Source organism: Leucopleurus acutus, assembly GCF_964270905.1.
Source record: "Leucopleurus acutus genome assembly, chromosome: 13".
Lineage (NCBI taxonomy): Eukaryota > Metazoa > Chordata > Mammalia > Artiodactyla > Delphinidae > Leucopleurus > Leucopleurus acutus.
In genome coordinates, this window is record NC_139155.1 from 27,305,613 (window position 1) to 27,376,732 (window position 71,120).

General features: G+C 49.9%; 1 protein-coding gene across 3 annotated transcripts; it reads left to right on the top strand.

Annotated features, from left to right (window-relative positions):
* Positions 1–3,464: 3,464 nt before the first annotated feature.
* Positions 3,465–60,082, top strand: ST8SIA5 (ST8 alpha-N-acetyl-neuraminide alpha-2,8-sialyltransferase 5; the record flags this gene model as incomplete). Of its 3 annotated transcripts, XM_082852864.1 has the most annotated exons (8): positions 3,465–3,595; positions 26,016–26,123; positions 39,864–39,956; positions 49,768–49,854; positions 53,239–53,383; positions 57,484–57,596; positions 58,387–58,479; positions 59,614–60,082. In XM_082852864.1, 8 exons carry the CDS (start codon positions 3,465–3,467, stop codon positions 60,080–60,082), a joined length of 1,239 nt encoding a protein of 412 aa, XP_082708990.1. The 3 variants fall into 3 exon arrangements, with proteins under 3 accessions (XP_082708990.1, XP_082708991.1, XP_082708992.1); XM_082852865.1 differs by lacking the exon at positions 26,016–26,123; XM_082852866.1 differs by lacking the exons at positions 26,016–26,123; positions 39,864–39,956.
* Between the last annotated feature and the right edge of the window lie 11,038 nt (positions 60,083–71,120).

Sequence of the window (71,120 nt, forward strand, 5' to 3'; positions counted from 1 at the left end):
TTAGCTAGTTAGTATCAGCTAGGATGGGACCAGTTCCTTATTAGGTCACGGCAAGTCTGAATAAATTACCTATGAAAAAATAACTTATCCCTTTGGAAACTGTTTAGCAGTAGTCACTAAAGCTAAGCATAAGTACTCCATGCCCCAGCAATTTCACTTCTAAATCCTGATAGCCAACGGATACGCACGCATATGTTCACCAAAAGACGTGCGCTGGAATGTTCATGGCTGCAACTACGCAGATGTCCGTCAACAGGAGAATGGATAAACAAGTTGTACTACAGTCCAACAATGGCATACTATAAACTGAACTCTAACACACAAGGCATTAGTTTTCTGTTGCTGTGAAACAAATTACCATAAACCTAGCAGCTGAAATCAACACACACTTACCAGCTCACAGTTGTGCTCGTCTTAAATCTGGGCCTGGTGTAGCTGGGTTTTCTGCTGAGGGCCTCACAGGCTGAAGTTAAGGTGTTAGGTGCTGAAGCTCAGGATCCTCTTCCACGTTCATTTGGGTTGTTGGCAGAATTCGGGCCCTTTTTTGTGACTGGAGGACTGAGGTCCCTGTTTCCTTGCTGCCTGTCACCAGGAGCCAATGTCAGCTCTTAGAGACCGTCTGTATCCATGTGGACCCCTCGATCTTCAATACCAACAATGAAGAATTTCCCTTGTGTCAATTTCTCTCATACTTCATTTCCCTTTCACCGGAAAAAGCCCCATCCTTTTTCAGGGCTCATGTGATCAGGCCCACTGAGAACAATCTCCATACCTTAAAGCCAACTGATTTGGGTCTTAATTACATCTGCAAAATGCCTTTACAGCAGCACCTAGACTAATGTTCAGTTGAGTAACTGGGAGAGGCTGCGAGTACAAGAGAGGATGAGGAATCTCTTAGAATCTCTCTTAGAATTCTGCCTGCCACACAACAGGGATGAATCTCACAGTCAATAGTGGGCAAAGGCAGTCAGACATGAAAGAACATATAATGTATGATTCCATTTCCATCTTCCATAAAATGCAAGAAAAGGAAACACTGATGTTTGGTGTTAGAAGTCAAATGGTGGTTAGAAGTCAAATGGTGTGCAGTAACTAGAAAGCTGCAGGAGGAGATTCTGGGGGACTGATAACGTTTTTGCTTCTTGATCTGTGTGCGCCGATTACATGGTGTATTTAACTTGTGAAAACTCAGCAAGCTGTACATTTTTAGAATAATTTGGATTTATTACTTTAAAATAGAGTCGTTTGGTTTTTCCAGGGAAGCGTGCATCCAGAGACAGCTATAAGTGTCGGTATCTGACGTGAGTGGAGAATAAGCAGGAAAGGAAAGGAGACCAGAGAGTGCCTTGCCTGGCGTGATGGTGATATACCTTATGCACACTGCGGGCAAGGGCCAACTAAGTGAAGAGCTAGGACTCTGTTAACTTGAGCCTGCGTGCTGGACCTACTACATAATTTATGTGGCCCATTGCAAAGTGAAGTACTGGGCCTCCTTGTTCAAAAATTGAGAATTTGAAGACAGTAAGAGTGGAACGTTAAGTCAAGGCTGAGGGTGTGGTTATGGCACTGGTCCCACTCCCTGGAAGCCAACCCTGCCTGTGGGTGTGGGAGAAAGAGCTACCTCTCCGATTCCAGTCTTTGAGCTTTGACCCTATTGACTGTAGACTGGGTTAGCTGGAGCCTAGGTGGTGCTAACTCATTAGTACATGCAAAAGCAAGCATTTTGATGTGCAAGACACCAATCAAATGTGGGGATTATAAGAATAATGGACCATCTAAATGTTTATGTATTATTTCTTTCGTTGGCTAAAACGCCTACTGGCAACCTCACGGATAATATGCATTTGATACATAGATAGCACAGGGTCCACTTTCACCTTGTAAATTAGCATGAATTCCAAGACATTGGTGGAACCCTAATCATGAGATTTAACCATGTGTTCTTTGGTCTTTTCAGTTCAAAGAGCGAACTATTAAATGCCGAGACCAGAATATTGGAGTCTGGGTACTTCACCGTCAAAGTTCTTTTTCTCGCTGAGAGATTCGAGTTCCAGTCAAGTTCCAAGTTGAAGCCCCGACCTGACTCTAGAACCTCCCCGACTGGCTGGAGGGCCCTGGGAAGGGGCGCCCTAGAATCATCCAGTGAGGGCTACGTGGTGACCGCCGGGGGCACGTGACTCCCAGGCGGTGGAGACTCGCAGTGCCAGGCTGCCAGGGCTGTGGCTGAGCGTGCGGGGTGGGGTGCGGGGTGAGGGGAGGAGCGGGGAGCACAGTTCGAGGTTAGGATTTCTGATGCGGTACGGCTTTGGCATTGCATTTGTTTATTTTTCCCCGGTGTGCACTCTTGAAGCACAGACCTTTCTAGACAGTGACTTACTAAAGCTTTGGGGGACAGTGGCTCCCGAAGGCGGCCAGCTGCCTGACCTAAGATTTACGAGTGGTTCCAAGGATGAGACAAGGTCCCAGTGTCTCGGTGACAATGAGGTCTTTGACGAACAGGCGGGAGCTGCGGCTGGGGAATGCGAGGAGGCCTGTGGCCCTGGCGGAGAGCCCCTGAATCTCCTCCCTGCTGGAGTGGGGCTCCCGGGACGCGGGCGGGCGATCCCGCAGGCCATCAGCATGCAGGAGCCGCGCGCTCCGTCCTTGAAGGGCTACCCGGCTGACCTTGCTCCGCTTTCTCCGGAGAAATCTCCCCGAGAGCGCGAGGACTCGGCCGCGGCGGTGACTCGGTGCCTTGCGCGCCGCATGCAAACGCTCCCCTCCAGCCAGCCCAGCTCCGCAGCCGCGGTTTTCCTTCCTGCCTCCTTTTTAAATTCCACGATTCAAACCCGGCATTTTCCGCTCCACCCCTTCCCCTTTCCATCGCCCGCCTGTCTTCACCCAGACTGTCCGGGTGTTTTGTCCCCTACCTCCCATCTGCAGAACTGAAGGCCGACCTTCGCGCTCCCTCGCTGCGGGCCCGGAGATCGGACTTGGCCCGCCAGGGCCGGGCACTGCGCTCGAAGGCCGATCCGGAGCCCGGCCGGAGGGGGCGGTGTGCGGCGCTCTCGGGCGCACAGGCGGACCTTGCCCGTGCCCCGCTCCCCATTGGCCGCCACCTCGGCGGGAGGGGCCGCCCGCGCTCAGGGCACCTGCCGTCGCCGCTCCGCAGGGAAATCGGAGGCTGCCGGGCGCGGACGCCGGGAGGGAAAGGCATCCGGAGGGAAGGCCCGGGGCCGCTGTCGAGTTCCCAGAGGCCTGCCCTGTTCTGCCAGCCGCCCCGCCGCGGGCGATGCTCGGATGCCCCTGCTCCGTCTTCGCCAGCCGGAAACTTTGCCCGGAGAAGTCCTCCACCCTCCTGACCGCGTGGAGAGGCGCCTGGTGGGCCGCGCGCCCCCAGGGGCCCCGCAGCCCCGCGCGTGATTGCGGGGGCCCCCAGGCGCCTGGCGCACGCCGCGACCCGCCGTGCGCGAGCGGCCGCCAGGATGCGCTACGCGGACCCCTCGGCGAACCGGGATTTGTTGGGGAACCGAACTTTGCTCTTCATCTTCATCTGCGCCTTCGCCTTGGTGACCTTGCTGCAACAGATCTTGTATGGCAGGAACTACATCAAGAGGTAAGAAAGTCCGAGCGCGGGTCGGGGTGCGCGAAGCCCGCGGGTGAGTCCCCAGGTGGCGGCCGCAGCATCCGCCTCGGCGTCCCCGGGGTGAGCGACCGTGGGTCTGAATTTAGCCTCGAGCACCGCCGCGTTAGGTTCGGGTCACCGCGCTCGAAGCGCATCTCTACTCCCAGCTAGAGGAGAACGCCTGCCCAGCGCTGGCCGGAGGCGCCCAACAACTTTGTTCTGTTGTGAAAAATGGGGGACAGGTTGGAGTTCGGAGCGGCCAAGCTGACGATAAATCCATGTGAATGCCCTGAGCGGCCGCAGGGGTCAGATCGGTGTCCCCAAATCTACAGCGCCATGGCCATTTGGTTGGAGGGGAGGCTGCCGGGTGTGGAGGGCTCAAAATCGGATAGGCTTACCACTCGAGTCCTGAACTTTTGTGGGGGCCCTTAGGGGCAAAAGCATATTGTTCCCCGCAGGAGTGCCGGGTTAGGTTGGGGGGATAATGGGCTAGGACGATGCGACAGAGATAGTGAATCCTTATAAACCAGTAACCACTGGATCTGTGAAACTCACAACCTGATCCCTCTGAAACAGATGGTTCTTTCTCATCCTTACGCAGAAGGTCAGAGCTGCAGCAGAAGTTAACCCTCCCCTCCTGGGCTCTCCTCCCACCCCACCTCATCCACGGGCAAACTCCATTAAGAGACAGAGGAGTAGGAGGTGTCACTCAGAAACTCAGGCCCAGCCTCAGTCCCTGTGTGTGCGGAAAATATATGGAAATGCCAACCGTTTTCGTCTGCCTGCCCTGCTGGCAGGGGAACAGCTTCGGGTTACTCTGCCTGGTTCCAGGGCTTGGGGAGAGGGCTGCCCCAGGATCCTCCCATTTCAGAGCCTCTTTTGGAAAGAACCCACCTCTCTTTTCTGCTGGAGGTTTTTCCTTTGCTGTCAGTTGTCTTCCTACTCTCGCTGCCCCTCCCCAGCGAGGCTGATAGAAAACAAAATGCCTGGCTAGCTATATAAACATCCCGTCTCCTCTAAACTTCTAAATAATAAAACAGTTGTTCTCTTTTCATCCTTTGGATTCCACAGCAGTCATTTGTGCCCCTAGTCTGGGCGGCACTCAGGGATGGGAGAGTGACATTGCTGCCGGGCCTTGGCTCACAGTAGGAAAGCCAAGCAGTTAGGCCATTTTCCGCTCCATGTCCCAGAGCTGGGTAGGATGAGGCCCCTTGGCCAGGACATTTGTTTCCAACCAGCCGCTGCTCCTGACCTTCCCAGAGAGCATTTTTCTCTGGTTGAGGGCAGCTGGCGAGCTCTGCCTGGTGCTGGTATCTTTAAAGGACGTTTTCAGAGAGTCTCCCGGCTTGCCGGAGACCATTGGGCCTGCTGCCCCCCAGAGATGACCCTGCTGGGCCCCAAATGGCCTGCTTGCTGCACTTGCTCCTCAGCAGGATGGCTGTGGCTACCTACGCCCTGCTGGCACCTACCCAGAGCTGCCAGGGCTGCTGGGATCATTGCCGTCTCGTCAACAGCGGGAGAATATCCGTGCCCACAGCAAATGGCAGCTCAGCTTCTAAGCGCTTGCCCCGGCAGGCCCTCCCTGATCTTGGGTGGATGTACCAGCTGCCCGGAGCTCAGCGGGCATACCAGTTGCATCCCATCCTCTCACACAGAGACCCTGAGCCCCTCAGTCTCAGAGGCCGCCTCACAGGCCTCACTCCAGGGACTGAATGAATCCAATCAAGTAAGCAAAAGTTGCATGCATTCAATCCTGGAAGGGCACCATGGGGTGTTTAAAGAAGATGATGTGGTCCTGGTGTTCAGGGGGCTTGATGTCTCCTTGGGGAAACACAATGGCCACAAATGAGATAGGAATGAGTATTGAAATGTTTAAGGTGGGAGACACCACTGGGCTGGAGCTGTTAGGGAAGGCTGCCCGGAGAAGGCTTGACCTGAGTGGGCCCGTGAAGGAAGGAGAAGCTTTGGGCAGGCGAGCGGAAGTGCACATCAGGAACCGAAGGGGGCAGGAGCAAAGGTGCGGAGATGTGGCACCGCCTCCTCGCACCTCTCCCAGGTTGACCTACCTGTGCTGTCACACTTGGCTTAACCTCTGGTTAGCTGCTCCCGGGGCTGTCCTGACCCTGAACCAGGTTGCGGCTGCCACATCGGAGCACGAATAACACCTGCTCCCCTATCTCGTTTCCTACACATCTCATCACTGTAATGAATCAACTTGATGGGATTATTGGTCTGTCTCCTGTGTAGAAACACTTGAGTGTTCCTCCAGCAGATGTCCTGGAACAGCCTGCATCAGAGTCACCTGCATGGCCATTGACATGCAGATTCCTGGGCCCCTCTCTGCGGGTGGCATCCAGTAACCTGCTTTTTTAACAAGCTCCTCAGATGATTTGTAACAAGTCCTCTCTGCTGCTCAAGGCCGGTGGTTCTCAATAGAGGGCAGTGTTGTTCCCCAGGCAATGCCTGGAGACACTTTTGCTTGTCACAATGGGGAGAGGAGAGCATCTGGCATCTCGCAGGCTGAGGCCAGGGACAGGGCTAAAGATGCTGCAATACATGGCCTGTCCACGACAAAAGACTTATCCAGCCCCAAATGGCAGCAGTGCTGAGGGGAGAAACCCTACTCTAGATGAAAATTCCATGAGGTAGAGGTTCAGTCTGTTTTGTCCCCAGCTGTACCCTGAGCGCCAAATATGGTGCCTGGCACATAGTAGGTTCTCAAAATATTGGGTAATGATTGAAAGTGGTGTGTGCGTGCACACGGGCAGGCGTAGTGATCACAGGGACACAGTGAAGACGTGGATCCCACTGGCGTACGGGGGAGTGTAGGGAAGGAGGGGACAGACGTAATATTGGGTCAGAGGCTTCAGTGAAGTGCTTTGCGGATTGGGAAGGACAGCTGGAATTTGGTTCATTAGGCCATAGGGAGCCACATGTGGTCCTTGAGTAGAGTAGGGATGTGATCAAAGCCTTTTAAGGAAGGGGTAGAGAAAGGGAGAGAAGGGGAGGCTGTTGTCACAGCCTGGCCAGAAGTGAGGAGAACGTGGTGCTGGGGGCAGATCTACTTTGGAGCCAGGGATTCATTTGTCCATTCTTTGCTTCTGTGCTGAGCTGTGTGGATGCCTTCGGCAGAGCCTTCATTGTTTGATGTGACACAAAGAGCTCAGGGGCACAAAGAGGGCCAGCTGTTCCGGTGAGAATCAGGGACAGATTACACCCGAAGGAAGTGGGGGTGTGAGTCAGTCTGCATTCTTTCTTTGGGCCCCTGGCTTCTCCCTGTGCTGTACAGGGGACACTGCTGGGAAAGGGAGCGGAGGGGGAGGGAGGAGGAGAGGAGGAAGGTGGGGCAGCGCAGGTGGCTTAGTGGGCTCAGGGTCTCTACAGGAGAAGGTGCACTGTGTGTGGATTAGGAGGGAAAGGCAAGAAACAGAGCTGTGAAGTTTGCCCTTGGTGCTTCCTGGCTCCACATCTGCTCTTGATTGAACAAATCCTTAACGAAGATTTCCTACACGCTGAACACCACAATGGTGTGCAAGACAGACACAGCCCAGGGTTCTCGGGAGCTCACAGTCTATGGGGAAGACAGAAGGACACATAACACATACACAAGCCACACCGGAGTTGTGGACAAGGAACTCTCAGGATGTGGAGGGAGTCATAGTGAATCAGGGTGTCTTCAAGGTGCAGGGAGACATTTGAAGGAAGTCTTAAGGAAAGGGGAATGACCCATAAAAACACGGGACTGTGGAAGGATGGTGGAAGGTACCCAGGTTGAACAACGGTAGAAAGGTGCAGGGGAGACTTGAGTAATTCTTCATACCTCCTATATAGCTGGGGGGCAGGGTGGGGCAGGGTGAGGCAGGCAGGGCCGGGTTATGCAGAACTAAGTGGGAAATGTGTGAGAAGGAGCTTGTCTGGAGCAAAGAGGGTAACAAGTTCGAGTCTAGATCTGCTCAGATCTTGCAAGGCAATCCACTCGGAACTCCCCAGTAGCTCATTGGAAAGGAGCTCGGGAACTGTGGGTGGACAAGAGCCAGACTAACAATGGAGATCTTGGAGTCGCCAAGCATCAAAATCAGCATTTTTCCAACTTTTAGGATTGTTACCCACAGTTAAGAAATATGTTATACCCAGGGATCCAGGACACACTCACATATACATGCATCTGAAACAAGCATTTTGTGAAAGAATATTTGGCCTTGTTATGAGAAATTCACTTTAGTATTTTCTATTCTACTTCATTAAAAAATTCTGTTTCACTTCATTTAAAACATAAATTCAGCCTTAAAAAGGAAATTCTTTTTTTTTTTAATTGTGGTATAGTTGTTTTACAAAGTGTGTTAGTTTCTGCTGTACAAAAAGGAAATTCTCCCTTTGAGCCCTCCACTGCTCCAAATTCCCTTTGTTAGTGCTAAAACCTTCACATAAACTCATATCCCTGGAGTGTTAAGGACTTCAGTTACTCAGACTTTAACAGAGGGGTAAGGAAAGGGCAATGTTTTTGTTTTTATGTTTTTTTGTTTTTTTTAAGGAAGAAAGGACATTGTGTGATCTGGTCGCAACCTGCCTTTTAAACTTAATCTCAGAGGACGACTAGATAGGCATGGGCCTTGAATGCCCTCCTCCACTGTCTCTCAGTGGAGCTTTATAATTCTCCATAAAGAATTTGAACATTTTTTGTTAGATTTATCTCTAGCTACATAGTTTTTACTGCTACTGTAAAAAAAAATCTTTAAAAAATTATATTTTCTAACCATTTGTAGCTAGTATAAAAAATAAATTTTATTTTTTTGTATATTGATTTTATAATCAGCAAGCTTGATGATAATAATAATAATCAACACATAATGATAATAATTTATCTGTAGAGTCTTCTGGGATTTCTTTGTAGACTTTTTTTCCCTTTCATTACAATCCTCATACCATTTTTAAAAAAGTTAATTTTTATTGGAGTATAGTTGCTCTACAATGCTGTGTTAGTTTCTACTGTACAGCAGAGTGAATCAGCTATATGTATATATATATCCCCTTATTTTGGATTTCCTTTCCATTTAGGTCACCACACAGCACTGAGTAGAGTTCCCTGAGCTATACAGTAGGTTCTCATTAGTTATCTATTTTATACATACTATCAATAGTATATATATGTCAATCCCAATCTCTGAATTCATCCCCCCCTTTCCCCTCTTGCTGTTCATACATTTTTTTCTCTATGTCTATGTCTCTATTTCTGTTTTGCAAACAAGATCATCTATACCATTTTTCTAGATTCCACATATGTGTTAATATGTGATATTTGTTTTACTCTTTCTGACTTACTTCACTCTGTATGACAGTCTCTAGGTCCATCCACCTCACTACAAATAACTCAATTTTGTTTCTTTTTATGGCTGAGTAATATTCCATTATATATATGTACCTCATCTTCTTTATCCATTCCTCTGTTGATGGACATTTAGGTTGCTTCCATGTCCTGGCTGTTGTAAATAGTGCTGCTATGAACATTAGGGTGCATTTGTCATTTTGCATATGGTATATGTCCAGTAGTGGGACTGCTGGGTCATATGGTAGTTCTATTTTTAGTTTTTTAAGGAACCTCCATACTGTTTTCCATAGTGGCTGCACCAATTTACATTTCCACCAACAGTATAACAGGGTTCCCTTTTCTCCACACCCTCTCCAGCATTTATTGTTTGTAGATTTTTTGATGATGGCCATTCTGACTGCTGTGAGGTGATACCTCATTGCAGTTTTGATTTGCATTTCGCTAATAATTAGTGATGTTGACCATCTTTTCATGTGTTTCTTGGCCATCTGTATGTCTTCTTTGGAGAAATGTCTATTTAGGTCTTCCACCCATTATGTGATTGGGTTTGTTTTTTTTTTTTTTATATTGAGCTGCATGAGCTGTTTTTATATTTTGGAGATTAATCCTTTGTCCGTTGCTTCATTTGCAAATATTTTCTCCCATTCTGAGTCTTGTCTTTGCATATTGTTTATAGTTTCCTTTGCTGTGCAAAAACTTTTAAATTTAATTAGGTCCCATTTGTTAACTTTTATTTTCACTGCTCTAGGAAGTGGGTCAAAAAAGATCCTGCTGCGATTTATGTCAAAGAGTGTTCTGCCTATGTTTTCTTCTAAGAGGTTTTATAGTGTCTGACCTTACATTCAGGTCTTTTATCCATTTTGAGTTTATTTTTGTGTATGGTTTTAGGGAGTGAAGTAAAACTGAAACTGTCACTGTTTGCAGATGACATGATACTATACATAGAAATCCTGAAGATGCCACCAGAAAGCTATTAGAGCTAATCAAAGTCACAGAATACAAAATTAATACACAGAAATCTCTAGCATTCCTATACACTAACAATGAAAGACCAGAAAGAGAAATTAAGGAAATAATCCCATTTACCACTGCAATTCCCAGAGGGAACTGAGAGCTGGGGACTGTCAACTCTGGGCACCCCCAGAAGGTGGGGAAGAAATCCTTCATTCCTGAAGGGGCACCTGCCACAGAGGGTTTTTCAGTCTGCCATTTTGCCAGAAATAGGAGTCCTTGAATGTCTCCATCCCCTACGCCCTCTCCAAACAAAAGTCTTACCCCCATGATCAGCCTGTGCCTGAAGCCCCACTATTTTTTTGAAAGAATAGAGTTCTCAAAGCTTTATTAAAGTGACTTTTCCAAAAACTTGAAGAGCCCACTATACCTCACCCCTTTAGTGAAGATGGAACAACCCACCTTGCAAGCCCCAAAAGGATCACCTGAAGCCCTACTCTTAAAGGAGAACATCGCTCCTGCCAACCAAGGGTCTTTTATACACATCACGTCTGTCCTGACTCTGTGCCTTTACCCACACTGTGTTCCCACCTGCTATGCCTCCCCGACTGTCTCTGTGCCAGTCCAAATCCTGCTTCTCCTTTTGTTCTCAGCCCACAGTACACTTCCCCTGCCCTGAATTCACAGCACTTGTGCTGTGTGTACTTAGCACAGGCTGCCCAGCACTGTCCTGTTGCCTTCTGTGTGACTGCACAGCAGGCAGGAGCCCAGGCTGGCCCTGCCTTGTCCTGTCTGGTGTAGACAGGACTCTTCTATACTCTGTCCCCTCCAGCCTTCCTCTTTCCTGTGCCTCAAGGGGGCAGATCTGGGCTGCCTGCGTATGGCTGGTGCAGGCCTGAAGCTTGAGGATATGAAACTGGGTCAAGGAAAAGTACAGCCTGACTTCATGCTGTATCTCAAGTGCACATTCGAAGGCTCTCACCGCTGATCCAACTCTCCCCCTACTGAGGGGCAAAGCCCTCTGTTTGACTGCCTGGAGAGACAGGCACAGCCCCAGGAGGTGGGGATCACAGGGACTGGAGGATCTACCGGGGGGTGGCTCTGGAGGGGGACGGTGCCTAGCGGGGAGAGGGTGGAGTTGGAGGGCGCCCTAGAGAGGAGGAAGGGGCTGAGCTGACCACCGCCTGGGGTCTGTGCTTCGCTGGCAGAACGCTACAGTTTTGCTGGTCAGAGCAAGTTTTGATGGGGCACCTGCTGTAGGGCTGGGACTGGGGGGAGGCAAGCAAGGCACCCAGGGGACAAAGTTTAAGGAGGCTCCCTCTCAGGTGTCGACCTGCACTTGCACAAGGTGGAGGGTGGGGCCGCCCTTTGTGCCCTGGGTGCCTTGCTTGCCTCCCTCTAGTCCTGGCCCTGGGCTCTCTGTGCCCAGCTTGCACTAGGTGGTGGGTATTAATCAGCTTCCTGTCCCTTCCCCAGATGTCCCTCAGGGATGCAGAGCTAACCTCTCACTCCTCGCCCTTGCTCATCTCTCTCTCTAGTTTTTGTCTTTTTGATATTTGTACTTTCCAGGCAAATTTTACCTCTTAGAGGATCTGGTTTCTCCCCTTTGACTTATCCAGGCCTATTCACTTCTCATCTAATAGGCTCTCATCCAATAATTCTCAAATTTAGCTCTTAACCCTCTGTGTAGGGACACCACCCCCCCTCCACATACATACACCTACAGGTGATAGTTTCATCAGGTAATTACATGAATTATTAATATTCATTAAAGGTTCATGAGCCAGACTCTAATTTAAGCAGATAATCCTAAATGAGGATTATCTCATTTAATCTTCACCATAGTCCTGTTAAACAGATCCAATCCTCCTCATTTAATACTCAGAGAGGATGAGTAACTTCTGTAAGTCCGCACAGCTTATGAAACCTTTGTAAGAGATATTTTATTCATCTCTGAATTCCCAGGGCCTAGCACAGAGCCAGACATTAATTGTTGAATGAAAGCTGCATACAAAGAGAGTACCCCAATTTTTGCCCTACGGTCAATGAATGTCCATTAAACACTCATTCAGCTTTGTGCTGGGCGAGAAGGGAGGTTACTCAAGAATTATTAAGTATGCTACATGTCCTTAAGGAACTTACAAACATGAAAAATAGGTAAGATGGTATATAAATACATTTGGAATTGTGTGACAAAGGCTATAAATCTTGTAGGTTTCAGAGGAGACAGCAATCAGGATGGCGAGTAGCGAGGTGGGACTTGATGTGGGCTTTGGAGAACTAGTGGGTTGCAGAGACTGGGGTTGGAGATACTCTGGGGGACAGGCTGGGGTGCTGAGGCTGGAGGAGCAGGTGACGGAAGTCACTGAAGGCTTTTACATTTGTCTGTGTTCCCTGGCGCTCTGAGGCCAATGGCCCCTCTGGTCTCGATTTAGTCTTAGGTAGTATGAGTGGGTGGCCTAGATGCTTTTGTCACAGGTTGGGCTTTGCCAGACCTTTTGAGGGGGCCCACAGGTCCTGCCGAGGCCCTGGACTGTGGAGGGATGGAAATGGGGCAGGTAAGCCAGGAGGTGTGTGTGTGATGCCATGCACAGAGGGTGGGGTTATTGGGAGAAACAAATACCCAAATCCACAGATGCTCAGCTTCCTTACAGTCAGCCCTCTGTATCTGCGGATTCCACATTCATGGCTTCAACCAACCGTGGACTTGGACACTGCCAATGCGAAGGGCTGACTGTATCACAGTCTGGGGGCTTAAACAACAGAATGTTATTGTCATACAGTTCTGGAAGCTGAAGTTTAAGATCAAGGTGTCTGCAGGCCATGCCTCTCCCCTAGTTTCTGGTGGTTTGCTGGTAATTTTGGGCATTTTTTGGCTGGAGATCTCTGCCTTCATCTTAACACAGGTTTTCTCCCTGTGCACATGTCTGTGTCCAAATTTCCCTTTCTTTATAAGAGCACCGGTCATATTGGATTAGGGGTCCACCGTACTCCAGTGTGACCTCATCTTAATTTAACTAATTACATCTGCAACAGCCCTATTTCCAAATAAGGTCACCCTGGGATTAGGACTTCAACATATGATATTTTTTGGTGGGGGCAGGGAGACACAATTCAACCCATAACAGCCGAAGGAACTAAGAGGAGGCAAGGCTGGGGCAGGAATGAAATGATTGGAGAAGTTTAGCTGGACTGGGTTCCACAGGTCTGGCCAACAGTGTGAGGTGCTAACCTCAGAGGCACCTGCACACGGAGAATCTGGGGGCTGCCATAGGATGGAGAAAATAGAATTAGTGGGCGCTCTCGACAGAGAGAGTAGTTGGAATGAATGCTTGGGTGAGTGAGTGAACCCTCCCCCATGTCCCCATCACTCCACTGCCGTCCAAGGAGGGAGGGGGCCCCCACTCCGCTCTCTGTGGTGTGCTGTTTGCGGCCTGAGTCCCGGAAGAAGCTGGAGGGCTGGTGTGCGCACCCCCATGGTACCCCATGCTCCTCCTGAAAGCGGCCCCCCTCCTTGAAATAAATGTTGAGCAAAGATTTGACAAAGAGTAGTTGGAAGGGCTGTAACATTTTTGGATGGCTTAGGGTACCCACTCTTTGCGTCTGGCCCTGACAGTAGAGGTCTGGAACGCCAGGCAGCGGAGCAGGACTGCTTGGGGGCTGGCCGGGGGGGAGCCCAGCTTCTCTGTGACGCAGAGGCTGGGGTGGGGCGAGGTTGCCCCAGAGTTGTGCCTGGAGCTCTTCTGGTTTCTCTCTCTGGACCCCTCCTATGGCTGGTGCCCCCGTGTGCACCCTCCCCTCCCTTCACCTTGGCACTGGCTGTACTTGGACTCCCTGTGGGCCACTCCTTAGCCAGAGGCTTCCGCAGAACCATGGATGGCCTTGGCATCCAGGAGGCTCACCAATACCAAGGGCCTTTCAAGGAGGTCAGCCCTTTGCCACTCGCCCGCGGACCCCCACCCATGCCAGTGCCCACCACTTGCACCCAGCCTTCTTTCCCCTCTGGGGGTGGAGAGCATGGGGGTGTCAGCCTGGGGAGCGCCCCCCCATTCCTGTCCTCAGGATGCTTCACCTGCAGCATCTTTTCTGTTGCCCCCAGTGAAAGGCTCCACAGGCAAACCCTGGGGAATGAACGCACTTCCCTTTCCCCCTGAGGTTCTTCTTGGGGGTAATGTTACCATCTGGGAAGTAAAGTGAGTCAGTCACTAGTGAGTCAGGATGGAGACCGGGTGAGGGAGTACGTGGAACCTGGTAATTATGCCCATTAATCCCCCTGCAAAGGCTTCCCAGCCAGCAGGCACTCCTTCTCTGAGCTGGGTGGGGAGGGCCTGCACCTTCTCCGAGAGGGCCTTCCTGAGCACCCACCCCAGCTCCTTCTGTGGACCTGGGGACAGCAGAGGACTGTGGGAGGGGAGGAGGGCAGTCTGCAAGCCCCAGAGGGGGGAGGCAGAACCCCCAGACTCCTGGCCCAGCTGAGATCTTTGCTCAGAAGACGACATTGGTCACCTCCCTCCTAGATGACTTTGAGGGGCCGCAGAAAGGTGGCGCTGCTTCACCTGCCACCTGCCCTGGACCCCTTGCCAGCCCCAGAACGAGCCACTGGACTCACGCCGCAGGCCACTGCAGGTGCCAGTCCTCTTCTGGACCATTCTCTTCCCGATCCACCCGTTTCCTCATCACCTACTTCTTATCCTGCTCAGATGTCACCTTCTCAGGGAGAAGACCACCCTGTGTGGAATATCTCCTCACTCCAAACTCCTTACTCCCCTTGCCGCCCTTTATTTTTTCCTCAGCGCTTTTTACCATTTGACACATTATGTGTTGTGTCTCCTATTAGCTTATCTGTCTCCCTCAGGTCAAAATTAAGTGTCACTGGGGCAGGGCCTTTGCTAGTTTGTTCACTGTTGAAGCCCAGCCTGGCATGGCTGTTCAACAAATATAGAATAATAAAATAATATATGTATATGTATATATATACATACACACACATGCCAGCTGTGAGGTACAACGTAAGTGCTTTGCTTATTAGTTATAGAAGAGTGGTTATACATTTTATTTGACAAGCTTGGTGTGAAAGAAATGGCTCATTTCCTCTTTTTTTTTTGCGGTACGCGGGCCTCTCGCTGTTGTGGCCTCTCCCGTTGCGGAACACAGGCTCCGGATGCGCGGGCTCAGTGGCCATGGCTCACGGGCCCAGCTGCTCCGCAGCATGTGGGATCTTCCCGGACCGGGGCACGAACCCGTGTCCCCTGCATCGGCAGGTGGCCTCTCAACCACTGTGCCACCAGGGAAGCCCTCCTCATTTTCTTTTAATTAAAAATAAAAAAAGACTAAACTGTATCCACCAGCTGGTGGGAAACTTAGTCTATCATTATTGAGGTGCCTTCCCTCCACCCCGCCACAGGGTAGTGTGAAGGTCCTGGAGGCTTGTGTGGAACAAAACAGCTGGGGGGCTCCCCGGGCCATCCCGGCCTCAGCCAGTCCACTTCTGCTCCCTGGAGGCTTCTGGAACCCTGGGTCGAGCCTCCCAAAGTGCCCCAAGCAGCCGTCCTTTTGAGGCCCTGCTGTCCATTTAGAAGGGGACAATGGGGAGGAACTCCAGACCACCATCATGGGCTTTCTGGACTTGAGGAACGTCCTGCTCAGCCATGGTCCCACCCACCCATCCCCAGACTTGAGGGGCCTCCCGCTGCCTTCCAGGTTGGCCTTGCACAGTTTCTTCGGTGAGCGGGGAAGCTTTCAGCCTCCACAACCCACATGGTCCTAAAGTAAGAGGTTGAAAAAGCCAAGCTACCTTCTTGGACTGGAGGAGGGAAAATACAAATGAATAGTTCAATAGGTTAGCCTCCCAGGAAAGTTAAGTACTGATGTTTTGTGAATGATTTTCTTCTTCTATTATTCTTTGCGAATAGAGCCGACTCGAGGTTATCTTGTCATAACAGCAGCTCAGTAATTTGCATTCCTAATATATGCTTTGTCCAGTGGGAGGGAAAGGACGGTTGCAGGCAGGGCTTGGGAGCTGCACACCCCTGGGCTTCCTCTGTCGGTGCCTTCTGTGATGATGAGCCCATCTGTTGCACAGGAGGCAAAGGCTGAGGGTCGCTGACCCAGCCCCCGAGATGGAAAACCCCAAGGTGTGCTGACTCCTGGCATAGGATCCCGCACTTTGGTGGCTGAACTGGGAGGCCAGTCTCCTGAATTCCAGGCCTAGCTTTGCCTCCAGCTGGCTGAGAGGTAACTCCCACTGTCGGCCTCAGTTTCCTCAACTGGGAAGGATGATGCACACTCTGTCTCCCTCCTAGGACTAGGGGCAGCATCGAGTAAAAGGATATAAGTCAGGGGCCGTCACTGGGGGTCCCCAGGCTGCGTGCAGCCCTCAGCAGGGGGTATTTGGTCTGCACAGCATTTAAGTTGGGAAATTAAAAATAAAAGTCTGGGTTTCCAGCATCTCTTGGAAGAATGAAGAAAATGGCAACACAGGGCCTATCTTCTCATATGGCAGCAGTGGGCTGGGGCTAAGGACATCTACCCAGGCAGGGGTAGCATAAGGATCCCAGTTCCTGCTGCCTCTGCTTCACTCATTCACTTCATTCACTGTCTGCCTTCCGGGAGACTTGCCCGCTCACTGGTGGAAGTGAAGCACAAGTATTGATGTACAGTTGGATTTTTATTGGATGTTTTATCCAAGGTGTGTTACAGGTGAAATGGCCCAAGGAGAGTGAAGATGATGATTGGTTAAGGGAGAGTAAGGGCATTATGGGACCATCCCCCGCTTTAGAGATCAATGTCAGGGAATGAGAGTGGCCCTTCTGACCAGCACGGGGTCCCTCAGGGGGCTAAGGGCACCATGTTCTTGGTGGCCCACCAGCTTGAGACTAAGTTGACTCAAGGAAAAGAGGTGGGTTTGGGTCTGTTCTTGGTCAAGACCTGAGTCAAGAAGGGCTTTTAACTCAACTGCTGCAGCCACTTCCAGCTGCTGATCCCTAGGTCCCCATCCTCACAGGGGCCTGGGCTCTCCTGATGATGCCGGGGGAGGACAGGGGCCACAGTCTGGGTGACCCACACAACAGGTCACTGGCCCCTGAGGGGCTTGGGTGGCAGCAGTTACTCAGGAGAAAGGCATAAAACTCTCTGGAGCAGCTCCTCCTCTCAAATCTCAGCATGAAAAAACTTCCCCTGCTTGGTTTTCCCCATTTTTCCTTTCTGTGTGAATACCAGCTCTCCTCATCGCCATCCCTCCTGTTTGTGCAACGGGAAAGAGTTACCAGAAGGCTTTTGCATCTGCTTTTTCTTACTTGAGAAAGTCCAAGCATCATTTACTAAGGACCTACTAAGTGCTTCCAAAGGTCTATAAAGTTGTCTGCGATGATAGTTATTTATTATTATTATCATTATTATTGTATTGCTCTGAGTTTGCATTGTTTCTACTTTTTTAATGTGATTATAGAAATAATACATGTTTGTTTTAGAGCTTATGGAAAGGACAGAAAAGTATAAATAAGTGGGGAAAAAAATCCCTCATCATACCACATTCAGAGACGTATTAGCTTTAGGGAATGTTTTCTCCTAGGCTCTCCTCTGAGCATTTTTTTTTTTTTTTTTTTTTTTGCTGTACGCGGGCCTCTCACTGCTGTGGCCTCTCCCGTTGCGGAGCACAGGCTCTGGACGCGCAGGCTCAGCGGCCATGGCTCATGGGCCCAGCCGCTCCGCGGCATGTGGGATCTTCCCAGACCGGGGCACGAACCCGTATCCCCTGCATCGGCAGGCGGACTCTCAGCCACTGCGCCACCAGGGAAACCCCTGAGCATTTTTTTAAAGAAATGAACTTACACGTATATTCTATTTATTTATTTATTTTTTACTTAAAATTAATGATTTCCCTGAGCCGTTTAAAATGACTTCATAGATATGATGTTTTGGGGGCCACATGGCCACCTGTCATTTAGCACCACAGTTCCTTAGCCTTTCCCCAATGTTGGGTATTTCGGATGTTTCCTGATTAATAAAAGATTCCAGACAACTGTGTGTCTGGTTTGAAGCCCTCTGATCTGTCGACAAAAATTCAATTAACTATCAAGTTAAGAAGAAAAAAAGGGAATTTTATTTGAGCCAAACTGAAGATTATAACCAGGGAAGCAGATTCTAAGAAAGCTCTGGGAACTGTTCCACCTGTTAGAAGTTGAAGGCACAGTCATATACGTTTTTTTTGTTTGTTTGTTTGTTTTGCGGTGCACGGGCCTCTCACTGTTGTGGCCCCTCCCGTTGCGGAGCACAGGCTCTGGACGCGCAGGCTCAGTGGCCATGGCTCACGGGCCCAGCCGCTCCACAGCATATGGGATCCTCCCAGACTGGGGCACAAACCCGTGTCCCCTGCATCGGAGGTGGACTCTCAACCACTGCGCCACCAGGGAAGCCCAGTCATATACGTTTTTGAGACAAAGGTTTGTACATCAAAATGACATACTGGTATTTTACATAAAGTCCACGTAAACACATACAAAGCGAACAGCAAGTCACCATGACCGCCTACAGAAGTGGGAAAGAACACTGTTCTTTTAAGAAGTTACACTGCTAGCTTCAGCAGAAAGAAAAAAAAATTGATCTTTATGTTTGAGCAGGCACTCCCATCTTTGAGGAGCTCTGCACATTCATGCAGCTGCGCCCTGCACATTAGGGAGGGAGAAGGCCCAAACACACACAGAGAGAGAATTTTTTGTTTAATTTTTCTTGTCCTGCCTTAAAATATAAATTTTATTTCATCAGATCAAAGTTCAGTCATTTCCCGAGGATCCTGGAAGGGTTATCATTGGGACTGAAGGTATAAACATTCTTCTACCCTCTGATACATATTCCCAAATTCTCTTCCTGAAAGGTGATTGACACCAATGACCAGCCCTAGGTATTAACATTACATGTATTTTGTCAACTTGATAGGTTAAAAAAAAAGAACTGCATAACTTTCATTTGCAAGTCTTTGGTTACTAGTGAGATTAAACCCACACCACAATTTACCTTGATTTTGCATGTGTAAGATTCAAAAAGCACAAAAGAGTATGGATGTGGAAAGTAAGACTCCTTCTCACCTAGTCCTCCAACAGCTTTCTTGTCTTCTCTGGAATTGAACACTGAGTTACATGCATTTAAGTTGTGTGTTATTAGATTTAAGCTTACACATTAGAATTTATATATCTGCTTCTGTGGACTGTTTCTATCCTTAGGTCGAGGTTTATTTCTCCCCTTTGACAGGCGAGGAAACTGAAGCTTCAAGAGGTGAAATGCCAGGAGTCACATAGTTAGCAAAAGCGGGTGAGCTCCGGGGGTATCTCTATCTGGGAATCTTTGGAGGCAGGAATGAGGCAGCTGCAGGCACGTGTGACTGGGAGGGAGCGCCTTCTCATCCAGGAATGTCTCCCTCATCAAATTGCTGCTGCCGCCTGAAATCCCACCAAAGGCTGGCCCGCAGCTGGGCCATTCCAGTGTCTGAGAACTGCCAGTTTCTGAGGTGAGCACTGCACGTGGCACGTGGCCGAGCCCTGGCCCTGCCTCCTCTTCTCCGCTTTTCTGGTACCCTCACACCCCACCCCAGGCCAGTTCAGGCCCCCTAGCCAGTTGCCCTTCAAATCCAGCCTCTCCCTGCCTGGGAGGGTGAGAGTTTAGAAACACCTCTGTGTCTACAACCCCTCTACCCACCCCAGGAGGGCTGGACCCAGTGAGCCATCTGGGGTGTGTCCCCCCACTCTACCTTGTTTCTTCCTCTTTCCTGGGACGTGAAAACCTCCTGCTCTAATTTTCCTCAAGAGGGACCCTAGAGAGGGTGGGATTCAGGATCCTGGAGTTCTAGAACCTAAAGGTACCCGAGTCAGCCCCTGTTCCCCACTCTGCTTGCTTAAGGGATCTTGGGTAAGACAATTTTACATCAGGTTTATATACACGTCTCTACTCTAGAAAGGACTACAAGCATGTGGGGACGACACGCAGAGAGGTAGGCAAAGGGGACCCGTGACTCGGCAGAATGTGTGGTGCCGAGCGGCTTATGCTGACTGGGCCAGGGGGCTCAGGGAGGAGAAGACACTTCCGCTGGACTTTGACGTTTGGGTGGGACTCAAGTAAGTGGGGGATGGGATGAGGGTGAGTGGGAATGCCAAGGGCAAAGGCGTGAGAGTTGAAATGCCATGGTGGGTCACGAGGCGGCAGGCAAAGCTGCAGGCAGTTGCTGGAAGGGCCCCTGAGTTGAGGGTTTGGAACTTGTCCTTTGGCGATGGGGATTCTTGGAAGGTTCTGGAACAGAGGAGGGGTGCTGCTGGCATGGTTCTCAGGGAGCCGGCTCTGAGGGAGCATAGGAGTGCGTGAAGACTGGAGATGAGGCTCGGAGGTTGGTGCCCTCCCATCCTCTACTGACCTGGGGAATGTAGAAATGACAGTGGCTTCAGTCTCCCCCTGCAGAGCCCGAGGAGGCACTGCCTTCCTTGGAGGTGGCTTGTGAGGACAGGATGCAGATGCCATTTCATCCGGAGGCACCCGGCCAGACTTTGCGTGATCTGGGCTGCAGGCCCAGTGCCCCACTGGGTTGGGCACTCAGCGCCTGGAGTCCTGGGCTCTGGCGTCAGGGGTGCGATTTCCCAAGGAAACCCCAGTGTCCACAGTGCCCAGTGCCCTGCACCCCACGGATTCAGCCTGTTTTGGCTCAACGTCCCTGGTGATTCCAACATCTGAGGTGGCATTTCCTGACACTTGGCCCCAGGGCCTGCTGTATGCAAAGGCAGGTGGTGCAGTTACCCACACACTGTGAATGGAGCGCTATGGAGGCACCACACCCCTGTTCCCATAAGCCATCTCCACTGGCCTCCTCCAGTGCTGAAGTCCCAGGTTAGAAGTCTGTGACTCTGGGTCTCCCATCAAAATGGGGGAGGATCTCAGAGAATATTTAAGCAAACTCCTTCGTTTTACTATAGTCTATGGTTTGTTTTATATAAAAATATTATCACTAAATGATTGACGGCAAAGGCAGCAGCTCTAATACTTAAAATAATAATCATAATATAAATTTATAAATAGTTAAAAATATTGGATAATGACAGATACTGTATGATATCACTTATATGTGGAAGCTAAAAAATAAAACAAACTAGTGAATATAACAAAACAAAAATAGACTCACAGATATAGAGGACAAACTAGTGGTTACCAGCGGGGAGGGGATGAGAGGAGAGGCAAGATCGGGGTAGGGGATTAAGAGGTACAAACTACTGTGTTTAAAATAAGCTACAAGGGTATATTGTACAACACAGGGAATACAGCCAATATTTTATAATAACTGTAAATGGAATATAACCTTTAAAAATGGTGAATCACTATGTTGTACACCTGAAACTTATGTAATAACATTGTACATCAACTATACTTCAATAAAATCTTTTTGTAGAATATTGGATATTAGAAAAGTCGTGTGTGTGTGTGTGTGTGTGTGTGTGTGTGTGTGTGTGTGTGTGTGTAAAAAGCATGGGGACAAAAGGGGAGGAAGAAGCAAGGGCCTTGGGATCAGACATGGACTTGAATACTTTCTCTGCTCCTTCCAGGTTCTGGGCAGATTATGAATCTAATCTTATGAGCCTCAATTTCCTCATTTGTGAAATGGGGGGATAATAATACCTACCTCCAAGCTGTTGAGAGGATTCAAAATAAGAAAAACCTATCACGGTGCCTGGCACATATATATAATATATATATATATATGTATATATATATATTATATATATATATATATATTTGGCTGTGCTGTACAGCTTGTGGGATCTTAGTTCCCCGACCAGGGATCGAACCTGGGGCCCCAGCCGTGAAAGCGCAAAGTCCTAACCACTGGACTGCCAGGAATTCCCTGGAACATAACTTTTTTTTTTTTGTGGTACGCGGGCCTCTCACTGTTGTGGCCTCTCCCGTTGTAGAGCACAGGCTCTGAATGCGCAGGCTCAGCGGCCATGGCTTACAGGCCCAGCCACTCCGCGGCATGTGGGATCTTCCCGGATTGGGGCACAAACCCGTGTCCCCTGCAACGGCAGGCAGACTCAACCACTGTGCCACCAGGGAAGCCCTGGAACATATATTTTTTAACTCACTGCCATACATCTTAGTAACCCTTCATAATTTTTGGAAGATATTATCAATGGAGATAATGCTACTCTCATGGGCACTTCTGTCTGTTTTTAAATTGCTTCTCCAATGTATAATTTTGTCTTTTGCCCTGAAACTCCCCCTGGTAGTTGACTCTGGGAAGCCTGGGCTGCTTCTGCTACCCTCCGACGGCTGCAGGAATTACTGCCATGAGAGTCAGGGGTTAACAGACATGACTGTGGGTTACACAGCAGGAGACCTAGCTAAGCTGGGCTGTCGTCAGGGACAACAGAGTAAAGCTGAGCCTTAGTGAGCCTATCACAGATTTCATAATCAGAAAGTCTAGACCGGAGCTATTTGAATTTTAACAGTCACAGAACGTTTAAGTAAGTACAAGGTGTGAAGTGCCACCCTAAGCTTTTCAATGCTCAGGGCCTTAAAATATCTGAATCCAGTCTTGAATAACTCAGTTTAAATAATTCTTTACATGTCGCATTTCCCCAGGTTTAAGACAACGTTTAATGTTAGTTTCACCAGGAAGGTGCAAAGATTTCTTGAGGCTGCCACAGCCCAGGAAGTTCCCTGCACCGACTCCAAGTCCTGTTAGTGATTTCAGTTCTGCGCTTTGGTTTTAAAAATTATTTTAACACATTTTTATCATGAACAAATTGAGAAGAAGATGGAGAACAATGTGACAAACAACCATGTAGTCACGACTGTGAATTATCAATGTTAACAAATGTTAACATTCTGCCCTATGTATTTCAAATCTTTTCCTCTCTTTTAAAATAAATTGGGCATAAAAAACAGAGCACCCTTTGTAGCACTTGATTGCTAATATTTTTTATCTTGTTTGCTAATATTTTCATGTGTGTTTGTGTAATCACCGGAGCTGTAGGGTAAGCATTGAGAAAACATGAGTTTGCTCACCTTGGGATCCTGACCCAGGCCCCGGCACAGTTGCTGGCACAGAGTAGATGCTCAATAGATTTTTGTTGAATGAATGAATGAGTGAATAAAGCTTCTTTTTCCTTTGTTATCCTCCTTCATATCTCCACGTACCCTTTCCTCACTGGTGTTTCGTTGGCTAATAATGGACAATTCTTACACTTAGCTCAGGAATAGAATTCAAATTACTGTGTAAAATATATTTGTTTTGAAACTTACACAATCAGGTTTTTTGGAGATAAATTAGAAAATGTTGCTAAACTGAAAGAAGGAATAAACCTGAATCCTCCTTTCAAAGATAACCAGCTTTATGGTTTAAAACCCTACAAAAATGGGATCATTAATGCATATCCCCTTTTATAACTTGCATTTTTCACTGAATTTATTATGCACACCTTTCTGTGTCATAGTTCCTGCTAAATATTGTAATAATTGATGTCTTCTTAGTAGTCTGTCACTTCTACGACCCTGGGAGGACTGTCTTGTGAAGGGACATCCGGCTCTCACAGGGGCCAGTTTGGGTGGGAGAGTGAGAGCGCTTCTGGCTCACCCCTCGTGCACTCGGTGGACACGAGTCTCTCTGGCCGGACTCTCTCTAAGGAGCCTGTGAGTTTCCTAGCTGAGTGCTGGGCTGGGAATTGCTTGAATATGCTTGTGAACCAGCTAATTTTCAAAATCGCAGGTGGAAATACTACTCTTTTCTTGGCCTATAGACAGTCTGGTACAAGCTTTTAGGAATAAAAGTTTTTACAGTCAGAAAGCCAGAAAGTGCTGGGTTTAAACCTTAGGTTGGCCACTTGTTAGCCTTGTGGCCTTGGGCTAGTTACTAAACCTCTCTGAGCTGCATATGTCATCACCTATAAGTGCAGAAAATGGGACTTGCCACATTAGCCTGTGGTTGGAATAGAGATAACGTATGTGAAGGGCCTGGTTCACTGTAGGTGCTCAGCAAATGTTTCCCTTCCTGATAAACCAAACCCAAATTCTCTCTAAGAAATATCTTGCAATATTACCTCAAAATACCTCTTTGAAAGGAAACATAACAGATACATAAATAAAGGTATTTATATTATAGATGTTTATAATATATTTATAAATGCATATAAGATAGATTTATATATTATACGTATATAATATTTATATTATGAATAGATAAATATATAAAGAACTTGAGCCAGAACCACATGGAATGCTGCCGTTCCCTGAACACTAAGAACTGGACGGGCATTTTGCTGTGGCTTTGGGCTCTGTCCTGTGAGTTGTGCCTATTCCTCTCCCAGGCCAGCTCCGCTCTGCCGAGGAGGCTGGAGAGTGTGAGAAGAGAATCCGAGTCACTTGGCAAAAGCATCGATTGAGCACCTCATGTGTGTGGCCTTCTGCTCACGGGGCCCCAAGGGCGTCCTCCGCCCAGCGTCTGGCTGGAAATGGGGCAGACTCGCAGGCGGGAGGTGACCTGGCCCTGCCATTGAGGACACAGCTCAGCCCTATAAAACTTCCGGTCAAGAACTTTGGAGACATCGAGACAGTTCTCCCGACTTGAAAGATGAGAATAGAGGCCTAGAGAGGTGTAGAGACTTCCCTGAGGTCACTCAGCTCATTAGTGGCCGATCCGGGTGGACCAGAGCCCAGCGTCAACCACTGTCGCTGCCCCATTTCCCTTAGTGTAGAGACTTTATTAGAGGGCTTTATTTTTAGGGGGTTAACGGTTTTATTTTTGCTTGCTTTATTCTCTACTTAAAAGTTAAAGTTTACCCCACGTACCAGGGTCTTTAACGGGACTTTAAAATTACATTTAAGGGCAAGCCAGTCTCTAGAAGTTGCACTGAAGCTCCGTGTTGTGGGCAGTGGTTCTTAACGGGGTTGATTGTCTCAACAGGGGACACTTGGCGACGTCTGGAGACAGTTTTGGTCATCACAGCAGGAGGGTGGAGGATGAGGACCTGCTGGCCTCAGAGAGTAGAGACCAGGGGTGCTGCTCACCAGAGGATCACAGGACAGTCCCACAGCAAGGACTGCGCAGCCCCAAATGCCAGCAGTGCCACATTGATGGGGCGGCGGCAGCCCTTTCCTCTGTAGCCTTCTCTTTTGACTTGGTCAGGTTCCCTCCGGGAAACCCATCCATGCCCAGACCTTTGGGGGCAGGGTGGCTGGGACCGGGCGTGCTCAGTAAGCTGACTTCCGGGTCAGCCCAGCTGTTTTTAACCTAGTATCTCGGTATATGAAGACTGCCGTCTGCAGGGTGGGCAGGCAGAAGGCCCGGACTGCTTGGGCTTAAGGCAGGGGACTTGAGTGTGTGGAGGTGGGGAGTGTTTAACGCTCCTTATAAACCTGAAGCAACTCTTCTGCGAGGGGCTCCATTCTGCAACCCCACCTTCAGTGGCCCCGGCGGTGCAGTGAATTCCCGAGCCTTCCCGCATCCTGCACGGAGAATAGATTTACTTCTTATAGGCGGTCAGGGCTCCACTGTCTCTGGCCTAAGGCAATTACTCATCTGCTTTGCATCTTCCAAAATGTTGTCCCGGCCCCTGCTACTCCTCTCCATCCATGCTCATGCCCTTGTTAATGCCTTTGCTGTCCTTTCAGTCAGGTTGGGGGAGGGAGCAAAGAGAACCGTGTGTGTTGAGTCCATCATCTTAAACCAGGAGGTGTGTCCTTATGAGTTGGAAAACTAGATTTCATTAAAAGCTTTGCCGTGTGTGGGGCCTCTGGGGAAGGCAAAGAGCTGGCGAGCTGGAGCTCTTCTGGTGTGAGTCTCTGGAGGCGGAATTGAAGGGCGCACCAGATGGGGTAGGGGAGCTCTGCGACCTTGACCTCGCTAAGCCTCAGGTTCCCTGCGTGTATAATGTGTAACCCTGCCCTGCCCGTAGAGGTGAAGTAAGGGCAGGGATGTAGACGAGCAGAGAACACCGTAAAGGGCTGTGATCTATGACCGTCATCCTCCTGGGTGGACATCCCTCTCGTCTCCACTAGGCGTGATCAAGGCGAGGTGTCACGTGGCACACGCCAGAATGTGACTGTCTGGTGATGGGCTTACCCAGCACGTGAGCATGAGTACCGACTGCCTCGTTCTCTTGCCAGAGGTCTCCAGTTTGGTTGGCAGAATGGTGACCAGCTGGCCAATTGGACGGGGCTCTTTAATGTCATGGACGACCCAGCAGTGCAGAGTGGCAGTGACTCCAGCTCCAGGTACAGACCCCGGCGAACGACCAGGGAAGCTCATCCCAGGGTGACCCTGCATCCCCTGCCCCATGGCCTACCCCCCAGGGCTGCCCTCAGGGAAGAAGCAGTCTCAGCACAGTGGCCCAGAGCTCACTTTGGGATCCTGCCTTGTCTGCTTTGACAGGAGGGGTGAGGGCTAGAACCCAGCCAGAACAAAGCAGGGACTCCTGGGCCCCTCTCTTTTGGGGTGGGGGCTGGGATGGGGGCTGGAGAGGGAGTCTGGGTCTCCAGCCTCCATTTGAGATGGGGGCAACATTCCACCCCTGCTGCAAGGCTTCCGGATACCAGGCCACGGGTGTGTGTAGGTTTGTGGGGGGTGAAATCAGGGTGGGTGAGTGTCGTGGGCTCCCTGTTCCTCTGCAATCCCACTGGACAGGCCATCCCTACTCTGCCCATCTGTAAGGCTGACCTTGGCTGGGGAAGAACGTTTTCATCAAGATACGATGCTGAGGGCTTCCCTGGTGGCATAGTGGTTGAGAATCCGCCTGCCAATGCAGGGGACACGGGTTGGAGCCCTGGTCCGGGAAGACCCCACATGCTGTGGAGCAACTAAGCCCGTGCGCCCCAACTACTGAGCCTGTGCTCTAGAGCCCGTGAGCCACAACTACTGAGCCTGCGTGCCGCAACTACTGAAGCCCACGTGCCTAGAGCCTGTGCTCCGCAACAAGAGATGCCACCCCAATGAGAAGCCCGCGCACTGCAACGAAGAGTAGCCCCCGCTCGCCACAACTAGAGAAAGCCCGCACGCAGCAACGAAGACCCAACACAGCCAAAAATAAATAAATAAATTTATTTTAAAAAAAAAGATACGATGCTGAGAATTGACATTCTACCACCACGTGGTTATTTCTTCTTGATCGGCTGTAGTGTTTGGAGTTAAATAAGTCATTAAGGGCACTCTGTATATTCCGGAGTAGGAATTCAGAAACTATTTGTAGAATGAATGAAAATGGAATATTCTCAGGCAGGGCACACTCACTGCGGGGGGCAGGGGGGAGCATTGCGGGGAATTTTTCTGATAAGACGGGATGCTCTCTCTGCTTGGAGCTGGGTGTGGCTGGAACTTCCCAGCTACGGGTTTCCTGGGGCTAAGTTGTTTGTTTCCTTAATTTTTGCATTTATAAGTATGGGCTAACTTTCAGATCAGTTTCCCTGGGAAAGAGGCCTGAGTTTTCATTGCTGTTAATTTTGACACCAAAACATCAAATCGATCCTGCAGAGGAGAAGTAGCATGTTTTTCAGGGACCTCAATACATCTGATTTTGTTCAATGCTTTGAAAAAGAAAAGATGTGGCTCCAGTGTCGGAAGCTGTTTGCGAAGGTGTCCACAGACAGGCCTTGGGCTGTGGTGGTGGCCTCAGGCCGTGGCCTGGGATCAAGGTCTTATTCTGGCCTTTCAGGAGCCCAGTTCTTTCCACATATGCGTGGTGGGAGCCCTGGCCAGCCGCTTGGCCCCTGGGATGTCACCCAGTGAGAGTGACAAGTCCAGAGCTGTCTGTTCCGTATGTTGAGCCTCCAGTGTTGGTCCTTCTGCTGTGTGGCCTGCCCGCACAGATGGGGGGTGGTCTAGATAAGTCTTCAGGTGTCTCCCTGGGAAGGACTCCTTGAAGGGCTCACCGAGAGGTTTTGGCTAGAAGGTGCTAACAAACTGAGCAAGACAGAGCAGGCCCCTGGAGGCCATTCTGGGCAGGTGTCCCGGGCAGGGGCTGCACGAATTCTAGCTTTTCCTCCTGCCAGCGGCTTTGTCCTCTCTGCCCTTTTCCTGCAGTCTTGTCTCTAACTTCTCTACCTATCTCACCCCACCTAGTCTCTCCTCTCCCTTTCTTCCTGTCACCCGTTCTTTGTCCACTTTTCTTTCTCAGCCCCTGTGTTCTGCCTCTGTCCTCCTCCCTCTCATCTCCCTTCCCCTTTATCCTCTCTCCCTCTCTCAGCAACTCAGGCCAGCCTTCCCTTCCCTGTCTCCTGGGGTCCCTCAGGGCCAGAGACACCTCTGGCATCTGTCAGGTGCCCTTTATTCAACATTGTTATCAATTGAGTTGATTTCCTTCCAGAGAGCCGCCATTTGACCAAGAGCTCCCTTAGCCACTGAATAAATGTGATGGCCACACATTCCAAGTTCTTCTGGGACACTTCCAACTCATATCCCAATTTCCAGTTGACCCCCAAACTCCCCACATATGTGAGAAAACATGGTATGTATTTCACACGTGTAGAAAATAATGGTTAATGTAAGTAGAACTGACCTGTATGTTGGTGATTCTTTTCCTTGGCGTGGGAGCAGCTTCTGCCTTCTTTAAAACAGGCAGGACAGCTCCTGGCAGCAGACATGCAGGGCTTGGGGGAGGACCTAATGACACCGTGAAAAGGACTCTGCAGAGTGAAAGTGCATCATCCCAGCGGACAGCTCTCTGTGCCTGCAATACGGGATGAGCTTTGTGGTATTGTTCACCTACTGAATAATTCAGCGTATGCCGTATTTTGCTATCCGTAGCTGTGTGGTATGTTGAAGCGTGGCGCACCTGATGTCATTTTTTATTAACACTGTTGGAAGGGAAGTCAGGAGGCACCATTTATAACAGAGGATAAAGAGGGGCAAAAAAAGCAATGACTCATAAGTTGAATACTCAACCAGGAGCCACAAGAAGGAGCAGGTCCAAATGATACGTCTGGAGCACTCCGAACAGGACCGCAAAGGAAATCCAGGCCAGATGGTGCTCATAAAGGCTGTGGCCACGTCTTCACTTTGGACATAAGCTGGGGGAAGTCCAGACCCAACTGGAAAGTGTATGAGTTACAAAATATACATTGACATATGGCTTTATTGATTTCAAGTCTAGATCTAGAAGCATCCAATAAGCATTCCTAGGAGAACTGCTTTAGTGAACAGATAGGAATAATTGTTAATCAGCCAATGCTTCTATTTAAGTGGGTGCTTTGAACAAGCAGGAAGGTCTTTGAAGACAGCTCTCATCATGTTCAAATTATGTGTTTATGTTTCTGTCTCCCAACCTAGACAGTGATTGTGCTTCTCCATCTTTGAATTTTTAGCACCCAGCATGGCACAGGCTCAACAAATGTTAATTGAATAAAAGAATGCATTAAGCAAGAACATAGTATAGACTTTTGTTAAGAACGCAAACTTCAATGTCAGTGTCCTGGAATTCTCCCTTAGAGATTGATTCCTTTGGATTAAACCTTGTCTTCTGGCACTGTCTTTGAAAATTAATCCCTGGGGAAGGGAAACACTTTGGAATCAAAAACTCATTCACAGTTTGGAATGACCAGAGAATTTTTTCTCTTGAGAAGAGCAGGTAGTAAGTAAGTGTGAGAGTTCTGGGTGGCAGGGTGGGAAAGGGGAAACTGATAGTGGAGGAGGGGTATGTAGGAAAGTAGAAGGCAATGAAGGCAGATGATGTACTTTTGCAATAACTGACTGAGAACTACACCCCCCGAAACCACCCCCACGACGGCGCATGGTGATTCTGGAAAGGGTAGATAGGGGAGGGGAAGGGGAGGGAGGGCACTTGTCTTGTCAGCCCACTGCTTTGACCTCTCCAGCCTGGCCAGCTGCCTGCAAGACCAGTGACCACCTGGAGGGCAAGGGGAGGCACAGCACCCGTCTGTCCTGCAAAGTGGATAGGCAGTGTTGCCTCCGCTGCCTCAGGACATCCCAAGGAAAGGTCCCCCAGTCACAAGGGCTGAGGGCAGCTGAGGCAGGAGTCCCCAAGGGGCTGACTCGCAGCCTGGCTTGTAGCCACAGCTCAAAAGGCTTCACTCAGCTTCTGCCAAATGGATCCTGTTCCATATCCCAGCCCTTGTCCTCCTGCCAGGATCCACCTCCCACTAGGCCTCCTCCTTGAAGCCTTCCCTGATAGCCCCTTTCACTCTGTGTTCACTCTAAGATGTGTCTGCACAGAGGGCTATTTCTATCATTACGCAGGCAGAGAACTCTCCAGCAAGTGCACACGAACCACTCTGTGTTTGCTCGGGCATTCCCCAGACCTCGAGGAGCCTCCTACCCTGGGGAACTGGGCTGGACTGCCTGTGCATGCAACTTCAGGGCCCTCCGGACACGATAGCTTCAGACACAGCCCACAGGCGGCCTGGCTGGCTGGCCTCCTCAGCCCCTCCTCCCAGGGTGCACACAGCCTTGGCCCCCTGGTCCGAGATGGATGGCAGGAGATGGCTTGCAAAGACAGCTCAAGGAACACTTCTCTCTGAGGTCTGGGGCAGAGCTGGCCCAGACTGTCGCCCGCCCAAGCTGTCTGTTCCCGGGACAGCGTTTTCCCTGTGCTGCTGGGCTTCTGACTGGGGTGCTGGGGACTTTCTACAGAGGAAGGTGGCCCCAGCCACAGGAGTAAAGGGCAGGCCCCAAACTGGTGACACAAAAGCCTCTTCGCTCTGTAGAACAGCAGGCCAAGTAAGCGTCAAGGCTAGAGCTTTTCTCTCTGGGTCAAGGTCTGTGTTGTGTCTAGCAGCTACTGTGCAGTATGGGGTGTGGAATCGTCATATTGCAGAGCTGGAAGGAACTAGACTGAATTCAATTTAGCACTTCGTTATGCTATATTGAATTGCTCCCTAATTGTTTCAAGACAGCGTATAATTAAGGAATAAATTGTGCGATACAAGTGCTCCAGGAGCCTAGTGTAGAAGTCAGAGGCGCTTCCATGGAGGGGCTAGACTGGCTTGGATGTGGATGGGTGATGCCTGTGGCCGAGTGCTACCGGGGGCTGGCTGTGTGCCAGGCATGGTGCTGGGCGCCTGACACGTGTTACTGCAGTTAATCCTCACACTCAGAGCTTTGAGGTGGGTACTGTCATTGCCCCCATTTTACAGAGGAGGAACTGAGTCCCCACTTCCAGGTGTGGTGGGTGGTGCAGCTGGAGCACACCCCATGCAGTGTGACTCTGAGTCCTAGCACTAGTGGGCCATGCACGACGGAGGGATTCTTCTTTCTGGGCTGTGGACAGACATCCAAGGTTGGCTTGGGTTGGGTCCCCTCGTTTCTCCTTGCCAAGTCCTCTCAGACCGCCTATTCCTGCCCTCAGCTCCTGGCTGTTAGACTGGACTAAAATGGCCATATTGAACTAAGTAGGTGATTACGTGCATATCTTCTTCGAGTATTGTCATTAGCACTAGAGGCAAGACAATCTTTAGGGTCTTTCATCCCTTCCTCTCCTCCTTCCCACTTTTTTTTTTTTCTTTTTTGCGGTACGCGGGCCTCTCACTGTTGTGGCCTCTCCCGTTGCGGAGCACAGGCTCCAGACGCGCAGGCTCAGCGGCCATGGCTCACGGGTCCAGCTGCTCCACGGCATGTGGGATCTTCCCGGACTGGGGCATGAACCTGTGTCCCCCGCATCGGCAGGCGAACTCTCAACCACTGCGCCACCAGGGAAGCCCCAAAGGGGAGCTTCTTAGGGCTCCCTGGTCTGGCCCAGAAAATAAGGCTGCCGTGTATGTACTCTTGCAGGGAATGTGCTAGATATTGGATCTGGGGCCCTGCAGAGCTGCTGGCTGGGGAGGAGGAGTGTCAGCATGAGGCTTTGCCCCGACCCTCCCCCTAACCTGTGCCAGGAATAACGCTCCACTGAGGTTCACGATGGAAGCAGATTAATCACAAGACAATCAAGGGTTGCGCTCAGAGCGTCAGGCTAGGTAGCTTTCAGTTCTGATTTCTCAAAATAGCTCTGGGGATTCCTGTGGACAAATGAAGAGACACTGGTCCAGAGAGGGCCCTGGTCCATGCAGGGGTCTGAGTCAGGTCCCTCCACCATCCGGGAGGGGCAGTGTGTCCTGGCAGCTGCGCCCTGCTATTGTTAACAGCCAAGCCCTTCTTGCCTCTCCCTGCACCTATCTGAGAAGACCCTCCAGTCCTTTGTGTGTCAGGCTGTAATTTTCAGACCTTGATTTCTGTGTGTTTGCCCTCACGGTTAGTATGGTATCTCAAGATGGCAGCTGTTCTGCTCTAAAATAGCACTGAGCTCACTGAAGGGCTGTTGGCCTTGGGAAGGGGAGGGGGCTGCTTACTGAGAAGCTCTCAAATGACCGTGGCTTATGCCGGTCAGGGAGACGGGCTGCACTGAGGTGACTAAGGACGTGGGTTCTGGGCTCTTGAAAGTGTGAGGTTCCTTTTTTAGTGCCTCCATCCACCGGCTGAATGACCCTGGGCAAGTTACTTTACCTCTTGTAGCCTGAGTCTCTGGTGTAAACCGGGGCAGTAATGCCTGCCTTTTAGGGCTGTTGGGAGGGTTAAGTGAGGCCAAGTTAAGGATCTGGTATCAGGCTACCACATACAGTTGTGCCAGGTGGGCACTGCACAAAAGTACCTAGCCAAGTGGAGTTGCAATCCACCTCACTCTCATTTGACAGGCCATGTGCCTGGCATGTGGAGAAAAAGGTGCTTTTTCCTAATTCACACAGAGATGCCATACCCGCACTGTTCCTACCCAGTGTGGGATAAATAAACCACTCTGTGGTTCTCTGAGACTCTGCACCAGGCTTGACAGGGGCCCAGGGGTTCAGACTGCTGAGCTGGGGCAGCTTCCCTATTCCTGGGGCTGATGGAGGTCCAAGAGGTGTGCTCTTGCATGACACAAGGACTGCCCTGGGCTCCTGTTTTCTTGAACAGCATTAGTATCTAGGGATGAAGCGGCGTATTAGATAGAAAGCTGAATGCGTGGGCTTCATCTTGTACCAGCCAGTGGCTTCTGGGTCTCAAAGTACTGTGGCCCCTAAGGAAGGTCCCACGGTCCTGAAGGAGCTCTGGAGGTGGGATCAGGTGAACAGGGGAGCCCTCTGTGGGGCAGGCTCATGTGGAGGGGCTGGGAGGAATGACAGAGCCAGACTCTGCACACTGGATCCTGGGCATGCTGAAACGAGGCCTCCTCAGCCTTCCAAGCGGGAGCCCAAGCCTGTGTGGGAGGAGGGGAACCAATATTCAGAACCGTTGCGGTCACGTCTTCATTTGTCTTCTCGCTTAGTAGGGGCCCTCGCCTGCTGATCAGGCAGCAGTGCTGCCCAGCTATGCCCCCCACACTCCTGAGGGCACAGAGACGGGGGCAGGATGGATGCAGCCTGGCACCAGCATTTGACTTGGCTGCCAGAAGCCAAGTGGCATCTGAGATGAGCTGGGCTCCTGATCTGAGCGGCTGGGACTATTTATACCTGTGAGGTGCCCGAATGTGGTGCCCCTCCCCTTTGAGGTGGGTAGAGATCGTCTTTCCAGAATTGAAAGAAGAGACAGTGACTAAGTCACCTTGAGAGGCTAATGGAGTCGAGGAAGTTGGGGAAACTGTTGCTCTCAGTCTTATAGCAGCTCAAGGGAAAGCTTGAGATATTTAGAGAGAGATCCATGATTTAAAGGGGCCTTTCTTTAGTGGTTTCCAATAGTAAGAGAAAACTTATAAAAATATAGAAAAGTGTTTTTTGAATCATTCATAATTCCATTACTCAGAGAAACCTACTTTTTTTTTAAAATTTTTTTAAAATTAATTTATTATGGCTGTGTTGGGTCTCCGTTTCTGTGCGAGGGCTTTCTCCAGCTGCGGCGAGCGGGGGCCACTCTTCATCGCGGTGCGCGGGCCTCTCACTGTCGCGGCCTCTCTTGTTGCTCAGCACGGGCTCCAGACGTGCAGGCTCAGTAGTTGTGGCCCACGGGCCCAGCTGCTCCGCGGCATGTGGGATCTTCCCAGACCAGGGCTCGAACCCGTGTCCCGTGCATTAGCAGGCAGATTCTCAACCACTGCGCCACCAGGGAAGCCCCTACTATTTTTTTTTAAACATCTTTATTGGAGTATAATTGCTTTACAATGGTGTGTTAGTTTCTGCTTATAACAAAGTGAATCAGCTATACATATACATATATCCCCATATCTTCTCCCTCTTGCGTCTCCCTCCCTCCCTCCCTATCCCACCCCTCTAGGTTGTCACAAAGCACTGAGCTGATCTCCCTGTGCTATGCGGCTGCTTCCCACTAGCTATTTTACATTTGGTAGTATATATTAGTCCATGCCACTCTCTCACTTCGTCCCAGCTTACCCTTCCCCCTCCCTGTGTCCTCAAGTCTATTCTCTACATCTGTGTCTTTATTCCTGTCCTGCCCCTAGGTTCTTCAGAACCATTTTTTTTTTTAGATTCCATATATATGTGTTAGCATACGGTATTTGTTTTTCTCCTTCTGACTTACTTCACTCTGTATGATAGTCTCTAGGTCCATCCACCTCACTACAAATAACTCAATTTCGTTTCTTTTTATGGCTGAGTAATATTCCACTGTATATATGTGCCACATCTTCTTTATCCATTCATCTGTTGATGGACACTTAGGTTGCGTCCATGTCCGGCTATTATAAATAGAGCTACAGTGAACATGGTGGTACATGACTCTTTTTGAATTATGGGAGAAACGTACTATTAATATCTTGTTACAGTCCTTCCCTTTTCCCATGTGTTCACGTATGTGTATATAATTCGTTTCGGAGATCATAGTTTTGTAACTTGCCTTTTTCACTCAACATTATCATGAGCATCTTCCCATGACACACAAAATCTTAAGCATCATTTTTGATGTCTGCATGATGGTCAGTATCCAGACCAAAAAGGGATTTCTATGGCTTCCTCCAGAATGCCGTCCTTGGGCCTCCTGTCAGAAGCAGAATCGAGGGGTGACCCGTGTGGCAATGCTTCTTGCAGTCTTATTTCCTCAAGTCATTCGTCTTTAAAGAGTGAGATGGAGCAGCACAGCCTCCCAAAAGCAAAGCGCAGATATGCTGGAGAAAGAAGCAAGGGCTATTAGCTCCATTTTTCAGATGGAAAACTAGGCTTTAGACCCAGGCCTGGAGTGATTTTGATGACGTGGCTGAGGTACCACATGGAGTGTTTTCAGAGTTTTGTTATCATCACGTGTGGTAAGACACACAGACGTGGAAATGACTGTCATGAAGGAAGAGGTTTTTATACTTTACAGATCTCTAGAAACAGGAAGCACACCATGCCATGTAGGACCACACAGGAAGCACCAGAGTCAGTCAAGAAGCAGAAGGAGTGAAGGGGAAAAGTGGGCAAGAGCCATATAGGCAAAGCCTATATGGAAGGAATGGATGCGACAGGGTATGCAGACTTAAGATTGGCTAGTGTGAATAATTTCATTGAGCTCTGGGGCAGAGGGCTGTCCCTAGTTGTTTGGCAGCTGGCCTTGGGGTGATTAGGGCAGAGGGATAAGTGGCCCTAAGTGTGAGAGGAGGAGGAGGTGGTGGTGGTGGTGGTGGAGTATAAGCTCTGGATTGCTTGGTTTTCGTATGAAAGGTGTGCTCATGGGCTGTTTACCATCTCTAGGAATTGACTCGTTCTAGGAGAGGCAGTCTCTCCAGGGCCAGCAAGGCCCCAGATGTCAAAGCATCAGAAACACATAGTTAATCTATGGAGTCTGCAGCAGAGATGGGTGATCAGGGACATCCCCACATCCAAGCAGAATTCAGCATGGGCTTTATCCTCAGGGTGGTAGGGGAGAGGTTTACTAATAGCAGCAGAAGGAGGATGGCAGCCAATCCAGATGGTGGAGAACTTCCTGAGTTATTCATCTCTGACTCAGCTCTGCCATCAACTAGCTGAGGGACTGTAAGCATGTCTCTGACTCCCTGGGCATCCACTGGCAGCTCTTGCCCTTTAACGGCAGGAGAAAGGGAAAGAAGGGAAATGGACATGCCTTGGGCACTTCCTGTGTGCCAGGCACTGTACTAGTGCTTTCTCTGAAATTCTTATCAATATCTTCTCTCAGCCCTGTCACAAGTGTACTGCATTTTTAATGCTGATTTTACAAATGAAGAAACTAAGGCTCAGGAAAGTGATGGGCCTAAGGTGGCTAATGAGGGGCAAAGAAGGATGTGAACCTTATTCCGAAATCCTCTCCACCTAATAGCCACTAAACACACCACACAAGACCATTTGGAATCATTGAACTGCCTAGTGATGTGCATATGAGTGATGTTGGGGATTCAGGAAAAAGGAAGACTGAGTGGAGGCTGCAGAGGTAAGGCCAGGATGGCCTTGTGAAGGCAATGGAGGGGCTGGCTGATCAAAGGGAGGTGCTGCTTGGTTTTAACTTCCTTTGAGAGTTTCTTTCTCCTGTTTGTGGATCATTAATTCATAGTATTGTTCTGGCTTGGTTAGTAAGTGGGAAAAACTGAGGGAAACTTGGGGATTGTATTTAAGTGCTGGGTGGGACTTTAGATACCACCTCTTTCAGATTATTTTTAGGAGGAGAAAAAAGAGGCCCAGAGAGGGGAAGTGATTTACCCAAAGCCACACAGCTGGTTTGAGGCATATCCTAGATGTGTCTGCAAGTGTCCCAACTCCCTGAGAACGCTAGGATAAGCTTCCTCTTAATAATCTTCTGTGTCATTATAATCTGCAGCTTTTCTTAGTAGCATCCTGAGATCATGGCTTCAGATGACCCAGTGGATTCCAAAGGGCTTTGTGTCACTGGCTCTGGTTGCAAATGATGATCTTTGTGATAAGACACCAGACCTCACTTACTGTTATGTGACTGGAAAAATGACATGAGTTGGAGCCAAGGTCATGGACTTTTTTGTAGCCCCAGGCTGACACCTTTGTTCTTAGTTGCAGATAACAGAATCCATTTTAGCTAAAGCAGAAAGGGATTTATTAAGGGTAGAGATAGCACAGAATCATTGGGAAAGCTGAAGAAAGACTCTAGGCTAGCTTCCAGGAATGTCTCTGCAGACTGCATTGTGAAATTGGGCCACCGTGGAAGCTGCTGCCTCTGATATAATCGCAAAGGTGCTGCCACCACTACAATTTCCAAGAGCCATGCCACCTCTGCCACATTCTGCACCAGCCAAACAATACACTGAGCTTTGTTATTCTTCTAGAACATGGCTCTGACTCAGTCTCATGCTACTGATTGTTGAACCTAAATTGCTTCAAGGACCCTAGCTACAAGGGAGTCTGGGAAATGTAGTTTTTAGCTTTCTTGTCTCTGTAGTACAAAAGGTGCAGAGATACCAAAGACAAAGTCCCTGTGTTTGAGATACTCCTCATTTGGAAGGGGAAATAGATATATAAACAGACTATTATGATACAATGGTATCTGCTCTAATTAGGAGCAAATGTATAGAGGGACCCTGAGAGTGAGCATTAGAAAAGGCTTCCCAGAAGTGGGGGCATTTGAGCTGGGTACTGAAGGATCAATATGAGTTTGCCAGGTGAGAAAGACAGAGAAAGGAGTTGTAAAACACAAGGGAAACAGAGAAAGGAGAGTGTGATATTTTGGGGATCCTCAGTGCCTAGTTCTTATGAAATCTGCTTAAATTCTTTTAAGACATGAGAGAAAGGAGAGGATTTATTTTGTATAAATAGGAGCCAATTTGTTGTATAAAATATTTTAATATTCTAAAATATTATTTAAAATTTCTTAAATATATAATTATAATATTTTAAAAATTAACTTAAATCACATTAAAATGAAAGAACAAATATTTACACATATAATAGTTTTAAAGTGTTAAATATTAAATTGTATTTTTAAATTATCTAAAATACCGATATTTTAAAAAGCAGCCAATTTATTGGATAAATGTCTCAATATTTCTAAAGCAGCACAGACATAAGTTTGTCTACATAAGTTAGTGAGAATATATGTGAACTAGCTGCTGCCACATTTTGGGAGGTTTGGGGGAGATGCTCAAGGACTGACTGTATTTTAAATCCTTGGCTGTGGCTTGCAGTGCCCAGCAGCAGTCCTGGGACTCCATCCCCACCTCCTGTTCTCCAGGGCTACCCGTTGAGACGCCACTGCCCCAAGTTTAGAGAGGCTGACCCTGCAGACTTCTTGATTCTGGGCTGTCACGGGATCCCACCCTCCCAGCTTAATCTGCCCAAGCATCTTCTGAAAGAGAGGCCGTGAGGAAAGGGTGCACCTGGCCTCTGCCCTGGAGGCCCCTTCTGCCTCTGTGGTCAAGTCCAGCAGTGACCTACTGTGTTTTACCTTGGTGGGAACCCTCCCCCCGACTCCCCCACCCCCCAGGCAGGCGGATGCTCCCTGGGCTGGTGTAAACTGTCAGGTGCGACTAAGGGAGGCCATAGGGCACTTTCCAGGGGATACCAGCTGTCCTCGTAAGTGGGTGGACAAGAGCAGTCTTGACTGTATGCACTGGTTCACAACGCAGCTTTGCCACCTGCCACCCACACGACTCTGGCAAGTGAGTTAACTCCCAGAACCTCCTCCTGGTGGGCTAGCAATAAAGATTGAAAGGGAATATGATGCTTAATGAAATATGTCAGACAGAGGAAGACAAATACTGTATGGTATCACTTATATGTGGAATCTAAAAAATAATACAAATGATTGTACATGCACAACAGAAACAGACTCACAGACTTAGAAAACAAACTTGTGGTTACCAAAGGGGAGAGGGAAGGGGGGAGGGATAAATTAGGAATATAAGATTAACAGATACAAAGTACTGTATATAAAATAGATAAACAAGAAGGATATACTGTATAGCACAGGGGATTATACCCATTATCTTTTTTTTTAAATTTTTTTTATTTTTTGTGGTAAGCGGGCCTCTCACCGCCATGGCCTCTCCTGCCGCGGAGCACAGGCCCCGGACGCGCAGGCCCAGCGGCCATGGCTCACGGGCCCAGCCGTTGCGCGGCACACGGGATCCTCCCAGACCGGGGCACGAACCCGCGCCCTCTGCATTGGCAGGCGGACTCTCAACCACTGCGCTGCCAGGGAAGCCCTATACCTATTATCTTGTAATAACCTATAACGGAATATAATCAGCAAAATACTGAATCACCATGCCGTATACCTGAAACTAACATAATACTGTAAACAACTGTACTTCAATTAAAAAGAAAGAAAAGTGAATGCTTCCACGTAGAGTGCCAGGCCCTGAACGTGGCCCATGACAAGGGCTCAGCAGTATTGCCTTAAGTTGCTATTGTTATTTTGCGTGAAGCTGCAGAAGGTACTGCGAGGTGACTCTGACATGCCTGGAGCCAGCTGGTGTGGGAGTGGGCTCGGGCCCCTCTACACTGACAGCACCACCTGGAGTGCCACCTGTTTAGCCTCAGTTTTCTCAGCTGCCAAATGGGGAGAAAGAAAGAGTCTCACCTAGTCACAGCGCGAGCATGGACATCAGTGAGCTAATGGAAACAAATGCTTTTTATAGTAGAAAAAGCAGCTTGTGTTTTTTCAGCTATGCTTGTGGCTGTCGTTGTGTGACACTTCTCCCAAGAGGAGGAGAAAGGAGAAAAGAGCAGGAAAGGGCAGGACCAGCTGAAGACCTGTAGCCTCACTACCCTGGCTCCCAGGGCTGCCTCCATCAAGGACTGGTCAGAGGAAGAACGCAAATGAGAACACGCCCGGAGCATCCTCTCTCTCCTTCGAAGCCACCACGTGGAACCAAACCTGCTTCCATGAAATGGGTTCATGCTTACACTTCCAGGTTGATGGAGGTGCTGAGAGTAATTAGCCACCCAGTGATGAGGCCAGAGGGCGCCAGCAGTCCTGGAAACAGACCCTCTTCAGGTCATCTGCTGGGGTGGGCTGGTTTGCTCTATTAATTTGGCCAGATACCACCCCTCTGCCCCCTGCCCCCCGACAACAAGAGCCCCGACAGGTCCCTGAAAGTCTGGCCGCTTCTCTGCGTAGTAACCTCTGTCCCTATTGGTCCCCAGGTACTTTGAATTTTACGAGGGCCCTTTTGAGTATAACTCCACGAGATGCCTGGAGCTGAGGCACGAGATCTTGGAAGTGAAGGTGCTTTCCATGTGAGTGTGGCCGGGTGGGTGGTGGGTGCAGGGTGGGGCACGTGGGGACGGGCAAGGCAGGGTGGGGTGGAGGGTGAGGGATTGGCCCAAAGAAACTGGAAACTTGCTGCATCACTACAGAGAAAGAATTAGGTGCTTCCCCGGGGCCTCTGGTATTCGGAGAGCTCTGGAGGGCTCGATGCAGGGATGACTGTTCGTGTTTTATGAAAAATGCCAAGTTTGCAAGGTTACCTCTGGTGACTGGGCGTCCAGTCCCCGGCTCAATTACCAGCGTCCATGGTTATCATCACTGGGCTCCTCTTGGATAGAAATCGAAGAGGGCACCCGAGTATCTTATCTGAAATTCAGTACTTTGTGGCTTAAGCATTGCCCTCTTGCTATTCGTTAAATTTTTAAAAATTATTTAAAGGATACAACATTCAAGTGGTACAAAAAGATATACAGTGAGAAGTCCCCTTCCCACAGCTACCCCCCTCCAGTCTGCCCCTCAGAGGCCACCCATGTATCTTCGTGCATCCTTCCAGAGGGTCTGCATAAACCAGCACCCATGGGTGGATGTCTTCTACCTTTAGCAAGAGAACTGTGCTCCCCACTCCCTACAACAGTGTAGCACCTGTGGCTCTTCTACAACCCGTGTGAGGGAAAACGCATTACGTGCTGGACCCACTAGTGTGTATGTGCCTCCCTCACAGCACTGCCATGAATTGAGAGGAATTTGTGTCATGTTGATCATGGCAGGATGTATGTTTATTTGAAAACAGTTATCACTGACCCTTGAACAACATGGGTTTGCACTGCGCAGGTGCACTTATATGCAGACATTTTTTGAGAGTAAATGCTGCAGTGCTGCTTGGTCCGATGCTGGTTGGATCTGCGGATGCCCAGGAGCTGTGGTCAGGGAGGGCTGCGCTGTTCAAGGGACAACTGCGCATCCGATGTGGGAGAAGGACAGTGGATTTGGTGCCAGGCAGTGCTGGGGGCTTATGTGGACTCACGGGCCCTGACACGATCCCAGGACTTCCATCCATGGCCCACAGGCAGGAGCCACTGCTCCTTTAGCCACTTGACATGATTTCCAGGTCATGTGGGTCATTGAAAGAGCTTGGAGCTTGGGGTCAGGCAGACTTGGGATCCAAAGCTGACTCTGGGCCTTAGAAGCTTTGCATCTTTATACAAATTACTTAACCTCTTTGAGTCTTTCCTTACCTATAAAAATGGGGACACAATTACCTACTTTTAAGGGTTGCAGTAAAGACTAGCTGAAGTAACATATGTGAAATAGATAGCCCAACAGTGCACATCTACAGCAGCACACTTAATAGGTGCTCAGTAAATGTTAATGTGCCCTCCCTCTCTCCCCCCTCCCCTTTCTTTCCGTTTTGGAACCAGCAGCAGCTTTTCTGGGCTGACATTCACAGACTCCATCAGCTCAGTAGTGCAGGAAAGCTCCGGGGATAAGGCCAAACGTCCAGCTGGGATCAGCTGCGTTGTTCACGGTCCTTGTTCTGTTCGAGGGTCTCTATAGCTTCTAGAGGGACCGCAGGAGGCAGCTCACCCTCTGTCCATCCCACCCAGCCCTGAGCGGAGCACACTATGGAGGGCACTAGGAGTTAACCGGGCCAAGAGGATTCTAGACTGAGGGGACAGTTTGTGCCAAGGCCTGTGTCAAGAGAGGCCCACTGTGTCCCAGTCTCTGAGAGCTGGCCTGAGGGGCAGCAGGAGCCATGTCTCTGGAGGAGCAGGCAGGGCTGCACCTTGTGGAGCCTTGCAGTGTGGACCGGGATTTAGATTTTATCCTTTTCTTAGGTCCATGGGCACCCATGGGAAAGGTTTTAAACAAGTGGGGGCGGGGGGGGGGGACAATGTGATTGGTGTTTGCTCTGCCGAGGAACTGTGACTTAGTGATGAAGACGTCTGTCCAGCCCGCAGGCAGGAGCCAAAGGTATGAGCAGAGGGCCTTATCTTTTCTCAGAACTCAAAGATCTTGGCCCCTTAAATGTCTCGCTGGGGACAGCCGGAGCACTCTTCACTGAGAGCATACCTTAGAGTTTTCAAAGGGTAAAGAATTAATCTTTTAAATTATAAAATGCAGACAGTTTCTTCATGGCTACTTCAAGATCTAGACAGGAAGTCTGAGAGACCCTATAAATGGGCCATCCTTCTGTCACATGGCATCCCTCTACCCATATATTTTCTCTGCATTAGTATAAGTCCTTGTTTTGGTTTGCTATGGTTCCCATAACAAAGTACCACAGACTGGTGGGGTTAAACAACAGAACTTTATCTTCTCACAGTTCTGGAGGCTGGAGGTCTGAGATCAAGGTGTCGGCAGGCTTAGTTGCTCCCGAGGCCTCTCTCTCTGGCTGATACGTGGCCATCTTCTCTCTGTCTTCCCAGGGTCTTCCCTCCGTACCTGTGTCCTAACTTCCTCTTCTTATAAGGACATCAGTCATATTGGATTAGGGCCCACCCTGGTGATGTCATTTTAGCTTAACCACCTCTTAAAGACCTTACCTCCAAATAGAGTCACATTCTGAGATATTGGGGTTTGGGGCTCAACATATGAATTTTGAGGGAGATATAATTCAGCCCATAATAATTCTTATCACAGCTTCCATTTAGGGACCATATTAGAAGTTACCGGGCCCTTTGTTTCAAGCCTAAGTCTTGAACATTGCGGGGTGTGATGGGAACCTCATTTCCCCCCATGATCTGTGGCCACCCTTTGTCCCTGGTCAGGGACTTGTGTTGGTGACAAAAGGTCCTCTGCGTGTTTGGCTCTACTTGTCTCTGCCTTTTGGGCACCCTCTCGGTTCTCCTGAGCTGAGCGGCCATCCCAGCTGGCGACCTGTGAGCTTTACCCCATCTGTCTCTTCCATGTCAGTTGCCCTCCATGTGGTCCCCTGGCCCTGGAGTCTTGGCGCTGGTGGTACTGGGGGTCTGAGAGGAGAGAGGCTGGGCTGTTCACGGGGCATGTGAGCCTGCTGGGTCATCAGGGAGCAGTGATACCAAGTGATATCTTTCCTGAGTGAGTCCTCAAGCTGAGGTCAGTGGGCTCCCCCAGGGCTGGAATCGGAGAAGCCAGAGGCTGGTCTCTAATCCGACTGTTTCTGATGCTACCTGGGCACCTGTGGGCGTTACTGTGCTCCAGCCCAGAGCCAGGAGTGGTGCTCACGGCGGAGACCCTGAGTCATCCGGAAAAGGTTAGATCTCCATCTGTGAATGGAAGGGGCTGGACGGACGTGCCCAGAGGCCCTTCCGGTACATGAACGTCAGCTGGCATTCCATCTGAGGAGACAGTGGGGTGTGTGATTCATCTGGGAATGATTCTGACCCAAAATTGCTCCAGTCAATGGTAAAAATCAGTCAGCTGGAAAATTCCCATATGGTAAAGGCCTCGTTCCCAGACAATATCCAATACAACGAGGATTTACTCTGTGATGATTTGTTACGAAATCACATTGTCCCTAATACTTGTAAAAATTATTTATGCTGACTTTTGTCATTCTAGGGCCTCTTTATTTTTAAGCCAATTGCTGCCTGTGCTCACACACTGATGGGGGCCATGCCTGGGACCTCACCCTTGGTGTCTCCTGCCACCGCTTCCCCATCTTTCCGGGCCGGGGAACCCTGCACAGAGCCCTGTACTGAGACCAGGAGAGAGGCTGGGAGCAGGGCTGGCTGGGCAGAGCTTTCAGGGCTGGATGTCCCTTTGTGCCCACACTTTTCTGAGTCTTGTTGGCCTGACCCTACCCGGGCTCAGGACGTGTCTGTTAAATGAGTGAGAAAGTGGACGAAACCTAGGTGGGAACAGAAGAGGCCATGGCGGAAAAGGGGGAGAACAGTGAGGGAGAACGAGATGAAGGTGAGCATCTCCTGCACACGACTAGAAAAATCAGGTAGAATACAAAAGTTTATAATAATAAAAAGCAAAGGTCCCCTTCCCCACAGCCTCTCCCCCAGGCCTGCTACTCGGCTGTTTCTTCTGGGAATTACCTTGTACCTCTCGGTCCTATGCGTGCCATGTATGCCGTGTTTAGCATTCACTGACGTCCTGGTGTGGTGGGTGAGGATTCAGCTCCCTTACCCAGCCCAAACCATTCCCCCCACTTTTCCCAGTTGAGGGGTACTGCTATTTTTAGTTCTTCTATCTATAGATCGCCTAAGTAACCTATTTTTTGTTCTACCAAATGTTGGCAGTATCTCTTGATCCTGTACTTTGTAAGATGAGGCTATTAAAATTACCCCAACTTTTTAATTCCAGCCTCTGGCTTCAGTCATCCGTGAGTTTACCTTTAGAATGTCAAGGCTGATAACATTTACATTCTATTTGTAACCATAGCAAGCCTCTTTGGGGCCTGCTATGGGCAGACTCTAAAATTTGAAGATCAGAAAACAGTGATTCTCATCTCTTTTCCTATTCATTTTTTCCCCTTTTTTTCTCGAGCTTCTAGTCATCTTTTCCCTTTGAACACTTTGTCTCTATCATGCCCCCCCTTTTTTTTTTCCTGCCTGTCCATCGACCAGGCATTCCCCCAGGGTTTCCCCTCATCCTCTTTCTCCATCCTGGACAGGCTGCTCTCTTGGTGGGTCACACACTGTTGTCACTTCCCTTCTCTGCCTCCGTAGGTTAGATTCACCTGGAGCTGCTTCTTTCTTGGTTTACTCCTTCATTTTACTTCCACCCATCTTCAAGTAAATTCCCCCCAAATAGTGAGTGGAAGGTAAGGGTTTGAGTCCTTCTGTGTCTCCATGACCTAATTCTCTTAATTTTTGGTTTGGTGGGGTTGATATTTTAGGTGAAAATCATTCACCCACAGAACGCTGAAGACCTTCTCCATCATCTTCTGGTATCCGGGGCTGTATGAGCACAGTACTAGTTGTTCCTTTGGAGGTGACCTGTTTTCTTCTGTCCGGAGTCTTTACAGATCATGACAGTTCTGGAATAGCCCGATGGTGGACCTCAGGATACACGCTCATGGAGACCTCTTAATCTGGAGCGCACTCCAAACCCTTGAACTTTCTCTTGGATTTCTTCATATTTCCTCCTCTCCAATTTGCTCCACTTCGTCTTTCCGGTACCTCTAAGGGTGGTATTCTTCTGGATTGCTCCTCGAATATCTTTTAATCTCATCTTTTCTATCTCTTTGCCCTTTGTTTCTATTTTCTGAGAAATTCCTTGACTTCACCTTCCTACTTTTCTAATGAATTTTCATTTTTCCCCAAGAGCTTTTTCTTTTTAGATTGTTCTCAGAGCAATCTAGTCTTTTTTTATCCCTCTTCTGGAATATTAGTCATGTCTTGGGTGAAAGGAGGCAAGTGGCTGGCTCAACCCTTCATCTTAGAGTAAAGGTGATCTGTGCATTTGTAAAGCAACTTATAAAATTTTTTTATACATATTGCCTCGTTTGATCTTTCTGACAACCTTTGAGATCAGCAGAGCAGAGGTTATATCTGTCTTACAGATAAAGCAGCTGAGTCTCAGAGAGATTAAATGACTTGTCTGAGGTCATATTGCCAGTTAGAGATGGAACCAGGATTCCAGGCTGGATGTCCAGGCCCCGACCTTGATCCAGTGTGTGACAAGGACATTGGAGGCACAGAGGATGGGGCCTGGACACAGGTAACAGTTGAACTCGGGACCCTGGCCTTCAGTGTTGCCAAGGTTGTGTTTCTGGAGGCGTTAGAGGCACTGGCTGTTCAGGGTGCTGCCCTAGGGGCCTGTGGGTTGCAGGGAGTGAGGGAGGGCAGCAGTGGGTGAGCAAGGTTGCCACTGTGTAATGGCACCTCTCCTCCAATGTCACATGAGCTAAATAAGCAAGAGCTGCTGTGGGGGGTTTGGGAAAGCTGGAAGGAAGGCATCAGGATGAGAGGAGGGACTCCTTCCAGCTCTTTAAAGCTGCCAGGCAGGTTCCTGCCGCAGGGCCTTTGCACTCACTCTTCTCTGCCTGTAATACTCTTTCCCCAGATGTTTGTGTGGCTCACTCATGCATCATTTCAGTTCTTTGTGCAAGGTTCCCCTCTTCAGGGAAGGCTTCCCTGATCAACCCATCTGAAATAGTCACTTTTCAACCCCTGATTCATTTTTCTTTTTTTTTATTATTCCTTTTTTTCTAAATTGAAGTATAGCTGGTGTACTATATTATATAAGTTACAGGTGTACAATATAGTGATACACAATTTTTAAAGGTTATACTCCATTTATAGTTATTATAAAATATTGGCTATATTCCCTGTGCTGTATGATATATCCTTAGAGCCTCTTGCTTCATTTTTCTTTTTTTTTTTTTAAATGGATTAATTTGGTTTTTTGTTTGTTTTCTGGGCTGCACCGAGCGGCTTGTGGGATCTTAGTTCCCCAACGAGGGATTGAACCCGGGCCCTCGGTAATGAAAGCATGGAGTCCTATCCATTGGACCACCGGGGAAGTCCTTTGCTTCATTTTTCTTTGTAGCACTCACCACTCCCTAACATGACATTAAATATCTGGGTTTGTTTTTTTTCTGGTTGTGGTAAGAATACTTAACATGAGATCTACCCTCTTAAATTTGTAAGTGTCCAATACAGTATTGTCAACTGTAGGCATTAAGTTTTACAGCAAATCTCTAGAACTTATTGGTCTTGCATAACTGAAACTTTATAGCAACTCTTCATTTCTCCTTCCCCGAGCCCCTGGTATCTATCATTCTACTCTGTTTCTATAAGACTGACTATTTTAGGTACCTCATACGAGTAGAATCATGCAGTATTTGTTCTTCGGTGACTAGCTTATTTCACTTAGGATAATGTCCTCCAGATTCATCCAAGTTGTCACATATGGAAAGATTTCCATTTTTTAAGGCTGCATTATATTTCATTGTATGTATATAATACATTTTCTTTACCCATTCATTCATCAGTGAACATGTAGGTTGTTTCCATATCCTGGTTATTGTGAATAATGCTGCAGTGCACATGGGGGTGCAAGTATTTCTTCAAGATTCTGATTTCAATTCCAGAAGTGGGATTGCTGGACCGTATGATAGTTCTATGTTTAATTTTTTGAGGAATCTCCATACTGTGTTCCATTGCAGCCACACCATTTTACATTCCCACCAACAGTGTATGAGGGTTCCCTTTTCTCTATATCCTCGCCAATACTTGTCATCTTTTGTTTTTTTGTTAATAGCCATTCTAACAGGTATGATGTAGTATCTCATTGTGGTTTTGATTTGCATTTCCCTGATGATTAGTGGTGTTGAGCACCTTTTCATGTACCCGTTGACCATTTGTATGTTTTCTTTGTAGAAATGTCTTTTCAAGTCTTTTGCCGTGTTTAACCTGATTTTAAAATCAGGTTATTTGTTTTTTTGCTATTGCTGTTATTTGTTTTTTTGCTATTGCATTGTAGGAGTTCCTATGTATTTTGGATGTTAACCCCTTATCAGATATATGGTTTGCAAATATTTTCTCCTGTTTGGTAGGGTTGTCTTTTTACTCTGCTGATTATTTCCTTTGCTGTGCAGAAGGTTTTTAGTTTGATGGAATCCACTTGTCCATTTTTGCTTTTATTGCTTGTGCTTTTGGTGTCGTATCCCTGTATATTTGCTTCCCATTTGTGAGGTCTGTGTGGGCAGGGAGTTTTTTTGTTCACCACAGTATCTCCAGTTCCTGCCATATCGAGGAATTCAATAAATAGTTATAGAATTTATTTGAACTCAGACTTATTGATTCATTCATTAATTATTGATATACTCAACAAATATTTACCACTCATCTGCTATGTGCCTTAGCACTGGAGTCACAGTCAGGCATGATCCCCTGCCCCAGGGTATTTACTGTTTAGTGGGAAGTATCAGGCATAGGTAATGACAGGTTATGGGTTTTGCAGAAGGGGAAAGTCCAGGGGGCTGTGAGTCAGCATTGTCAAGACAGCTTAGTTTAACAGTAATAAGAACTTACACCTGTAGGGCACTTTCCACGTGCCAGACACCATTCTTAGTCATTTATTGCATCGTCTTAGTTAGTAGTCTTAACAAATCTGGGTGGGTGAGCAATAATCTAGTGTTATGACCATTTTCTAGGCGAGAAAACTGAGGCTCAGAGCAGTCACATAGCCTGCCTGAGGTCCCATAGTTAGGAAGTGCCTAAACTGGGTCTGAGGCCCAACTCCCCTTCTGGTTCCAAAATCTATGTACTTAGTCACTATCTCGTATGACTTTTCCTGCAATCATTCCTCCCAGCACCAGTCATATACTCTCTCTGTAGGTGAGGCTTGCCTAGTTTGGGAACAACTGTTTCCCCCTCCAGTTAAACACAGGGGGACACAGCTCTGCAGAATGAACCTGTTTTTTTACTTTACAGTTAAGTATTTGCCTTTTTTTGAAATCATGCACCTTTTTTGGAAGCTGATGAAAGCTTCAGATTTTCCCTAAGATGTGCACGTGGGTGGACAGACAGGGGATTTTGCCTATAATTCAGAGGGTTCATAGGTCTCCTTAAGACCTTTGGCGGACCTCAAAGTAAGAACCACAATTAATGGTAGTTTTTTGATAACACTCAGCTCCTGAGGGCTTGTCACTTTCCCATTCATGACCAAACCAGAATAACCTTTAAAGGGCTCCCCTTGCATCAGTGTCCAAGACAAGCCAGCATCTGAACCGGGCCACAGCCAGGTAACCCTGGACAACTGTATAATGCCTAACTGTGGGATGGGGAATGTGGGAGGTCAGGAGACAAAAGTCAAGGCTCTGCCTTTAAGGAACTTATGGTCTGTCCAGCATCTCCCAGCATTCCTAAGAACTCCAGTCAGAGGCACCGCTCAATGGGAAAAGGGTTCCATGATCCAATTCTTTTTGCTGGTTTCAGTCAAAGGAAGAATCCTACATGATTTAGACATTCCCTTTCCAGGGAGTGCTTTGGGATGTCACAATGCTGAGATGTCTAAACCCAACTGGCATAAAGCCTTGCAGATGGTGGTTCAGACAAAAGGCTTCTCACCTCTCCTTCTCTGTCGCTGGAAATTGTGATCTGCCCTTGAGAAAAGAGAAAGAGAAGGGCATTGTGCCTTTGCAATGAGCCCTACTCTGTGCTGAGCACAGTGTGGGGTGATCTACAGACCTTAGGGAAGTGGTCTTACACCCTCTATGGACAGATGTTCCTGGGAGAACTGTGAAGGCCCTTGGGGGTGGGCACGTGAGGAAGGTGTTTTAAAATGTGCCGGGATTTGTTTTGATCACATATAGTAAGACACACAGACATGCAAAAGGCTATTGTGAAGGAAGACGTTCTTATGCTCACAGATTCCTAGAGACAGGAGGCATGGCACACCATGCAGGGACACATGGGGAAGCACCAGGGTTGGTCAGGAGGCAAAGGGATGAGGGGAAAGCAGAGGTGAGACCCTTTATTGTGGTTTTCGTGGAAAGGAATGGACAAGGCAGGATAAAAAGTTTCACGACTGGCTAGTTTGAATAATTTCAGTGGGCTTTGGGGCATAAGGACTGCCCCTGGTTGTCTGATCCTTAGCTCTGGGCTGATGAGGGCAGGGACTAGTGGCTCTGTTCATAAAGGAGGTGATTGAAGGTGTGGGCTCTGGACTAGCTGAGGTGTGTATGGAAGGCATGCTTGCAGGAGAGTGGTTTGCTATCTCTAGGAATTCACAAGTCCGCAGATGTCAGAGAATCAAGAGTATAGCAAATTAGAAAATACAGTTAACACAAGGGACCAGCCCAGGATTTGGCATAAGGGGGAAGAGGAAGGGAGCATGTCTGGGGATGATGACATTGTTCAGCCTGGCCCTTTCATGCACTCTCTGTCCTCCACTCCCAAGGGTGAAGCAGTTGGAGCTGTTCGACAGGTGGAAGAGCCTCCAGATGTGCAAATGGGCGATGAACATCTCTGAAGCCAACCAGTTCAAGTATCTATGACTCGTCCGTGCTCCCCAGCCCTTCTGTTCATATGGTCCTCCCAGGCACCTCATCAGAGCTCCCTCGTCCTGCAAGGCCAGCCCCCAGACACATCTTCCCCAGAGCTGGCTCTGATTGGGCTTTGGAATCTGGGAGTGGGGAGGTTCTGACTCAGCACACAGGCTGAGGCTGGCATCTTGCTGAGTGTTGTCCACATGTCCCTGCCCTTAGTCCTAGCAGCAGCCCTGTGTGGCCAGTGCTATTGTCTCCAGTACAGCCCCTGACTGTGAGGTGAGGTGCTTGAGGTCTCCAGGAGGCCCGTGCGTTCAGGTACATGAAGCACCTTCCGTGGCCTCACCCCGTTCCCCGCCCTGCTCCCCGGGCAGCTGCTCTAACTTAGCAGTCCTCTCCTTCTCAGAGCGCTTGGGCTTCTACAGCCTAGACCAGCCATTTGGGCCCTGCTGTAGCTTATTCCCTAACTGCTCTCTAACCGAAACTGACGGGTTATAAGCTCCCAGGAGGCAAGAGCTGTATCTTAATGTTCTCCTGTCTCTGAGAGCCTAGCAGATGTCCAGACAGTCTCTGTGATTAGTGGTGAGCTACAGGGGCCTCTCCACTCTAAAATTCTAGGAGTTAATGGTATGTTTTTAGTGCAGGGTAGACCTTATTGAATGGAATTGACAGAATCCTGGGAATGTGTGTATAAATTGGATTTTAGCAACTCAGGCTGTAGTTTGAATGTGCTGAAGAGCCATCTGCATGAAGGAATCCTACACGGGAAGCTGTGAAAAGCAAATAACACTAAGTATTTTGTATTTTCTGTATAAGTCATTTGTTCCAGTTTGTTGCAATTCTGGGCCAAGTTGAGAGGCAGTTTTAAGTGGCACGTTTTAGGAACGTGCTGCAGGTGCCAGCAGCCCCCAGCCAGATGCCTCTAGGAGACTGCAGAAACGCAGCTAAGGCCCGGCAGTAGTTTGCAGAGACCCACGTACCATAGACTAGAATGTGGGCAACGGGTCCGAGGTCTGTGCTGTAAACGCGGCCCCAATTCCGCCCTTAGAGCGAAGCGATGCTGAGGGTGGTGCATGACGGGGAGGCCCAAGCACACTGAGGGCACACTGAAATCGAACTCAGCGTGGACAAGGTCAGTGAGATGCCAGAGGATGTTGTCCAGGCTGAGAGCTGGACAGAAGCCTCGCCAGTGGGATTCACATACCTAAGGAAATAATGTAGCAACGGGAAAATGATGTGGCAAGAGAAAAACCAGGATCCGCGGGGGAGCCTTTGGCAGGGATCAGCCAGCACGATCCGGGGAGAGGCTCTGGGGGAGCTGAGACCTTTCTGGCGGTGGGGGAAAGAGAAGCGACATCCAGTCTTGCTATGCTCTGAATGGGAAAAGCTTCAAGGCCAGTTGGTCGTCCCCCTTTGCTCTCATCACAAGCTCATTGAATGATGATGAGACTCTTAATTTAGGTGCAAGAACATGGTGCAGTGAAGTGGGGTGGGATGCGGGAGTGAGCTAGAACGCAGGCATGAGCATTCCAGTGACAGCAATACTGTAACAGAGGCCCTCCCCCGCCTGCTGCTTACAAATGGACACTCTGGCATTCTGGTTTATATATCAGTCACTCGTGAGCTTGGTTAGTTTGTCAGTCTCCCTCACTTGGGTACTCGCCAGTGGGCTGACAAAATGGAGTTTCTGGACCAGCCAGATGCTGGTTTGTAATGCTGACCTATGGCTCCTGCCTGGCCAGGCCTCTGGCCTTGCCCCTGGGAAGCCTCAGTCACATTTTAAAACCCAACCCTCCCCAGCAGAGACCGCTCTCTATGGCCAGCTGCCAACTGAGCTCCCCAGTGAAGTCCCTGCAAGAGATAAAGTCACAAAAAACAATGGGTGCAGCCTTCCTGGCTTTGGCAATCTGGAGTCACAGGATTACAGAGGGTCAGAAGAGCCAGCCCTGCATTCTACAGTTGAGAAAACGGAGGCTCAGAGAGGGGAAGAGACCTGCCCGAAGCCCCACAGCTGGTGGGGGCAGAGCAGAAACTAGAAGCCCGGACTCCTGACACCAGGTTGGCGGCTCAAGTTTCCATGCCACACCTTCGATGTGGGTTTTCCAGAAAGCTCGTCCTCAACTTTAGTTAGTGGTCGTCATCCAGACTCCATGGGGATGGCGTTCCGTTCCTCCCAGGGCTGCCCAGAGGCTGGATGTAACTGTGCCCAGAGCCAGTGTTGGGGGCCGAAGGCCAGTGTGTACTGGCCCCCTGCTGCTGTTTGTGGAGAAAGTGGGTCCTCGTGGGCTCACAGCCCCCTGTGAGAGGGTGGCATTTTGCATCCTTTGTCAAATCCAGCCCCTCTGCAGCCAGGGTGGGGCTTTGGGTCCCCAGGATAGGGGAGCAGCGTGTGCCTAGGATCTGACCCCATCACCAAGCCTTGCAGGCACCCTGGGAGAATACATTGCCGGGCGGAACACCAGCTGCAGAGAAGAGGAAATCGGGATTCTCTGGCCTGGCTAGCTCCCAAGCCTGCCTCACAGCCCCACTCTCCCTTGAAGGCTGTCTTTTTAAGCCTGCTTGCATCGTCTGAGCTCTAACCTTTCTGTAGCTCATGTTCGAGTGTTTTTGTCAGTGAAAACCACAGCGATTTTTTTTTTTAAATAATGAACTCCTTAAAACTTCTGGAAGCCAGGATCCACTTTCTGCAGGCAGTCATCCAGTATCAACCCACCACCCCAATTTCTGACCCTCCCCTGTTCCTAAGACAGTTTGTAAATCACTGAAATGGCACATTTCTGTTGACTATGTATGTCTTGCTTTTTGACCCCATCAGACAGGGTTAGCCTTGTCTAGAGTCAGATATGGGGGCCAACAACCAAGGAAGAGCTCTTATGCCTGTGTTTTCCTTTAGAGCTGGATGAAGAAGCATTTCTGAGAAGTAGTAGAAGGCTTAGCGGCTCTTGTGAAATCTCATGTGGGGAAAGCTTCAGCCCGCAGTTGGCAGGACTTTGGTAGTTGACCCCCACGTGTCCGACATTGTGCAGGATCCAGAGAGGCAGGGTCCCTGCCACGCAGGGGCTTTCGTTCAAGCGGAGAGGGAGTTGACAGATGATGAAGCGAGGGATGCCCAGTCTGTGCTCTGGGCCTTTAGAGGCCAATGCGGCCAGTGGGGACAGGGCAGCTGGGAGCTCACAGAGGGAGACCAGGCTGGACCCTGAAAGGCTTGGGCATTGGGAGGAGTATTGAAGCAGAGGTGCGGGGGCAGGGGCAGGGGTGGGTGGGAAAGTATGGCGCTCCCTGGCCTCCCCAAGGGACCTCAGTTCCATGACCCCTCTGTTCTCTGAGAGGCTCTGCTCTGCCCTGTGTCACTGGTCTCTCTCTGTCTATCTCCTGCCCGGCAGGTCCACTCTGTCCAGGTGCTGCAATGCCCCCTCCTTCCTCTTCACCACCCAGAAGAACACGCCCCTGGGGACGAAACTCAAGTATGAGGTGGACACCAGCGGCATCTACCACATCAACCGGGAGATCTTCCACATGTTTCCCAAGGTGCTGCTTTGGGCAGGGCGGTCGGGTGGGACAATGGAGCTGACCCAGTAGGGCCCTCTGTGGCCACGCCCGTGTGGCGTGGCATCACTCAGCTGTGCCCTGCACCCAGCTGTCCTGGTCCTGGCTTGCCATTCTCGTAGGCTCAGTAGACCGTCCTCCGGGGTTCCTGGGGGTTCTGTCGGAGCACAAAGAATGCCAGCTGGCTGTTATTTGAATGACTGTTGGCAAGAAAGTGGTTGTGAAGTTTTGGTTATTGCCTTGCTTGCAGAGAACATCCCGAAGCTATCTGGGAGCAGGATTAAGCATTTGTCCCCAACCCGAGGGAGGCACAAGAGCAAAAATGTACATGCAGGGACTTCCCTGGTGGCGCAGAGCTTAAGAATCCACCTGCCAATGCAGGGGACACGGGTTCGAGCCCTGGTCCAGGAAGATCCCACATGCCGTGAAGCAACTAAGCCCGTGCGCCACAGCTACTGAGCCTGTGCTCTAGAGCCCTGGAGCCACAACTACTGAGCCCGCTCGCCTAGAGCCCGTGCTCCGCAACAAGAGAAGCCACTGCAATGAGAAGCCCGTGCACCACAACGAAGAGTAGCCCCTGCTCACCACAACTAAAGAAAGCCCGCGCACAGCAACAAAGACCCAACACAGCCAAAAAAAAATAATAAATTAATTAATAATTTAAAAAAATGTACATGCAAAGGTTGTGTGCACAAGAAAGCGCAAACCGTACAAAGTAAAGTGCTGAAAGGTTGATCTCGTATTGGCTGGCCTTGGGCAGTCCTTTTTGTCTTTCAAGGCTCCACTCTCACTGTCTGTAACACTGGGGTTTGGACTAGGAATAGATTTGGCTGCTTAGAACAGAAAATCCAAAATATCAGAGACTTAAACAAGAGAGACGTTTATTATTATTTTTTCCTTCACCTATGAGAAGCCTGGAGGGAGGCTGTTTATTCAGGGCCAGCACGAGGCTCCTTGGCCAGGGGGACCACAGAATGAGTGGCCCACATGAGCAAAGTGCTCAGATCACAGAACCCAGGCGCAGGCAGGCGCTTCTGGCCTAGTCGTTGCACCAGACCCTTGGAGAAGGGACCCTGGAGCCTGTATGTTCAGCAGATGACGATGGTTACCACCTGAAGAGGAAGGTTCCATGCAAGGTGTTTATAGGCACCCCCTGGAGAGTGCCAGCCCAGGGCAGGGTTTAGTGGGTCCAGTTTGTAGAACTGCTGGCGTTCTAGCAAACTAGGGTGTGGGGCGGGTTCAGTTCTTGCTGGATGAATGTGCGGGGCTGGGCTGCCCTGCTCCGGGGAGTGCGAATGAAGCAAAGCCCAGGGGTTCCCTGCATTCTTTTTTATTTATTTAAATATCTTTATTGGAGTATAATTACTTCTTGCTCCGAGCACCAGAGTGCACTGGTATGACTGGGCCTGGCGGGGGGAGGGGAGCAATGGGGAGGAGCTGGAGGTGGACGGGTGTCAAACATACCCTCCCACAGCAGCGCTGGAGGACGATGGGGTGTGAGTCGTCTTTACGAGGTGGGTCTTTCAAGGCCTGGAACGTGAGACTGGTGACAGCAGGTGAACTTGCAGGTAATGCCAGTGGGTGACACACAGCTCGGGTATAACATATGGATGCAAGGAGGGCCATGGGGATGGGCCACTGAGGCCCAGGGAAGTGCAACAGGGGTTGCCAAACACGCAGGCCATATGGTCTCTGTCACAGCTACTCACCTTTATCGTTCTAGCATGAAGCAGCCACAGACACGAGTAAGCAACAGAGTGTGGCTGGATCCCAATAATGCTTTAGTTCCCATTAGACACTGAAATTTGAATTTTATATGTTTTACACATCACAAAGTATTCTTTTTTCCCACCCTTGAAAAAATATAAAATCTATTCTTAGCTTGCTGGCTGTACAGAAATAGGTGGTGGGTCAGATGTGGCCCACAGGCCGTAATTTACCACCCCCGAATTAGAGCATGTGATGTAGAAGTATTTCCCAAACTTCCCTAAGGTGAGTTTTTTGGGGGGGCGTTGAAAAATATGCAGCTTCTTGGGCTCCTACCCTGACCCTGAAGATTCTGATTCTGTGGTTCTGGGATGGAGCTAAGAATGTGTATTTTCAGAAAGTACCCAGGTAGTTTTTGATTTACAGAAGTGTGAGAAACACTGACATAGAACATAAAAAGCCCTTGATAATCTCTCCAAAAAGGACTTTGTTTTTATTCTTTCTCTGGTCAAAGTCAAACAGTGCAGTTTCCCCCACTGGCCATGAGACGCCCTTGTTTTCCCCGTCCCGGTTCCCGGAGCCTGGCCCTCCAGGGAAAATGTGCCGTGAGGAAGGACAGTCTCCCACAGACAGGTGCAGCATCTCCTTTGGATTTAGCCTAATTGCTGATGATCCCATTGTACTGGGATTTTCCGTGACACTTGTCTGGCACTTGGTTCCAACGTAAGCCCCAGGTGCTGACCAGGGCCACTGTCACGCAGGGCTGGCCAGCTGGTGTGAGATAGGAGGAAAGCTGCCCGGCAGCCTCTGGGTGACAGAGATGGCGGGTAACTTCAGGGCCATCCCGTAATAACCACCTGGTCCCCTTGCAGAGACACCTCTGCGCCAAGCACTGCAGTGGGTAAGCTTTCCATCTACTCCAGTGGTTCTCAACGTGGGGGGCAGGGAGGTGGAGACATTTGGCAACGTCTGGAGATGCTCTTGCTTGTCATGACGGCGGGGGGGGGGGGGGTTGCTCCTGGCATCTAGTGGGAAGAGGCCAGAGATGCCACTACACACTACACAGCCAGCCCCACCACAAGGAATGAGCTGCTCCAAAGCATCAGTAGTGCCAAGTTGAGAAGCTCTGCTTTACATCATCTCAAATGTAGTCACAAGAAATACACGTTACTATTCTTATTTTACAAATTACAAAGTTTAATTTGTAATAAGCTTTACAAAATTTACAAAACCAAGTCACCGAGGGCTCAAAACACTTGTCCGTGGTTTCCTCACCTCATTGTGGGGCAAAACCAGGATTGAACTGGGTCCGTTGACTAGGGTGCCCAATCCTGGTTTGACCAAATATAAGTCCTGCATCCCAAGCAAAGTGCCCTAGTCCTGGGCCAGCTGGGATGGTTGGTCACCCTACCCTGGACTCCAGGTCTACACTCGTGCCCTGAGCCTGCCTGGTCCCACCTGCCTCAGGATGCCCACGAGGCCTAGAATGGGGACGTGGCCTAGAACCAGGTCTCCTAATCAGGCCAGTATTTGCTTTTTCCTGCCTACTTGCCTGTGGTCCCCTGGAAAGCATGCCCAGGGAGTCTCTGTGGGCAGCCAGCGCCCAGACCAAGGTAACACCACCAGCCGAGGTATGACCAGGTTGGAGCGCTGGGGGATGCTCCCTCCCATTGCCCCCGTGGCTGTCATCATTACTAGAGTGAGTCCTGAGCTCTCCGTGCTCAACGCTGTTTCTTGACAGAGATCCCAGTGTCCCTGCCTCTCACTGCTCCCCTGGTGTGGCCTTGCTTGCCCACCCCCGTCAGTTGTCTCTGCTGCTACCAAGTCCTGGCATCTGTCCCAGTCTATATGACCTTTCTATCCCAGGCCTGTGCCCTCCCCATGGAGCAGAGGGAGGGTCTGTACCTTACCCTGAGCTGAAAGGGGTGAGGGCTATGTTTAGGGCCCTGGTCCCTGGTGGCTCTGCCACATCTCTGCTGCTGTCATCTCCCAGAAGGTCTGCATTAACCATTAAAACATGTGGATTAGAAGTAAAAGAAGCTGGGATTCCATTGGGAAAACCAAAGGCAAGCAGAGTTAGCTATAACTTGTACTCTCATCTTTCTGGAAACCGGAGGCATCCCAGGGCTTATTGAAAAAGGCTGTGGAGATCTGGCTTCCAGTTCTAGCTCATTCCTAATTGCCCGTGGAACTGAGAACGAAGCTTTTGACCTCTCTTCATCTGCAAAGTGGAATAACCACTTTTCTCCCACATTTACTGCAAGGCTGTCTTGTGAGGCTACGAGGAGTGGAGGTGGACGTGGGTGCAGAGGTGAGAGCACCAGATGAAGGCAGGAGGGGCATCGCCTCTGACAGCTGTGCCCCTGTCTCCCCAGGACATGCCCTACTACCGGTCCCAATTTAAGAAATGTGCCGTGGTGGGCAATGGGGGCATCCTAAAGAACAGCCGCTGCGGGAGGGAGATAAACAGCGCCGACTTTGTCTTCCGGTAAGAATTGCCCCGGGTCTGCACCTGCCACCTCTACCCCCATGGCCCTCCCCCTCCGTGCCTGCCCCCTTTCTGGTTCCCCAGCCTGCTAGTGCTGCCATTTACGTGATTACTCCCCACTCCCCACTCCCCACCCCTGCAGACCTCATGCTCTGGGTTCTCCCTTCCCCCTTTAGCTCTGTCCCTTGCAAGGGTTGAATCTCTCAGGTCCTCAGTCTCCACATCTGCAGAATGGGAGCAAATGGCATAATAGATGTGAAGACACTGAGGACTCCCAGGGGTCATGCAGATCTGTTGGTGAGGTCGCCTGGGCAGCCACCTCTCTGGCTGGGTTCCACTCTTCTGGAAGCACCGCTTGGAACCAGGGTAGTCTTGTGGCTGACACCAATGTGAGCTTCACCCTGGCCTTACCTAAGCTAGACACTTGTCCTTGTATTTCTTCTTCCTTGTGTAGAAGCCCTTCTTATCTCTTTGGGGACCCTCACTTACCTCTTTAGCCTGGGTGAAGAAGATAGGTTGAAAATGAGAGTTTAAAGCAAAGAGACTTGGGTTGAGGCTGCAGTGGGATCTCATGGGTCGTGTATCTACAACCATTGGGTCACCCAGGGTTGGTGAGGGAAGGGGTTGAACTTGCCCTTCCATGCCCAGGCACGAAGATTCCACCCAGCTGGTTTCCTCTGTGTCCCTCTGCCCACATGATCACCAGCCCTTTCTTCGCCACACCCCAGCTCCCCAGCTCTATCTAGAATGACATACCACATGCAGTCGGGCTGCCTCATCTCTTCTGCAGGTGCAACCTACCCCCCATCTCGGAGAAGTACACCATGGATGTAGGGGTGAAGACAGATGTGGTCACGGTGAACCCCAGCATCATCACAGAGAGGTCAGTGGCCCTCTTTCTAAACTTGTGCTGTCCAATATGATAGCCATTCATCATGTGTGGCCACGGGGCACGATCCAGTTGAGATGTGCTGTCTGTAAGTGCAACACACACACTTGATTTAAAAAGCTTAATATGAGAAAGAGGATGGGCCGTGCCTTATTACATTTTTATATTGATTACATATAAAAATGATAGTATTCGGGGTATATCAGGTTAAATAAAATCTACTGTAAAAATTAATTTCACCTACTTCTTTCTACTTCTCTAAATGTGCTTCCTAGAACATTTAAAATTACATTGTGGCCTGCATTATATTTCTTTTGGACAGCACTGGTCTAGACTCTCTTTCCCTAGAGATGGGCCAGAGAGCTTTCCAGTGTGTGACGGGGGCAGGCAGCTCCCTACACAGTGTGTCCGCCCGGCAGTGGGGAGAAGCCTCATGCAAAGACCTCAACCCCCGCTCCTGACTCCCCTCCTGGGGTCTGTCTGGGAGGCCTGGGGGAGGGGCTGATGGGGTTAAAACTCCAACTGGGGCATAGTCACACCTCCAGGTCAGATGAAGGGTAAGAGGAGGGGGAGTTGTTAAATCCGGTCAGATGCCCGGGCACATTTACAAGGAGTCAGCTGAGTGAGGGAGCATTCAGAGAGGTGCGCAGTGAGCCAGCTGGGAGGGCTGTTCAGTGTAAAGAGAAAGGCGAGCGAGGGGAGGAAGGGCTCAGAGGACAGGCAGCTGGTTTGGTGTTCTTCACTGGGGGAAGGCAGTGACAGGTGGGTCCTTGGGGAAGGCAGGACAGGTGAGTCATGAGGGCTCTAGGGAAAGCCTCCACTCCCTCGCCCCTTCCCCTCTGAGCCCGCCCCGGGCACCCTCAGCCGTATGGGTTAAGTATTACCCTTCCCCTGCAACCACACACTAGATATTTGTCCCTTTGGGTCCAGATTGCCCTCTCCGGCACTCACTTACAAAAATATAACTGTCCCGGAGGAAGGTGGACATTCATCTGCTAAGTGACTGAGCCGAAAGAAGGGGGCGTGTGGCCTTGAGGGGCTCCTACGTCCTTTGAAAAGACCCCAGGGTGCAGGGGTGGGGCAAACGGAGGGCTCCCGAGGCCCCGTCTCACCCTGCGCCCCCGCCAGGTTCCACAAGCTGGAGAAGTGGCGGCGGCCCTTCTACCGGGTGCTGCAGGTGTACGAGAACGCGTCCGTGCTGCTGCCTGCATTCTACAACACGCGCAACACCGACGTGTCCATCCGCGTCAAGTACGTGCTGGATGACTTCGAGTCGCCGCAGGCCGTGTACTACTTCCACCCGCAGTACCTGGTCAACGTGTCGCGCTACTGGCTTAGCCTCGGGGTGCGCGCCAAGCGCATCAGCACCGGCCTCATCCTGGTCACGGCGGCGCTGGAACTGTGCGAGGAGGTGCACCTGTTCGGCTTCTGGGCCTTCCCCATGAACCCCTCGGGCCTCTACATCACCCACCACTACTATGACAACGTCAAGCCCCGCCCGGGCTTCCACGCCATGCCCTCCGAGATCTTCAACTTCCTGCACCTGCACAGCCGCGGCATCCTGCGCGTGCACACGGGCACCTGCAACTGCTGCTGAGGGCGGCGCAGGCTGCCCGCCAGCCCGGCACACGGAACCTCGCTCCTCCTCGCCTGCCCACCCGCAGGGCAGGGCGAAGGCCTGGCGCTGAGGCTGGCACGCCCTCGGACGCTCGGCTTCGGGCTTGGGTCCTGTGGGCTGGGAGGCTGGGCTGGGGGCCAGGCGGAGTCAGCTCCATGCCGAGCGCCCCCCACCTGCGCATGGGTAGCGCACTGCTGGGCCACAGCTCAAGGTCGCGGCCCTGGGGATTGCAAGTGAATCAAGCACATTTCCACTCAGTTTTAGCAACCAAGAGAGCACAAACTGTATGGCCTCTTTGCAGCTAAAGGAAGGCCCCAGCGGGAACGGAAAAGAGGGAGACAGGACATATGAGCATGGTTAAGATTTAACTCAGGATTTTGGGTTCCTGAGCCTTATACCCAGGCCTCAGCCCTGAATTGTTGTAGAGAACCTCAGAGCTTAGAGGCCAACCCAGCGGCCAGACCTTCCTGTGGGGACAGTGGCTCAGAGAGGTCCAGGGATTACCAACCAAGGTTCCACCAACCGAGTCCATTAAGCGGCACTGTGAGATCTGATGCAAGGCCTGTGTGTTCCGATCTTCGCCGAGACACCGTCAGCCAAGGAGAGCCACACCCTTCAAACGCATCCGCAGGCACACACATAAGGCTTGGTGCCTCCAAGTTCAATCCTGCGTTTGATCTTTTGATGAGAAGGAAATAAACCAGACCAGCCATTTGCACTAAGGTTTCCAAGCCAATGTTACCGACTCAATAAGTGCTTAGCGACTTGCTTCCTCTTCTGTCTCCCTATCTTCAGCTCTGTTTTAACCAGGAGTTATTTATAAGATCCATCCCTCTGTGTGTTCCTGAATACTGCACAATCCTGCTGTATAATGTTCCTGAATTGGAACCGTAAGGCTCCAGACTGGAAAACGCTGACATGTGACTGGTGAGCTTAGCGATGGAAGTGAGCCATGGTCTCTGACACCAGCATCACTGAGGTTCTACTGTAAAGGCGGGACTTCCCACAGCACTCAGCCTGGTGGCCTTCACAAGCACGGACCCACAGGGCCTCTGCTTTGGGAAGTCAGCTGTACCTAGGCTAAAAGGGGTTCACATGTCATTTCACATCCCTTTGCTTCCCCCGTGGTGTTTTGCCTTAGAATTTTGCGTGGTATGAATTGCCTTAGAATTTAGCTTTGTGGAATCGTAGAGTATTAGTCCTGAAAGACCTTCAGCTCCCTCCCTCCTCCCTCCTTCCCTCCCCCCTCCCTTCTTTGCTCTCACCCTTCTTCCCTTCCTCCTTTCTCCCCTCCTTCCCATAAATATTTCCTGAAGCCTATTCTGCTTTGGTTTGGGGCTGGGCTTGGGAAGACAAGGTGACAGGTAAAGGCAGTATCTCTGTCTTCTAGGAGTGGAGGGCAGACCATAGGCAAATTCTGGCCCCGCCCACTGGGTGTTCAGAGGGGGAGGGACTGTGAGAGCACAGCAGGGAACGGGACCTTTCATCTCATCACCTCATTTTACAGGCAGAGCCTGTAGGCCCAGCTGGTGAGAGACAGGTGGGCACAGGCCTTGTCCCGGGCCCCCAGGCTCCCCATCCAGGGCAGAACCCCTTCCTCTTGCCTGGATTTCATGTTGGTGGGCCAATATAGAGCAAGTACTCCATGCACGACACTGCTCTAGATGCTGGCCTTGCTTCTGAGCTCTGGTCCTCACTGGGAGAACCTGGGGCTGCTCTGAACCCGTCTGCTTGTCTGCAGAGCAAGGAAGTAGCCAATGAGGTAAATTAGGCCCAAGCACTTGGCGAACCAGGAAACACTACTAAGGACGGTGGGTGGTTATGCTTCCCTGTGCTCTGCCTGTTTCTCCCAAGGAAGGAATGGCTGGAAAGGTTCCAGTTAACTGAGGTTTCCAGCCACTTGTTTGTGGTTAATTGAGCCCCTTTCTTGAAACTACAGAATGTCAGAACTGGAAGGCTCTTAAAGACCATTTTGTCCCACATAAGGAAACAGGCCCAGAACAGGGAGGTGGCCTGGGTCAAGTCGTGCCAGGGGCTCTGTTGAATGCCTGCTGAGGACAGAACCCTCTGCCAGAAGCCCTCTGTTTATGTTCCAGATGGGGCAGTGTTTGGGGGCAAGAGCCTTGGTGAGTCAAATACCATGGATCTCACACCCAAGGGTGTCATGGGCTGGTGTCTGCCCCAGCCAGGTCCCTTGTAGGGGCTGGGGATGGAGCCTCATGACCCATCCTGTGAAGGAGCTGGACTCCATGCTGTCGGTCCTGTTTAAGTCGCTGGGTCTTAGGGCAAGTCCCTTCCCCTCCCTTAGGGTCTCCGTTTCTTCATCTCTACAACTAAAGGCTTAAAAAATATCCCTAGGGTCTCTGTAATCTTTAATTTTATTTAAGTTTTTGGAAGTACTAATGATGTATGGATCTAAGCCATAAATAATATTTATTATTATAATAGCTAAGATTAACTGTATGCTTATTCTGTGTCAGGCCCTACACTGGGCACTTTCTTTGCACTGTCTCCTGTGATCATCACAAAACCCCCTTGGATAAGAAGACTCCATTGGGCAGGTGGGGAAACTGAGGCTCAGAGCCATTCAGTGTCTGGCTGATGGCCAAGCACCTGGTGGAGGAAACCGCACCCGCGTCTGTAGAACCCCAAAGCCTGTGCTCCAAACCTGTCTTAGCTGCTTCCTAGCCAGTGTCACCAGGGCTGGAACAAGAGGGGTCCTGACTGAGAGGCCACTGTAGGGTGGTGCTGGGCCCTGCTCTAGGGACAGTGCTCTGGGAGGCTGTTATGGGTCCAGGATGGAGGCTGCTTGTAGGTGCTCCCCCACCCACCCAGCCCTGGCCCTGGCAGCAGTACAGATGCACCCACAGTGCAATGTATGCAGGGGAGTTGAGGCCGTCTCCACATTTTGCAGAAGGGGTACATATTAAAAGATAGCATGTTGGGGGACTTGCCCAAGGCCACATGGCCGGCTAGTGACTCAACTGGGACTCAGCCTCCTGACTTCCAGGCTACACTTTTCTCCTGCAGCCAGTGTTTGTAGGCAATGCACCCTTTCAAAGGCTCGAAGAGACCTGGGCGTTGACTCAGGAAACCCCACCCCACCACTTTCCTCGCAACTCCACCCCCATCCCACCATGCAGACTACCAGTGACACTCTTGTATAAGGGAAATCAATTCCCCAAAACAAAACAACCATCGTGTCTTCCTTTGTGCTAAGCCCACTGCTCCAGTCTTGAAAGGCAGCAAAAACAAGTAAATGACTTGGTGCTCAGCCAAGCAAAAAGGAAGGTGGCGCAAGGTCAGATGTGGCCTCTGAGACCGTTTCAGCACTGCTGCTGCGGCAGCTCTGCCCACTAATCACCTGGTGCTGCAGACAGCAGGGCGCCCATTGCCCTTGACTCTGCTGAGTAAGTGGAGAAGGGGGGAAGCAGTGGCAGCACTTCCTGACGACTGAAGGACAGCACAGAACTGGCTTCAGCCAGGCATTCAGCACATTGTTACTGAGCGCTCATTTTGTGCTGGGCATCGTGCAAGGGGCCGTTGAACTAGTGATGAGCAGAAGGTAGCCCCAGCCCTCTTGGAGCTTATGGTCCGGTGGGCATGTCCAGATGCTGAACTGAGTACCCCAGGCACACGTAGGAGCTGAGCTGAGTGCTAGCAAGTCTGGGCTCAGGGACAGTTAGCACGAGAGGAACACCTGGCCATGCCGGGGTCAGTCCTGAATTCTGAAGATCGGCAGAATGACTGTAATTGTCAAAGCAGTGGATCCACGTCAGGCCTCATCCTCAACATCCATGTGACGTGTGACAGGGTGACCACACTGGTCTTTTGAGTCCTCTCTTCCTTTTTGTTTTTTTATAAGGAACCAGTTTCCCCCGACTTTCCTCCTGCCTTTCTGAACACTCCTGCTCAGGCTTCTTTGTTACTCATCTTCTGTGAAGCTTCCTCAGGGTTCCTTTCTCTTTCTAGGAGCATTTCCGCAGAAATCACATCTGTTCGCAGCCTCACATCTCTCCTGTCCTTGCATCTTACACCCCTCTCCTGGAGGCCATTTCTCCCTTGAAACATCAGGAACACGCTTGCCATGGCCGTCTGAATGTCTGTACCTGCTCAGCATCTCAGACCTCAACATGTCCTCAACTGGTACAGTTAAAAGGGCAATCTGGGTTCAAAGTCATGTGCCCTTACTTACTAGTGACCTTGGGGGAGCTACCAAAGCCCCTGGAGGCTCTGACTCATCATCTGAGGTTGAGGCCAGGACACCAGCCTCACCAGCTGTGGAATAGGGTTGCACAATGCCTAGCACAGTGCCAGCACAAACTAGACACCCAGAGAGCAGTTTCCCTCTTCCTCCTTTCTTCCCCTGCTGAATGGCTCTACCACATCAATGGCCCTTCAGCCCCAAACCTGGGTCACTCTTGGCTCTTCCTTCTTCACTTTCTATGTCTATTTGTTCACCAAATTTTATCAATTCTGATTCATAAATATCCCTTGAATTCATTCCCTACCTGCATTGCTTCTGCCACTGCCCTAACTCAGACCCTTTTGACTGACCATTCTGCTTCTAGAGAATTAACTTCTGGAAACAACTTTGGTGGAGCCCGTTGCCATCTTATACCATATAGTCCAGATTCCTTACCCAGATGTGCAGAGTATGTCCCAAGCTGGCTCACTCATCTTTCCAGAGACCCTCCTGCCAGCACCATCCCTCTAATACTCCTCTAGGTGCTGTGCCTTTGCACAAGCTATTGGAAATGCCTGGAATGGCTCCACATTCCAACCTCCTCCCTCCTCCCCTTTACCCCACCACTTTTGCAGATAGTGTCAGGTGATGGTCCCCGCCTCTTCCCCTCTGTGAAGCTGGGCTGGGCACTCTCTGTGCTTCTGTAGCAACCATCACTGACTTCTATTAGGACGTCCTCACAGCATACTACGTGTGTCCTTGGCCGAGGGTCTGTCCTTTCCCCAGGAGAATGCATTGTATCTGGCTAATCCTGGGGCCCTCAGCACTGGCACAGAGCCATGTGTTAACTATAGCAGTGGGGTCTCTGTTAGCTGGTGGGTTCCAGTGGTTCAGGAGACCCCATTAATAAACCGAGTAACACCCTGGGGTAATTGTCAGCTTAAGAGAGTTCTCTGCTCATTATTTTTTTGCCTGGTACCTTCTATGTGGGAAGCACTGAGCTATACAAAGACTTGCCCACCTGCTCTTGGGGAGTTTGGGACTCAGGAGGCTGAAATGTCCCTGTTGCAATTGCTTGTCAGTTCCATCACCCAGGCTCCGCTACCTTCTTTTTGCCTCCTCCCATTATAATCTTGCTCGTCTGCTTCTTGCCTGTTCTTCAACCCTCTTTCTCTAGTTTAAACAAAAGAGGAAAAGATTTTCTTTTTGTTCTTCCCTCCTTCAGAACCATAGAGATTTGTCAGGATCTGAAACTGCTGTGCTGAGGTACAGGCTGGGTAGAAGTACACGAGGGACTTTTCAATAATGGCTCAAGAACAAGTGCAAAGTGCTTTATTTATTGGCTGGGAAACAGATGAGCTGAGCTTTGCAAAATGTCCACTCCAGTTGCCCAGTGGAAGGCAGGAGCTTGGGAGTCTCCCTGTGGGGAGGGGACGGTGCTGCTCTGAGTTCAACACACATCCTGGCCTCTCTCCCTGCCACCAGGGCACCCTTCTAGGAGGAGGCTGGCTCTGGCTTACAGCCAGGTGAGGCCAGGCTCGGGGTGTGCTGAAGCCCAGGGTGTGCCCTGTTCTCTTGTTCTTTGGAGGGCTGGTCAAGCCAGGACAGTCTGAGGTTGATCACATCCTACAAGGCGTCCTGATAAAGCAGTGTGTTCTTCAAAGGGTAGACTGTACATCACCTATATCAGATCCCCTGAGTGTTTGTTAAAACCCCTGCCTCTGGACTCAGAGCCTGGGGGAGGGGTTGTGATGCTGAGCAACCAGCACTGTGACATCTCCCGGTGGGTGGTCTTAGAGCCCCTGTCGGCTGGAGAACTGGGCTCTGCACCGCGTGTGGGTCAGTGGCTACTGCCAGGTGAGTGGTGATGTCTGGCTTGATATTCAGACTGGAGTCTTAAGTGATAAAAGAGCAAAACCAAGAATCTGGCACATAACTTCAGCGAGTTCTGGAAATATGAATATAAAATAGAGTCCACTATTAAATCAGCCACAAAAATTAACTGCTCAGGAATCTATAACATTTATGAAATCTGTTTTGGCCTCGACACTATCAGAGATTTTTTTTTCTATTTTTCAACTATGGTAAAATATACATGAGATTTACCATCCTAGCCATTTTTAAGTGTACAGTTCAGTAGTGTTAAGTTGTGCAGCCAATCTCGAGTTCCTTTTTAGTTGCAAAACTCAGACTCTATACCCAATAAAGGACAATTCCCCATTTCCCCTCCTCCCAGCTCCTGGCAACCACCACTCTGCTTTCTGTTTCTTTGAATTTGACCATTCTAGGGACCTCGTATGAATGGAATTGTACAATATCTGACTTTTTGCGACTGGCTTATTTCATATAGAATCATTTAGATATAAGCTGTTCTCAAATGACATGAACTGTTTTTAGTGTCCCTATAATAGGATTCTGATTTTGATTTTTGCCTGGAGCAGTTGTCCTGGGCCCTTGGTTGGTGCCTAGCTTCTGGCAGCCTCAGCATCCTTTGCTGAGGGTCAGAACAGACCTGGTCTTGCTTTGCTAGCTTGGCTCAGCTGTGCTGGCCAGCCAGTGTCCTAAGAGGCAACAGCACAGCTTCTATAAGTGTTTAGATATTTCCCCTGCATGGTCTCTTCAGTGAACCTTCTTTTTTTCACTAGAGAGAGAGAGAGAGAGACAAACAAACATACATACATACATACATACATATATTACCGTGACTTAGCTCTTGGCACAAAAGCCAGAAATCAGTGACTGTCTCTCTTTCCAGTAGGGGGACGGTTCCCTTGGCAACCAAGTAACTCATTTTTTTTCAACTAAATGACTTGCTCAGCTTTGAGGTAAAAGTTTTATTTCCTCTAGAATTATGGTTCTCAACCTTATATGCACCTGGGGATTCACCTGGGGATCTTTATAAAACCACCCCCATGGCTTCCCTGGTGGCGCAGTGGTTGAGAGTCCGCCTGCCGATGCAGGGGACATGGGTTCGTGCCCTGGTCTGGGAAGATCCCACATGCCGCGGAGCGGCTGGGCCCGTGAGCCATGGCCGCTGAGCCTGCGCGTCCGGAGCCTGTGCTCCGCAACGGGAGAGGCCACGACAGTGAGAGGCCCGCGTACCGCAAAAAAAACAAAACAAAACAAAACAAAAAAAAACCACCCCCATTCCAGATCCTCATCTTCCCAGAGAATCTGATTCACTTGGCCTGGGGACGGGACCCCATATTCTTATTTTTAAAATCTCCTTGAGTGACTCTGTTGCGCAGTGGTTAAGGCTCATTGTCCTGAGGCAGAAGGTCTCTGCCTTGGTGGCACATCGGCGTCATCTGAAGAGCTTTAAGACCCACTCGTGCCTGAACTTTGCGCCCAGAAGTTCTGACCCAGTTGGTCTGAGGTGTGATCTGAGTATGAGGGCTTTTCTGACTCTCCAAATAATTCCACTATGCAGTTGAGGTTGAGAACTGTTGTTCTAGGTCAGCAGCTCCTGTGTCGGAATCACTTGGAGAGCTCATTGGTTCCTGGGCCCCTGCCTGGAGTCTGATTTGGCGAGCCTGGCGTGGAGCATCCTCGCTGGTTCCTAAGCGGTGCTGAGGCTGCTCCTGGGACTACGTGTTGAGGAGCCCTGCTCTACATGATATTGTAAGAAGCTCAGCCCTGCTCTGCTTCATTTGTTTCCTGGTTAGGGGTTGGGAGCATCGATTCACGCTTGAGATTTCTGAAAGTTACCAAACAGCTCTTTTTCTGAACATTTTCAACATTTAAATAAACATTAGAAACCTTTTTAAAGCAAAGTTACATAGATTTCTTCTCCCAGGGTTAGGCTCAGAGTACCTGAATTAAGAATTCATCTGTGCCCAGGATCAGGCTGCATTCTGGGATCAGAGCTAAGGGGTTGGGTCTCTGGAGCTTGGAACCAGACTGTGACCAGCTGAGGGTCACCCTGTAACTGATGTTGGGGTAAGATCAGAGCACAATAATGCTCTCTTTAACACAAAGCTGGACCAGACACTCTGCCTACCATGCCCATGGAACACAAAAAAGGAAGGTGGTGATGAGGAAACATCTCACAGAAATGGGCTAATGTGACCCAGGGCTCACACCTGCATTATGTTCCGCCTTCCTTTCCCACCTTCCGCTGGAAAAGGCTCCAGTTGCAACCAGCGAGCTAGTGCCTGGAACCTGCCTCAATCTCTTCTGTCTCCAACTGGAGGCAAGTCCCCTGCCCCTTCCCTCTGAAGATGCCCCCAGCAGTGTGGTCCCAGCGAGCACTTTATCCTCATGGCAGCTCACAATTCCTCATTCAGCCACAAAAATTTGTTAAGGGAGGAAATAGTTACTGTGTTATTGAAACAAGGTCAAAGCACACCTCACTTCCCAGGGCCACTTACCCAGCACGTTCGCTCAGCCCCAGGCAGCTGTGGACTCAGGTAAAGGAAAATTAATTTTAAGCCCCCGAAGTAGCTGCTATAAAGCTCTGTATCAAAGACCAAATATTTTGCTAACAGCAAATCCCTCATGGCATTCACTTTCATTTTAAATTCAAATCTAGTGAACTTGATTCTGGTTTCTAATAATAAAGCAAATTAAGAGAATGATAACAGGTGCTAGATTTAGCAAGAAGTGGCAGCTAATAGACTAATAATAATAGCATTAAAAAGACCAAATCTATACATCTCAGAAAATACCAAGTGATCTGAGGCTATTAGTGGAGGGGCGAGTAGTTTCGTGGAGGGCCCAATATGTAGTAATAACCCCAAGGGCAACAAATGACCCCTCAGAGCAGCCCAGCCTGTGGTATCCACAACCACGTAGAGGTACGAAAACGCTCAGACAACGTTCGGTAGACTGTGTTTAAGAAGGCAGAGAAGGGTTTTATCCACTTGGAATTATTTCCATCCCCAAACACTTAAAACACATTCATAGATGTCTTGGTGCTTAAAGGATTAGCCCTTAGTTATCTTGAAGTTCAGGTAGGTGAACTAGTTCGTTATCTGATAATATAGGCTTCATGAGATGGGCAAACTCACTCTTTTAGACTTAGTTTCCCTCTGACATTTGCTGCCCCCTCCCCCCGCCCCCGAGGAGGCAGGAGAAGGGCACCCCTTCTAATTTCCCATCTTAAAGGGGATGTGCAGCGGGGCTGGTTGTGGTGGCCGGGGTGTCTTCTTCCTGCACCTCTGCTTCCACCTGTTGTGTCTCTATTGCTCGTGGGAGGGGGATGCGGATCTCAGCCGGGGCCAGGGCAGGCTCTGCTGTGACTCGGCCTGGATTTATTTGTGATTTTAAGAATATGACTATTTTTTTCATATTCTTATGAAAGTGAACACTTATACTTTCTACACATCTTCATCATCTAATTTCTCACCAGCCCTCGCTGTGTTCCTAGGAGGAGGGTAAGGCAGGTGGTGGCATCCCGACTGGACTGAGGCCCAGGAAGGTGACAGAGGCATGCCCCAGGTCACGTGGAATGGTGGTGAGCTCCGGTTGGGTGCCCAAGCTCCCCAAGGGGCAGGGGGAGACAGCCGTGTCTTGCTCTCACCCTCGAAGTCCTTGTGTTTTCTTCCCTCTGGGTTGTCAGGCTGACTGCAGTGTGGTTCAGGCCTGAGCTTTACCCCTGGCCTCATGCCTTGCCCAGCGTCGGTGAGGAGGCGCCTTTTTGGGCTCCGTTCCCCTCCAGGCCCCAAGCATGGGGGCTGTACCTGGTGTGCGGAAGGTGGCAGCTGCCCTGGGCAGAGGGTCACCCAAGGCCGCGGCAAAGCAAGAGTGTGGAGGGCGTTGACAGCAGACACAGCGACGCAGCACCCTGGTGCTGTGGCCGTTTACAGGGTGCGGGGGTGCTGCTGGGATCCCAAGTGACAGCTCCTGCCAGCCCTCCTGCACCTTCTCGGGCAGGACCCTGACCCCACTGTGGCAGGCTTCTGAGCCAGTCCCTCTTCCCAAGGTTTGGGGGACAGCTGGTCCTCCCTGAGGCTTCCACGCTCTGCACACATGTTTTAGGGGTGAAGCAGGGTCTTGGTGGCCTGCAAATTCCCTTTCTGGACCCAACTGACCTCCCTTCAGAAAGCCATAACTCTTCTTCAAAGCCGTATTGTTTGAACTGTGAAATATATGTAAATGCATATGTGTTTTTTAAACTAACACTTTAACTCAGTGAGCGTTCAACTGTTCAGTGCTACAGTTTGGATTCAGAAGCCCCTGCCACCTTGCTCCCCAAGTGAAGCCAGGACAGATGATGGCGGACCACAGGGGAGCTGCGGAAACCTCGGCCCTGCAGCCGCGTGCTCCCTGCCCTGCGCCTGCGCCTGCACGTGCTTTCAGCCAGGCTTAATGGCAGTTTCCAGGAGTGCATGTGAAGGCAGCCAGCGGAGTACCTCCGAGGGGCTGGTGGCACGGACTCATCCCTAAGTGGCCACCGTGTGTGAAGACAAAGTGGCCACGCGGACGTGACATGCATGTGCTCTGCAGCCCCATCCCTCCCTTGCTTTCCTCTCTCAAGGGCCGCATCACATGGCACTGTGTTCTGTAGAGCCTTTCCCATTGGAGAAGAAAAGGGAGACTGAGATGTTGTTTGCTGGGATGTAGAGAAACTCGATCTGGGTGTGGAGCTGGAGCATTGCTTAAAAAAAAAAAAAAAATCCCTCCCTTCCTCTGGTTGATTTGCTCCCTCTGTTTGCCCTGGAGAGAAACATTCTGTGCCATTCCAAAGCATTGGGGAGATGGGGCTGCAGCCGTTATCTTATTGTCATGCAAATTTTGTTGAGGAGCAGGGGTTTATACGAACTCCTGCAGCATAATTCTAGCTTGTATGTATGTGGCTGTCCTTGAGTGATCCTGAAGTGGTGACTGTGA